The sequence below is a fragment of the Thermobia domestica genome, chromosome 11 (assembly GCF_964235325.1).
Source record: "Thermobia domestica chromosome 11, izTheDome1.hap1.1, whole genome shotgun sequence".
Lineage (NCBI taxonomy): Eukaryota > Metazoa > Arthropoda > Insecta > Zygentoma > Lepismatidae > Thermobia > Thermobia domestica.
The window spans coordinates 48,429,923-48,502,011 of NC_137464.1; the positions used below are offsets into that span (position 1 = coordinate 48,429,923).

Genomic DNA, 72,089 nt, shown 5'->3' on the forward strand with positions numbered 1-72,089 from the left:
AAATAATTTGGATTTTTTGTCTTCTTCATTTGCATAATCACGCCTCACTTAACACAATGTTCCATAATTATTGTACAAAAAAAAAAATCTTTTTTCTTCTAAAGATAGAATTCATCATAAATCAGAGATATACTTTTATTCTCTTCTGAATATATCACTAAATGGCATTACATACTTAGTAACTATGTGTTAATCTCAGTCGACAGTTAAATGTTTTTATAACAGTCTCTTCTTTTAACAAACAACAATTTGGTACTTAATATCTCAACAATTTCTCTATTGAAATCTTCCTCAATACGTGCAGTGTTTCTTTCAGAAACAAAGTTCCACGGGGCACACTTAGTATTGCGGAGGAGCACTGCTGGTACTACTGTGTTTATTATTATATTAAGGATGTATTATTTTGGTCTCCTCCGGGGGCACACTCAGAGCTCGCCAGGCATACCAAACCTCCAGTGAAAAATTTTCTGTTCGCAGAAAAATATTACATGTTAATAAGATTTTAGCTTCACTAGGAACGTAAAATACTTTGTATGTGGGCTGAATAGGACTTGCACATCACAGATGTGTCAACGATTCTATAAACGGATTGGTTAACGCGATAACAGCACTCGAGATGAAACTCCAATTCAAGGTGCCTCACACACTAAGAAAGTACATTTTGCTACTACAAATTATATATACTTCACACGTTTAATTGTACTTGTTCAAAATGTGTGCACTTGTTACAATGAATGCACAATGAAAGTTTTCCGAAACTTTGCAATACAACCCCTTTGTTGTTATGCAATCAAGTCAAGCTAAAGAATGTATGGTTGCCTATAAGTGAGATACTTGCAATTAACCTGTCATCCGTAGGAGTGTTTCATAGTCTAACTCAAATTTACCATCAAATCCTAAATAAATTTATATCGCACATCCAACCACCTTTTAAAATTACGAAAAAAAAAAAAAAAACATCAAAATCGGTTCACCTATGTCGAAGTTATGCGTGAACATACCGACAACACACACACACAGATATATATATATATATATATATATATATATATATATATATATATATATATATATGTGTGTGTGTGTGTGTGTGTGTGTGTGTGTGTGTGTGTGTGTTGTATGAGTGTAAAGGAGTTAAATTGATCGGTTAGTAGAACAAGGAATTCGTACAAAGATGTCCTTTCCAATGCATGACGTCTCCTAGATAACACACACAGACAACTATTGTAATTTCCCTTGAAATCTTTGAGTTTTGCGTCCCACGCTTATGCCGGTTAGGCAAAAGGAGACGGTGATGATGAGAAATGAATGAAAATGATGGAATGAAGAAAGTGGGAGGAAACTTGAGAACCCCGAGTAAACCTATGCACACGGTGTTTGTCCACCACAAAGTTCACTTGGAGCGAGCTGGGATCGAACCAGAGACCCCATGTACCAGAGGTGAACGCTCTACCACTGACCCACCGCGGCGCCTGTAATTTCATTTGTTCCAAAACTCAAATTCACTTATCTGTGACACTTAACACACCAGACGTAATTCCAAGGAAAATCTTGTACGAATCCCACTTACAAACGTACGCATCCTAGTAACGAGAAATAACACCCACGTTCTCGCGGAACACCCACTTCATCTTATCAACACTGTTACGCTTACTATAACAATTCTTCAGCTTTAACCTTTTTTAAACTCTGAGTTTCAAAAAGAGTGCGCGTGTTGGTTGCAAATGCTGTGTAGGTTGATCCGTTCCATGTTATGTGTTGCACAAGTATTTCATATCTGCCTTTGAGAATAGGATTATGATCTTGGTAGTATAATGAACACTGGAAGTTTATCACTATTGACTTCATCTGCTGCTAATGTCGAATATACGTAGGGCTCCAGTGCAAAATGAAGACTAGCAATAAGGGAAAGAGAAAAAGGAGGAGGAAGAAAATGAAAGAAGATTTTGAAAGAGTAAAATTTCCCCAAATTTTGACGAATTTTCGTTTGATAGCCATTTCTTTCCCTCTCCTTACACGCTACTACTACATACATCCGTATCTCGCACGGGAAGAATAAATTTAGAAGAATACAGAAAGTTCTAAGGTATGCAACCTTAACATGGTACTCTAGCGTGAGGTGCTTATCTCATAGGCACTATAATACATATTATATATGCTGCATAAACCTCTTCAAATCTTCTCCCTGGTCGAAAAAAACTTTGTATGTGCGATTTTATCTGATAATGACCTGTTTGATCAAAATTTGCTGCTTTTGGGTGACAGGCACACATATTTTATAGAAGACGATAGTTTTATAGGCATTTTTTCAATATTGTCGTGTTTTGACCCGATTCATCTGTTTATGTAAACTATTTGTATTGATTGTGGTCCATGGATATCCAGATTGCATGCAATTTAGCAAGAAAAATGGCATAAGGTATAAATTACTGCAACATTTGCCTACAGCGCATAGCTGCCCTGATTATTAAACACGTGGCCAAAATCGTCCTAAATCAAACTTGATATTTCGAGAGATTTAAGACCCTAAATAGTTAAGTTGGTATTTTTAATGTTAAGAACTACAATTTTTGAGGGCCAGAAGCACATATCTGGCTCTCGAAATCTATTTTACTCTTACTTTTCTTGTTAATTAATTTTAAAGATGATCATAATTTTCAATTCAAAATATTTGAATGTTATTAAAAGTTAGGCTAATATTTTGCTCTTAGTTTTTGTGAAGTATGAACTGTAACGTCTTCTGTTCTGTTTACGTTTCTTCCTTCCGTGGTTGCAAAAGGCTTTGATGATGGTTCTGTATGATGGCATTTGTTGATTTTTCAGTGTCACTAATTTTTTTACATTTTTTGAAAAAAAAGTTCTTCTTTTGGAATTCTATATACCTTTAATTAATGTAAAATATTTGCATATTTTGATCCAGATCTTCATTTGTTCATACCCATGCAGAAACTGTGACCAAAGTGTATGATTTGTATCAAATCACCCACCGTAGCGAGTTGCTCGAAGTTGACTAGTTCAAATCACTATAATACCAGCAAAGAGAGAGAATGTTGTTTCTCAGCTTCGAATAATCATTGGGAATTAATTGTTGGAACGCTGTTAAAGAAACGAAATACAAAGTATTTCATAATGTCTTTTAAAATTATGTCCTTTAAAATAATGTATCTCAAATTACAAAAGTCTTTTAAATATTTTGTATGACCGTTCGATCAATCGAAGATAATTAATTGTTATAATTTTCCAACTTGAACAATTCAAAACAAAGTTTTGTTCACATATTTCAGATTCGTCCATTACTATCTATCCTTTGTAACTATCTAGTACGATGTTATTAGTGCTAAGAAGATTAAACCAAGGCCAATTTTACCACATGAAAACAATAAGTATTTTCTTCAGTGGGAAAATGCAATGCAACATACAAGGGTCATTCAAGTCAATCCGAGGCTTTTTAGAAAACAAATAGAAGAACAAATTTCAAAGTTTGGAAAGTGGATTTATTTATCCACATAACCTCCAGCTACAGTTATACACTTATCCCAGCGTTCATCCTGGATCAGCTGCTCCACGCGCTGAATATTCTCAGGAATGACTACCGTGGGCTATGATTCACCAACACCGGGATCGTCAGTAATACAACCAGTTTTGACACGCTTACACCATTCAAATCTCTTACTGCGACTGAATATATCATTACCGTACTGAACCTGAAGTCTTCTGTAAATTTCAATAGGTTTTATACCCACGTTTACTAAAAACTTAATCACAACACGCTGTTCCACGTAGACGTTCACACTGTTTTCCACCATCTTGAATAACGGTCTACCCTGAAGCGAAGAAATGAACGCCGTCTATCCAGTAGCAGGACACAGGTGTCAGTTTCTACTACATACAAAACCTCCATCATAGGCGTCCATTTAAACCTGGAAAGAAAGAAGTTCCGGATTGACTTGAACAACCCTCGTATTTACAACTTATTTATATGCTATAGGAGTAGTTTACTATAATTAAGAATATAAGGTAATCACTTAGCGAAGCAAACCAATTTATTATTTAAAAGACTAATATCTTGTGACAGTTCCGCAAACTAACAATTTGGCTTCATCAGACACTGTAATTACTCTATATCTAATATCTGGCAAAGCCAAGTGGTTAGTCGGCGAATAATCTCACAATATATTAGTTTTATAATAATAAATTGGTTTGATTTGTTCAGCGCTTAGTTTATTTTTAGTTATAGTATATATAATAGGCAAAGCTGGTGTAAAGGTTCATCAGTTAATAAACAGTTTCAGGAAACAGTCTGTGAATGTAACTAATGTTATAAATTTTACCTGAGATGATTTCTGTGAATGTAAGCAGTAGGGAATGGTATATTTTGATGTTAACATACATGCGTTTCATTGGATAGCGTTAATTGGTTAAATTCTGAATGATGACATGATGCTCAATCTTCAAGAAGTATCGGTTAACTATGATTTCTTCAGAGAAATCTCATACGCACGTGTGTGATTTTAACCCGAATCTTAGAAACCACAGGCCGCAGTACGAGCAGTTTTGTCGTATAAATACTTCAGCTTACTTTGTTGGAGTCAGTCAGAAATAGGTAGTGAAACAGAGTCACTGAAAGTCAGAGTGTGAATAGTAAAGCATTCATACTGACCTAGAAAACAGTGCATTCACAAGTTCTTCAGATAGACTAAATTTGTACATTAAGAGTAACTGAACTTCCAGAGTTTGGACAACATCGTTGCCAACTTAAGGTATGATCCAGTTAACACTTCCTCTTCTATTCTGAAAAGTGTCACTTACTCTAGAATAATATAACATATATCACCTTCACAGATATACACATATACGCAATAAAAGTGAGACAATAGAGATGTTAAAGTATAAATCCATTTGCGTTTTCTATTTTACAGACGGCTCTGTTTTATTGTCTCAAAACAATGGTGGAAATCCCCATTAGTATTTTATTTATAACCGACTAGCAAGAAGCACATTAAGGTGCATATTTTCTACCTTAGCAATATAAATAATTTATAAAGTTCCTTAAGCTAATGTTGCCAATCCGAAATTACTCCAAGTATTTTACAATAAGACTATTTTTAAACTTCAAATTTAAAATAGTAATAACCCAGGTTGGCAGTATATATTTATTTCACACATAATTGATTTTGGGTCCTTCAGTAAGAAAAGTTATTCTTAAGAGAAAACCACGACATTCTTCTTAAGAGAAAAAGTTACAATATTCACCAACAAGGAATCGCCACGACTGGCAATAGTCACAAAGCCTCCTAAAAGTAAGTCATTTTCAACTGATTGTTGTCTGACGCAATAGTTTACTGTCCTCTTTTACAATAAACAACACAGAGAGAGGAGGGAACTTGCAGATAATCGGATATTGATAAAAGACAGTGGTTGACGGGCAGAAAGGAGATCGGCAGTGTAGTCGATGCTTTTGCACACATACCTGTACTATTCGCAATTTCTCTACTATACGAACACCTGTTTACTTCATCCTTCAATCTCTTCTTCTCCCCACTTTTGCTTAACATCTTTCTCGCTGTTAGTTCTCTAGCTGTAAAAGCACACACCTTGAAGATGAGTGTTCCAAGTATTACACATAGCGCTATTGTTATTGAATCCTAGTATCAAAGGAAAATGTCGAAATTGTATTGCTGCAAGGAGAGCCTTTGTAAAATTGTAACTTCTCTCTGCTTAGCTTCATAAAGAAGATTCAGTGCAATTCTGTGACACCGTGTTCAGTACTTTGTATGCTGTTTCTTTTAGCTGCTGTGTTACTTTGTGCTCTACTTCATGGTAAAACATAAATGCTAAACATAATATGAGGAACACGTTCAAGATATAAAGTAAGTTGAGTTGAGTTGATGTTGGGTTTAACGTCCCGTTCAGCAGAGAGGCTATATGAGACGTGGACCTACTGATTAACGTGGGATCCGAACCACATGAGCTCCCCCCGGGAATCGAACCCGGGTCTCCCACCCCAAAGGTGCGTACGCTAACCGCTTAGCCACGGAGGAGCTCGATATAAAGTAAGTGAATAGATAGCTTATATTCTTTGCCAGTTATTAAGTTATTAACGATAAGACATGTTGGTTTGCTAGTTAAAGATATTATGTTCCTGCACCATATTTGCCTATACGTGTATATATATATATATATATATATATATATATATATATATATATATATATATATAGGACGAACCAATTTTTTATTTCTTTCTTTTTCTTATTCTTTCCCTTTGTCTAGGTTATTGATTTCTTTTTTAAGTCAGAAATGTCCATTGGATTGATAAAATACATTTGCGTTATACATAAATTTAGTATTACCCAAATTATATTCAATTTATAACCATTAACGTTACTAGTTGTTTCACCCAAGCCATAAACCTTCAGCTCTCTGTACGCTATATATTAAAGTTACGTTTAAGAAAACGTTCAAATTGTTTATACTTAAATGTTCTTTTTTTAGAAAGCCCACCAGCTAAACTTGCGAATTCTCAAATCTAAATATGATTACAACTTGTTAACGAAAATATATTTGAATATGTTTGGATAATGTTAACGTATGTAGGTTGACGGTAAAGTTTATTAAATATTGTTCTATACTGAAGGCAAACAGTAACTACTGTCTCTACTGTGTTCATTTTTCTTTAGTTACTAACTTATATAAGCGCAAACACTTTCGCATTACTACCAGGCATGTTGAGTAATCTATTTATGTAACCCACAATACTAGAAAGTGTTGTTGGTTGCAAATGATAAAAGGAGTAAAGAAGTTGCAAACGAGTGAAGTAAAGATTTCGAGATAATATGTGATACGATTTAAGAGAATTGTGTAATTGCAGGCATTATTACAAGTAGCACCATTTTAGACAGAGAAATAAACATGTTGCTCTATTTCATACCTCTCTGTGATATTCATGTCAATTTTCATTTCTTCCTGTGATAAAAATGTCTACATAATTGTATCATTGAAGTAAAACTAGAAAGTAAAGATATTGTTAAAATTACTATTTCTCAAACACAGTTATTCATCATCAAACATTTTAATTCATCTCAAGAAGACATCTTGTCTTCCGAAAAGTAAGCAAGAAGTGTCCCAAACCAAGGGAACTATTCACAATTCAATAGGAAATACAGAATTGCGTTTCTAAATCTTCATCAGGTATGAAGATAAACTGAAAAATGAAATGAAATCTTTGAGTTTTACGTCCCACGGTTATGCCGGTTAGGCTAAAGGAGACGGTGATGATGAGTAATGAATAAAATGGTGGAATGAAGAAAGTGGGAGGAAACGGGAGAACCCCGAGAAAACCCACGTACACGGTGTTTGTCCATCACAAAGTTCAGTTGGCAGGGGCTGAGATCGAACCCGGGACCCCAAGCACCAGAGGTGAACGCTCTACCAATGAGCCACCGCTGCCCTGAAGATAAAATGTGAATAGAAGATGTAATTTGGATATTGTAACATAAGCATACAAATAGAGTAACATTGTAACCCGATCATTGATAATATAAAATTTGAATATAGTGTAACTCTTAAAAAAGTTATTTTGTATACTTACTCTAAAATTCATTTCTTACTCTAAAATTAAACAGTGAAGCGTCTTCAAAGATTCTCTATTAAAGACAATCAAGTTGCTGTACAAATCCCAAAGTATTGTATTTACTTATCTATATATGTGAAAGTGAAAGTCACTATGTTTGTGTCTTTGTACCTCTTGAACCAGCCTACGATCTCGATCAAATTCTCATCTTAGATGAGATTTGAGCGTGGGATGGATTTTATCGCTTTACTTTGACAGTGCAATGTAAGGGGGGCTGGGGGAGATAAAATAAATAAAACTTAATAACTCTTGAACCACGAGACAGATCTCTATCAAATTTGGCATATAGATAAGGTTCGGGCTTGGGATGGTTTCTATCATTTTACTTTGACGGTGCAACTTAGGGGAGGAGTAGGGGAAGATATATATATATATATATATATATATATATATATATATATATATATATATATATATATATATATATATATATAAATGCATAAAAATGAAAGTGGCTATTTTTGTGACTTAATAACTCTTGAACCATCCTACCGATCTCGATCAAATTTTCAATATAGTTGAGGTTTAAGACTGGAATGTTTCCATCATTTCACTTTGACGGTGCAACGATATACTTAAATGTGATCGAAAATGGCTGATATTAGTGTCAAGTCCATAGTTTTCGGGGTCGCTGAGACGAACAGTGACTCTTCCAATGCCGCTTAAATCTAAATTCAGCCCTTTATGTCCGAAATGGAAGGTATTCTTGTGAAGAACGGGTATTTTAATAGTTATACAATAAATATACAGTTTCTTCTTAAAAACACAGCATGAGCTTACAAAAGTATGGTCAGTTTTCATAAGCATTACTACAACACAAGAACAGGAAGGAAGAATCTCACAAACATTCATTCTTCATTATTTAAAAAAAATACTTTCAATAGATCTATTTCCCTGCTCAAAGAAGGGGTATTTCAGCTTGTTATTTAACACCTGACACGAAACACAATATATATAGTTATAGAAGCAGGTTTTATTTGGATATTTACGATTACAGGACGTAATGGTTAAATTATTTCACTTTTATCTAAACAGGAAAACTCATAGAAGGTTTTTATTTATGTTAAAAGTAAATAAAAGAAACTAATCACAATTTTCTGTACATATATTTATCAGTTATATCGCTAGTAGGTTAGGTTAACGACGTAGCAACCTTTTTCCATATGCATGATTACTTAGTCTATCTGTCTGTAAAAAAATAATAAAAAATAAAGAAAAACTCTTTACTCTGTGTTGTCCCATACGGAAGAAATTTTATTTTAAACAAAAAAGTTGCATTATGTCTTGTGAAACTGCAGTAGACTTCCAAACTATTCGGATTTAACACTAAGACCGGAAGTACTGCTTCGGAAGTATCTATATCGCTTCCGGTGGGTAAGAACGGACATTGAAACTCTTCTTGAGACGCCGAATACATGTAAGGAGAAATATATTGATATTTCTTACTATTTCTGCTTTAAGAAGATCGGAAAATTCTACAGCTTCCGTTTCTTTTATGAAAAGTTAATGATGGAAATAGAAGCTTTTCTTGAGACAATAAATCCATAAATAAGGGTGGACGTAACATCTATTCTTGGTACGCTGAACAGATATCGAAAAGCCATTTTTGCTATTTCTGACCAGTTTTGCTCTATGGTTTTCAGTGACTGTACCATTTCCGGTTTCGGTAGAGAGAGATCAGGACAAAAGTGAATTCAGTTTAACTATTAGGACACTGTACCACTTTCTAAAATGTATCTTCTCGTTATCGATTTTATTTTGTAGCAAATTTGCATCACTTACGGTTTGAATACAAGATTTACAAACGAGATTATGTCTCTCGTAGGGACACTAAAATCATATCAAGAAACCGTTTCTCGTTTTCACTTACCATTTATACTCTGATATCTTTTGACAGACGGACGAACCGATGAAAGGGCCTTTTTGTGCCGGGCTCTTTTGTGAATTTCTTCTATTTTTGTATCTTGGTTTTGGACAACGGTGCTTAAAAGTACACAATCTGTTTTGTAGAAGAAGAAGAAGAAGAAGAAAAAAGAAGACATATGTTGTTGATTCTAAATATAAAGAAATAAGGTTTAATCTTAGTAGCTAAAAATATATGTTGATTTTATATGTATAATCAGTACTCAGAGTTACCGTAACAGCAGATAGTTGTTTATTTAAAAAGTTGCTATGACAACCAAAAAAGAATATTATTATTATTAATGGTGATGTGAAAAAGAATAAAGGTAATAGTGATACAAGGTGATGTGTCTGATTTAATGTAATTTGATCGTGTTGACATATCTTAAAAATTACACGAAGTGTGGGCTGAATGTACGTATAAAATAAGAATAATAAATTTTAATTGTTACAACCGGAGACATTCTTCGATTCTTGAAGTGGCAATGCTTTACATAATGGATATACTGAAAATAAGTACAATACCAATGCAGATTTTTCTCTGCACGATTAATAGCACTTAATACTAATGTACAGTTACTTTTTGCAATTACTATTTGATGACAATGTATAAGTAGACCATAGTTGGCATTTTGCCATTAGATTTCACTCAATATTGGAGAAAGTTTTAGTGAACATTGTACAGAAGTACGAAATTTATACATTTTTCTTTTTAGCAAAACCATTTTATATGTTTCTGCTTGAATGTATCTCGACTACTCCGTATTAACAATATTATGCTCCTAAGTACGTTATATGTGTGAAAATAACTTTTATTTTAAAACAAACTTATTTGCTTAGGATATTTGATTTTAGTTTGTTGTTGCCAAGAAAGTAGTTACAATTCATGAAACTTTTTTCAAAAAAAAAAAAAAAAAAATGGTGTTGAATAATTCCAGAAGTTAAACAATTGCTGTACAACTATAGTACAGCATTAGTAATAACATTAAGATTCTCTCTTTCTCTGAATTTCGTAAAAAAAAAAAAAATAAATAAAAAAAATGAAAATATTAGTGCATGAAATTTGATAGCTACTCAGTGGTGCCAACATAAAGATGTTGCCAATATTTGCTTCTTTTCCTTCCTTCTTTCCATAAAGAAAAAAAAAACATTATTATTATTAGAAGTTTTAAATCAGACACTCGTGTATAAAACCAGACGGCTAAAATGGTACAGCGAAAATACTAAAGAGTAAGGAGTGTGAGAATGTGCTTCGGGAGGGTGGGAGAAGAGAAGCTTGTTTAATATGTAAATGAAAATCAGCGAGAATACGACCAACAGGATAAGAGATAAAAAAAAAAGCAGCAAATATCTGATTCCGCATTGTGGATGAATCAGGCATAAATTGCGACAGTACCAAAAACTCTTGCATTCGAAAACAGTTTCTTGCCTGATGTTCTGTTTAAGTTGGGTTCTTTTCTCTAAGCTTCCCTTTTTATGTCGTCTTCTTCATCAACATTTAGGTCGGAAGGAAAATCTAGAAGAAATAAAATTTTGTTAACAGAAAAGTTACTATCTGATTTCATGTACAACAATATTTCATTGAAAACTTGACGTAACACTGTGACTTTACTTACATCAGCTAGTAAAGAAAAATTGATATATTTTACTGTATTTTCCTAGAGTTCCAAACTTCCGTTACTTTGTAATTTAAAGAGTAACGAGTTATACATTTACATTACATTATTTCCTAAGACCTAGATTTATATTTTATATTACTTAAACAGTTCATGTAAATAAAAGCAATCAGTCAGACGTTTAATGTGTAGATAGCTAACACTGTCTAACAGAAGAGTACAATCAAATAAAGTCTGCGAAAGGCAATATAAGAAGAAGATTCAATTTCGTCCGATAGATGTCAACAGCTGCAGAATGTTTTCTGCCATCTAACAGCGTGATGAGTAATTACTAGCATTCTACAATTATGCAACTTCGTTTCAATAGTAGAAAATGATGTATGGAAAACCACACTTAAAGTTGCTGTTACCGGTGAGTATCTTAACGGATTAACTTCATTCACAAGCTTAGACGAGATAATTGCTCTACTTATCGATTTTTAAAAAATCGCTTTCGTTCAAGCGTTATTGTGTAGAGTAACACACGTATGGACAGACGGACTTATTAGAACCTCATAACACCCACTAGTGTAGTTGTAATAAGATGGTACAATCTTACAAAACGCACTAGCGTCAATGAGGAAGTCCCTGTATTGTTCACATTTAAAAAAAAATACTCATTTCTACACAGTCTTCGAATCCTTGTTTTTATCATGCAAACACAGGACATAGTTTGTCCTTACCCAACACAAATAGTAGACGAAAAAAAAAAAAAAAGAAAGCCATGCCAAATGCGTTGCCAGGTTACCAAAATAATAAAAAAGAAAGATAAATCTAGAAATATGAAGGGAGAAAACGATGATATGATGGAATATATGTATCATGGTATCCTAGCAACACACCCAGAGAGGGGAGAAAAGCGAATTATATTACTATACCATTAGCATTATTTCCATGTATATGTTATCCATCGAAGGTTATCTCCCCTCTTTTCCTACATATATATATGTCTATCTATAGGTAGACATGAAGAAATAAGAGAGGGAGACATGTTTGGGAAATATTATAATAAGGTTTCATTATTGTTCGTTATTTTAAGCTTTCATGACAAGAGTTCAACATTGCTTTCTATGGTTTTCAGGTAAAACGTTGCGAATTTTTGGTTCTTAACTGACGATAGTTTCGCTAGTTCCACCGCTGAGAAAGATGGCGGTAGGACCACCGAAACGATCATCGATTAAGAACCAACTATACACGATATATGACCTGAAAACCATAGAGAGAGAGCAAGGCTTCACTGTTGTTTTGGATTAATGTAAAAATTTACAGAGATAAAGCCTTTTTGCGTGGAATAACATCTGATTAGAAGAAACATTCTTACTCTAAAAGTAAGAAATATTGGTACATGAATAAACACCTCCTTCTCTTGTAAGAAAATTTAAAATTGAGACGTTTAGGGCTCATTTAAATACTCTTTTTCTTTTTTTATATAGGAGACAAGAGTAAGAAAGATTGTTCCGACTCTGTAATGAAATATATGAAGCACAAGAGTGGCCAAAGGGCTTTCTGAAGAAGATCATGAGACCAATGGCTAAGAAATAGAACCCACAGAGATATGAGGATTTTATGGAACTATTAGTCTCAAATCGCATGCAGCAAAACTTTTCTTCGAATACTGAACAGAAGGTTGTGTAGAAGTAGAACAAATGAAAAGAAATAGGGAGAAACAGTTCGGGTTCAGGAAAGTCAAAGGCACAAGAGACGCAATCAGATTATTAAAGGTGATTGGTGAAAGGTTTATGAGAAAATGGCAAGAGGCGTATGTTGTATTTATTGATCTAGAAAAGACTTTTGACCGTGTGATGGAAACTGTTGTTGGGAGTCCAAAGAAGGTTGGGTTGGAATGGAAGTCGAAAACTCATAAAAATTACATTCTAAAGGTAATAGGTTGAACAATTTAACACACGGGATTCGATTTTCTCTCGCAACCTTTTATTATAAAATTCCTCTTATATAGAATATAACACAAACTCACTACAGGTGTGGTCCGAAGACCAATACAAAATAATCTACGTAGTTTGGGTCAATAGGTTTTCCAAGGCTCAGGCAGCCAAGGAAAGGATAGACAGAGTTCCAAACAAGCTAAGTGGCAGAGGTTTACGAATTATCAGTGCTCCAGGCAATTAAAGATAGGTTGGTGTCCCGCAAAGCTCTACGCAAGCTAAGCGGACAGGGGAACTAGAGAGCTCCAGGCGAGCTAGGTGGTTGCTGTTAAGATCTCTCTGAGCGCCAGGCAAGCTAAGTATGCAGGAGACCTCAGAGCTCCAGGCAAGCTAAGATGCTTGGTTTACTATAGATTTTTCAGATCTCCAGGTAAACTATTTTGTGTTTATTCCAGTTATCGACTTAATACAAACGAATTATTGTTACCTGGTAGAAACCCTATCAATTCATATCCATTTAGACCAATTTTTATTTGGCAGATTAACCGGGATTCCCTACGTTTCTTTGGGGAATCCCTTGCGCGTGCATGGTAGGATTGTGAAACATGCAAAATTCAATACAGCAGGTATGACTTCTTCAGTGAATATTTTACCCGCCCTCTTTACGTTGGATAGTTTCCGAACTATTGGCGTCCGAAAGTCATTTTCCCACGCTTTCGGCACCTTGTAGATCCGAAACTATGTCCGATAGCCGAAAGTTCAAGAGAACTTTTTTTCTTGTCTCAGTGGCATGAGTCACCTCCCATGAGTTGTAACACTTATTTTGCAACACTTGATATATATATATATATATATATATATATAATCTCTATACAAAATACTTTTCCTGCCAAAAATTGTTCATAGAACCACGTGGAAAAGAGAGACTTGTTGCTCCAATAAATTGAAACAACAATTTATTACACACCGTAACTATGAAAATTTCAAAAATACACCTAAAAAAGAAAAAAAACTTGGTTGTGATTGGCCAAAAGTGAAAAATGTAAACAAACCCTTATGGGTGATTGGTCGAAGATTTATTAATTTTGTCAAGTGTATCCGTGGAACCCCCTTTTAACCGTTTATAAGTAGGCAGCATTGTCTGTTTTCGTGCTGGTGACCCGAGATCGAGATAAAGTAAAACTACACAATATATGATTCATATCGCATGTTAATCCGTAGATTTGTGCCTCATATGGTCACGACAAAAAAAAAAAAAAAAAAAAAAAAAAACTAACCATTAAAATTTACAGAAGCAAACTAAAGCAACTAAACAATATAAGTTGAAAGTCTACTTTGATTTACGAGTCAAACAAGTACTTCAGATTTCAATAGTTTAAAAACATAAAAAAGCCTGCTAATGCAACTTCTGTTAGGAATTAAAAAAGGAAAAGAAATGGTATATCGAAGTTACCATCAGTAGTTCTTACAAGCCCCATTATACGTGTAATGAACATTTTTTTCAAGGTATTCAATTGAAGTTTAAAACACTCGTATTAAGGTATTTTGCTACCAAAAAACTTGGGAGGAGTGTGGAAGTTTCTTGAATGTACTGAAGTCATGAATAAGACGAAAACGAAATTAGTCTTTCGTAGTTGAGGTAGTACTATTATTAAACCAGTGATAAAGTGTCTTTCGAAAAGCCTAAGACAAGTTTTGTTTTTTTTTCCTTTTCAGTATAATGACTTTCCACCAGCAATGAAAACGGAATTTAGAAGTTTTATTACCTTATCGCGTGATGCCCCTTGAAACCTTGTATTAATTATAGGTTCGTTGGCGTCAAAACATCTTCCTGCAGATTTACTATGTCCTTCCTTTATTATTATTACTTTCTTCAAGAAAAGATCTGCTATTTGCTCCCTCTTCTACATATTTTTGGTTCTTTCTTAGGAAAGGGAGGGTTATGGATTAGAACTTTCATTATTTATTTGGTGGTGTACTGATCCCTTCCCCCCTTTTTTTTGACTCATCGCCTATCGTGGAATATATCACATCTGTTCCTCAAAGCAACAATTAACAGCCCATTTATCATAATTGCGACTTTATTTGAAATGCATATTGCCGTATAACTATAGACAAAACATAAAAATTATTTGACATAGATAGAATGAATGGAAGTTGAATTAAAATGTTTCCATGGTAGATCTTTCCCTTCCTAAATTCATTTATATATCAAGTAATATGAGAAAAACACTATTATTAATTCTAATTTTCTTGTCAAGATGAGCTAATTCTCTACTGATAAGTCGAATGATTTTTTTAAAAAATGCAGGATGTCATTAAAGTCAGTTTATCCATATACAAAATTCAAGTTTAAATCCGAAAGTTAGTAACATTATGGGCCCATACACAAATGACAAGTTTAAGTAATATTGCTACATTCTTTACAATACATCGCGCGCAAAAATCAACAACACCATAGCATATACATGTACGACCGACTATCCACCGAGGCCGTCCAAGTTCAGTGTATCTGCAACCAAGGGCGCCCATGTTGGGGTTTCCAAGGGGGGGGGACAAGTATAAGCGACGTTTCAAAAATAGTTTCAAATTTTGCTGTAACTAATGTAAAAATTCTATTGAATTTTCGATATTCTGAAGTACAATTTCTTCTAGGGGGACAAGCACCCATCCTTGGTCCCCCCTGATGGGTACCCTTGTCTGCAACGCTTCTCGTTGTTTCAAATTAAGATTTTACAGTTGTTTTCCAGTGACTGAATGTACATCAGGAAAATTAGCACGCGTGGAAACCTTTCTGTAATTCCATTGCATCTTTGTAATGTTTCCTCTTCAATTGAAGAATCTTATACGCTTTTCTATTACGTCCGCCATTGAAGTTTTCAACAGGACAATGCGCTCACTGTTGACAACAACACAAGCACTGTAAGCCTAAGTTTTAAATGTGGACAAAAGAATAACAAATGCTCTGTTATTAAGAACACACAACAATATGATCAAGCCTACCGCTCAAATATATCATTTGGCACGAAGAGTAGTAATTATATCAAAATATTTGGTTGGTGTGGATGAAATGTCCGTTTTGACGACGTCTGGTGAGAAGCTCACATCAACCATACACCACGGGATAAATTAAGGTCATGCTACTAATGGCATAAACTCTATACAATCCACAAACATGCTGAGGTTCCTAGACAGTTGGGAGACACTGCGTTGTTGAAGAGGGTAGGATGAAATTGGACAACAGAGAACACATAATTGAAAGTGATTTTTCTTTATAAATTCAGAATGGGACTTTCTACACAGCAATCTGCAATATATATTAACCATATATAAATATCATTTTCTGCGGGGAGTTAAACTATTTTTACGTTACCCTGTATTTTATGTTTCATACGGTATAAGAAAACTTGAGTAATATTATAAGTTCATTTGGATAGAAATAGTGAAGGAACGTGCTATTTGCCGTTTATTTTCAAATTTCGTTCCGATGACAGTTTTTCAAAGTGAGCCCCGTGAGCTCGTTTTTGGGTAAGCTCAGGAGCACTGTGGAAGTAGACGATCCTCTGAAAAGTGTTCCTGTCATTGCAGATGAGTTAGGCATATACCAAACCACTGTTGTTCAATAGCTCCGTGCAATCGGTTAGGTGAAAAATTTCGGACTCATGGGAGGCACTTGTACTGATATCAATCAACAAGAATCGCCCTCTGAAGGTGTGGAGTTCTCGAGGTCTAAAAGTGTAAGAAATAACCCGAAATGTTTCCTGCATCGGATTGTTACTTCAGATGAAAAATCGATCTGTTATGCCAATCGTTAAAAGTCAGAACAATGGTTGGATAGTAATCAACTTTCAGGATGGTTACCTAAACCTTTTTGTCACCACAGAATATCTTATTGCTGGAATGGTGGGATTGATTCATTATTTCTTTTTTAGGCAAGGTGAAACTGTCCATGCAAGTCGCTACAATGCTGAACTCCATGAAATACATCGCAAACTTGTCCGAAAACACCCAACAATGGTCTGTCATCATATTGCAAGAGGTTATGCTCTCCCGCAGATGACGGTGCAGTTTTTCCATGAGTTGCAGTATGAAATTTCCTCGCCTATTGTATTCTTTTGATATCTCTCACACTACTACTCGTTCCAGCATCTCGATCACTTCTGGGGACTTTTCCAGATGATCGGGCGGTACAAACTGCTGTTGAGGACTTCTGTGCATCAGAGACTACAGACTTATCACGGAATCGAAACATTTTTTAAGCGACTGGAAAAGTGTACGGTTACAGACGATGACTATTTTGACCAATTAAGTATTGTAGTTTTCACAGACACCAGGTAAGGACATTTCATTCGCACTAACCATATATAAATATCATTTTCTGCGGGGAGTTAAACTATTTTTACGTTACCCTGTATTTTATGTTTCATACGGTATAAGAAAACTTGAGTAAAACAATGAGGGATTGGGATGTAGAAACTTCTGAAATCTTCGAAAGCGATAGTTGCTTGAACTAAGACAGCTGAGCTAACTGGAGAAATGGAAAGGTTCGAGTAAAGTAGAACAGTAAGTATGGAACAGTATATAGGTAGTGAAGTTCTGAGATGTGAAGGATAAATAAAATATCTAGGTATAGGAACGTTGAAAGAATCCTTACAAGGAAGCAAATAGTTTTATGTGATTTGCTGTATAAACCAAGTGATGCAAGTGAGACTCATCAAAATGTTCCCTCTGTGAAAGCATTATTACTCTGCACGAATATTAGGGATGCGCACGAGACGAGTCGAGACAGGACTTTCCTGGCAAAATTCGAGTCGAGACACGACCCTTCCAATAGGGAAATATACATTTTTCGAGTCGAGACATCACTTTTACAGCACATTTTTGAGTCGAGACAGCCACAAATCTTGTCTCGTGCGCATCCCTAACAAACATTACAAGAAAATGATGAAAAATCAATTAGATATATCTTAAATCTTTGTGTGAATGAAACGAAAACTGCTGAGAGTGAATTGTTAATTGTGATATTGGTATAAATGAAAGTAATATTGCTCAGGTTTAATTGTAAGGGTAGGGTTTAATACTTTATGAGTGAGCACTAGATACTTTCGTATATTCTGATAGCATTTCTTTTTAGAATAGTTGTCGAGATTCTAAGTTTAATATACGGACATAAAATTGGTGGCTATCAAAAGTAAGATTTGAATACGAGTGTATGCGAAGTTTCTGTGGTGTACAAAATATATTAAAAGCATTGGACGTAGAATTTGTATACGTCCAGAAATACTAAAGTTTATGATCTTCCATGTATTATGTGGTGTTCCTGGTTAAGGGTCTTCACTACTGCGAAATTAAACTACCGTTAATTTTAGAGTTTTTCTGTAATATCTTCGAAGCAAATAAAAATATTCGAAAAGCAGAAATGTAGTGAACTAGACAATACGATTTTGCATTTGATACCGTTATCACAACTTATCTATCTGCTTTCGACTTGTAACTCTAGATTGATTTAGCACTTTTTGCGGATTCTGTAAATAGCGGCATACTAAAGCAGATAGGTGAATTGTGGTAAAGGTATGTCATGCACAATCGTATTGCCTAGTTTGCTACGTTTTTGCTTTTAGAATATTTTTATTTGTTTTGAAGATATTACAGAAAGACTCTAAAATTAGCGGTAGTTTAATTTCGCTGTAGTGAAGACCTTAAGGTAGACAATAAAATAAACTTATCGAAGCATAAGCGGCGTTGTTGGAAAAGTTATTATTTATAGCACACTTTTGGAGTTGATTTACTTGATAAGAAGTTAGTAAACAAATCACTTCCCAAACGCTCCACAACATATTGTCTATGAACTATAAACGGCACAAGCACAACAATTTTGCTCTAAGGTCACAAGTAAGTATCTCTACATTGTCACAAGACGAAGTCGTTATATAATTCTGTTTACAAGGTCAAATAGTGTTTCAATGAATATTTCTCTTTGTATCCGAAATTGTGAACAAACCTATCCAAACTTTATTCAAATTTATATTGTTACAAAGCTATGAAAAAAGTTATTTAAGCAAATACAGTAAAACCTGTCTTCAACTGACCCTTTATTAAACAGAAACTTATGTCAAACGGGAATATTTCATGGTCCCATGAATTTACTGGCGAAAATCGTATTAAATTCACTTCATTAAACGCAAACTCTATTACGCAGGTAACGGAAATTAAAATAAGCCTCTTAACAGGAAATTTCAAATTTCGGAGTACAGCATTTACGAGACGTTAGATATATTTTTAGCAAACAGACTGTGGTGTGCAAACCGAAGTAGACACAACGGATATGAACGCTTTAAATGAGAATTATAATGAAAGTCTCAAAGGAGAAGAGGAGGTGGAGGAAGAAGAGAAATAAGGTATTGAGTTGGAAGAAGAGTGTAGGCTAAGGACTTATCAAGATTTTATCAAAAGTTTAAAGGAACTGTAACATTTGCCTTAGGTCGAAATGACACTGATATGATTAGTGTGGTTTCTCAAGTTAAAGTTTTTGTGTAAAATCAAGCAGACAAGTAGCGATGTGTACAGAAAATCATTTTTGACTATTGGAAAATTTAAGTTAACGTGTAGACAGTATTTTTTCTGTTCACTATAAGTTTTGCGTTTATTAATGCGTAATAGAAATGAATATCGTAAATTGACTAAGTGCATTGTATACACGCATTTTTTTATATAGGGTAAAGTAAGGTATATTCGTGATAAATCACTATAAAGTCTATATTTCTACTAAAAGTTAAAATCTAAGCAAAAAGTAATGCTGCATATAGATAGTGCGTACATTGCTTTATACTGTTCCGCTGTATTGTTTATTCTGCATACAATCTGTAGTGTGTATCAATTTAGTTTATAAAATGCATATATGCATAGGTAATTTCGTGAGAGTTAAGGAAAGTTCGTGCTAGTGGGTAGGTATATTCGTGATAATACTAGTTAGTACAATATAATAATGCTGATTGAACATAGGAATGAAATATCAGCAAGAAACAAGCGCCTTCCAGTTATAAAGCGTTTTATACACAAAATACCGTAACTCTAATCGACAGGACTACCTAGGGCCTATCCACTATGATGTGGGTATATAAATATGCCTCATCAATTCTTAATAGCAAAATCACACATAGAAACAAGCACACAGATTAGATCCATCACAAACAAAAACGAAGTTCGTGTAACAGTCAGTCCTCATCAGAACTTGAAGGAGTTGTGGCGCAAGAATCACACACCAACACATGAACACACCCGACCTGTCGTCCTGCTTTTGACAACGCACATGGTATGGCACTAAACAGAAAGAACATTGGATCCACTTATCCTCTGTCTTATCATGCGCATTGTCTTCATAGCTTTCACCATACACATCACATCACATTTCCAATCATCATCACGAATTGCCTGTTTTTAACGGATAGGACTAGCTTTATTGTTATAAGAAGATCGTGAACTCTAAGGTTGATCAGCAGAATTAATATTTTGCACGTTAGTAAGGTAAGAGACCGAGAGCTTTCTCAGTGGACCAAATTGATTTCTGTCAGTAGTAGTAGGACTAAGTTCGTTCAGATATTTTGCCTATGAATGACTCTGCTTTTGTCTTTTGAACGGAACTCTCAGATTTAGTCCGTATCTTTTCTTGGACTCACCCCACCACCATTTATTTGCACATTCACTTTCAGTGTTAGTGAAAAAAATTTTCTTCCTGCTGATTCAGCAATCTTCTGTGCAAGACTCCTGATTTACTTTGCCGTAGGGCTATAGCCGTATCCAAGCTTTAGGCAATTATTTATCGTTGATGGAGTTTTCAATTGCGTGCGCGGTTAATTTAATATGTCAATACTGTGGACTTCTTTATTGTCATGAAGAACAGGTAATTTCGTTACAGTAAGGTAATTTCGTGATAGCCTCTACACAAGAATCAGACTGATAATTACACGTTATATTTATTAGACTACTATCCTGTAACACGATAACTACGAAAATTTGACCTTCTTAGCAGAAATGAAGCCCTGATTTCAAGCTACTTAGCAACTTGTCCATAAATGCAAATGTTCATTAAGAATTTTACATGTGTTCTTAAGAGTCTAAAATGTTTAAAAAGCGACACACAGACACACTATTACCACAGAAAATTAAATTAATGTATCAGTTATGAAACCAAACACCAATATTTACATGCCTCGTTTTGCTTTCGTTGTTATCTCATGAAAATAACAGACGTGACACAATCTTCCGCATAATGTAAATAATACTCCTTCCTCTGTCTTGTTTCTTTCCCTTCAAACCTATTTGTGCACATGGACCAGCGGCGCCGGTCTGGGAAAGAAACTGATTCCATGCTCAATCTTGTGGCAAGAAATGGAAATGGGGCCGCGGTGGCTCAGTGGTAGAGCGTTCACCTCTGGTGCTTGGGGTCTCGGGTTCAAACCCTGCTCCCGCCAAGTGAACTTTGTGGTGGACAAACACCGTGTGCGTGGGTTTTCTCGGGGTCCTCCCGTTTCCTACCACTTTCTTCATTCCACCATTTCATTCATCTCTCATCATCACCGTCTCCTTTAGCCTAACCGGCATAACCGTGGGACGTAAAACTCACAGATTTCATTTCATTTCAAGAAATGGAAATCTTACTGGGATAAGTTCCTTTGTTCCAGTTGCTTAAAAAACTATCACGAAATTACTTATACCACGAACATACCTTACTTTACCCTATGTCTACCTTCGTTAACTGGATACCTATCTTTAACGGAAGTTTTTGCGAGTCCCTTACAGTTCCGTTAAAGATAGGTTTTACTGTACTATTGGAAAATATGATAAGTTAAAAAAATATAATTAATTTAGCTTCGTTTCTCGGGAATATCCGATCAACTACAATAATTTAAGTTGGATTTGCAGTATATCATTTCAGCATTTGAACTGATAATTAAAGGCAGAAAATTTGCTTTATAAAATTTATTTCTTTCCTATAATTATCTTCGTATGATGACTTTTAACCTTTTGTTGTGAACTTTAATGCTTAGGGACAAAGTTGCGACAAATTGAATGACTCGTGTTCCTATCGTTATAAGATTTCACAGCGTGATACATTACACGGTGTCCATTTAGCAGGTAATAGGGTAAACCTTTTTACGACCTTGCACAATTTAAATATTGCATATTTTTTGTTACTATTAATATTTTGTAATGACCCCAAAAGAGGTGAAAGGTGAAAAGAGAGGTAACTGTTAATCACAATGACAACGGTGTCACGTTACTTTCAATATATGACGCCGATACTTTCATATTATACGTAGCTGTGATAATAAGCTTCATTCACGCTTCTCTGCAGGGGTTACACTCTCTCGAAGGGTATATAAAAGTAACAAAGGATGTAATTATGGAGTTTCATTTAACCAACTTTTCATTGAAAAATTTACAATTAATAACATCTTTTTTTGATAGAAGAATAAATATTATATGTTTATTGTTGATATAGCTGAATGCTGAACTAAAATTAAAAAAAAAAAAAAAAATAGGAAAAGATTTGCCATGCATTATTTGTGTGTACTAGGTATGTTAAAACAAATATAAATATTTTAAGGAAATCTTTTTGAAAAGTTATGAACGATTTTTACAAATATTTAAATGTGATTTTTTTATTTGTATGTTTGTTATATCATAGCTATTCGAGCTACTACTCCAAATCTTAAATATATTTGTAACTACATGTTAGAAGTATTCTACAGGGTAGCCACAAAGTCCCCGTTACCCCTGAAAATAAATAACATAAACCACTAAACGTACGTAAATAACTACACGGAAAGAACTGAATGATATGAACAGCAATGCTTTCGAGAAGTTTTATTGAGATAGAAAACATTAAGTGTCCAAAGGATCAGTCTGTTGACTATCATTCTCATGACAAAGGATGCTACGCCGCCAGGTTCTGTGTGACATTTTGCGGAGCATTGCAGGTGTAACCAGAGTGAAAGCTTCTTTGATAGCTTCTGTTCGTTCGGCAATGATATCGTAACAGTTTTGTGCAACGATGCCCTTTACGAATCCCCATAGCGCCTTATCATGAGTGATGAGGTCTGGGCTTCGTGGTGACCAGCTAAGTGGTGCCGGCAGATCCGACTACCACGACCAATCCAACGTCCAGGAAAGCCTTACGTAAGATATTACGGCGAGGACATAATGGGCAGATGCCCCGTCATGATGAAACCAATACGTCTCTTTGATTCCGTGTTTGTCCAAGAGAGGAACAAACCAGTTCTGCAACATGTCCAGATAGCAAGGGCTAAGAGGACTTTGTGACCACCCTGTAGATATTTTTCATTGCTTGTTTACTACTAATTACTAATTGAATACTGTATGCTTTATTCCTGTGAGACTGTGTATTAAGATTTGTAATTCTGTCTATTTGGTGTACGTATTAAAAGAAATATATACCTCTGCAACATTCATATAAATTGCATATAGTATTGTTATTGCTTGCTGAAGTTTAGGATCTCTTTTCAAAGCTGAAGTTTTATCAGACGTGTATCTATATTTTAATGGTGAAACCCAAGCCACTATACGCTTTTAAATTTACTTTCTCACTGGGAATCGAACCCTAGAATGTTTACACGAAAGGTGCGTGCACTAGATACTAGACCAGCCGAGAAGACAAAATGCATGTATTGCTACTATGATATTGCAATAAATTATACCTGTTTTTTATTTTTTGTGTAAAATATTTTTGTTTTTAATTTGAGAAATCGAAATGAAAAAAATCTAAGTTTTATATCCCAAGATTATGCCGACTATGCTAAAGGAGACGGTGATGGTAAGAAGTGAAGGAAATGGTGGAATGAAGAAAGTGTTAGGAAACGGGAGAATCTTGAGGAAACTCACGCACACGGTGTTTGTCCACCACAAAGTTTACTTACCGCGAGCTGAGATTGAACCAACGACCCCATGCACTAGAGATGATCGCTCTACCACTGAGCCTTAATCTTCAGAACGCCACGATCCGAAGAACAGAGATAGAAACTCACACTCAATTTATTCTTATGAACTCAGCTTTCACAGTTATTTTAGTGTATGAGAGAGTAGATGACTGTAGCGTTTGTTATGAGGATGCAGACAAGTGAAGGTGAGATCATTAATATTACGGTATATGAGTGTGAGAGTATAAATATTATTTTGGAATGAGGGCGGTGAGGATGACAGTGAGGGTATCGATGTAATTTGATAGTGAGGACAATTAGAATTATTTGAAGGTGAGGTCAATTGAAAGTGAGTTTCCTTTGCTGGACAAACTACTTAAAAGTTTCAGGATGAGTGAAGGTTAGTAAAAATGCTCATATCTATCGCACAAGTTCGATTCCTTTTATCCTGTGGATACACCTGTTTTATTTATAACGTTTGCACTTGTATTTTTTCCCTTATTACATGTAGGTGCGTGATTGTCTTTGTGAGTAAAGTGAAAATGTAATGTAGGTCAGAAACAACCATTAATAATTTATAAACCTCTTCACTCAATACATTTCTTCTGTGTAAACATTAGTTAGAAGTTCGTGTGTTGGAAGGTCATTCAGATATAAGTATTGTAGAAAGAATAATAATAATAAGAAAAATTTCTTTAGCTAGTTAAATAGGAATTCTTTATAATGCTATAACGTCCAAGATTAAGACGGACGGTATGGCGTTATAGCCAGTATTTTTTTTCTTTTTTTGTATGTTTTCAACATGGCAGTAATCTGTAACTAAACACTTAAGGTATAAGAACTCTAATTATAATGATTTTATCGGAGGAACTTAGGTTTCGTACATTAATATATTCTTTTCTTCTGAAATACTCTGAGAATTTACGTTACAAATCTAGCGTCCACGGTTGACAGCAAGGGCGCCCATGTTCTGGTTTCCAAGAGGGGGCAAGTATAAGCGACATTTCAAATATAGTTTCAAATTTTCCTGTAACTAATGTAAAAATTCTATTGGGTTTTCAATATTCAGAAGTACGATTTCCTCTAAAGGGGGGGGGGGACGAGCGCCCTCCTTTCCCCCTGATGGGTGCCCTTGGTTGACAGATATTTTAATGCAAAACTTAAAGATAGTTTACGAACGTACTGATACCATGAAAATTTAAGGTGAAATATTTGGCTATTAGGTTCACCACATTTTACTGTGTTCTTTTTAAAGTTCACGGATGTGAAGATAACATGAAAATTTGCGGTAAAATATCTGATAATTGGAGACACCACATTTTTATCGTATAAATTTTAAAATAGAAGAAAAGCAAACATGATGGGTTTAGTGGATAATTTGAAATTTTATGCTGACATATCTCATTGAATGCCTCACATTTTTACTGTGAAAATTCTAACATCGAGAGAAGTTTGTAGGTGTAAAGGATAACTAGAATATTTACGGTGAAATATCTAACAATGGTGTATGATATTCTTTTACCGTTTAAATTTCAAACTCGGAAAAGAAAGTTCATGGATGTGTGGGATAACTTGAAAATGTATAGTGACTTATCTGATAATTAAGTACGTCACATTTCTACTGTGAAAATTCTAACATTAAAAATGTTCATAGGTGTAGAGGATAATTAGAATATTTATGGTGAAATATCTAACAATTTGCTATGTCAGCCTTTACCGTGTAAATTCCAAATTCGAAAAAAAGAAAAGTTGATGTTTGTGTGGGATAACTTGAAAATTTAAAGTTAAGTATTTACAAATTGGTGATAACAGATCTTCATCCTGAAATTTACAATATACGAGGTTTTTTTTGGATAAAAGAAACATTTTCCAGTCAAACAGAAACGACAAATGGTATGATTGAAGGTGATGGTACAGAAACTATATACTTTACTTCTCAACATATTCATCGTGAATATTCATATGCTTACCGTAGCATGATAATAGTTTTCTTATACTTTCATTGTATTACGTTGCTGCCAATGTATTTAACCGTGGAGTAACAGTGTATTTGAGTTCAGTTTCTGGAAAGAAGGGATATTCGACTATAGCACACAACATATTCTCGCATAATAATATCTGATCACACTCTGCATCTCACATTCGGCATGATTCTCAAGTTTGTCACATATATTATTAAGCGCTTACAGTTTGATAGCGCTCACATACTGTATAGCTACAGTCGCCGGCTTGGTTCAAATTCAGGGGTTGTAGAGGTGAAATGTGTTGCGTGCTACAGCCGAATGTTCCTTCTTTCCGGAAAACACTTTCCCACTGACGATTACTTCAAAGATGTTGTTAACAAAATTAAATATATGAACACTGATAGCGATAACAATGTACCATGTTATAATATCATCATGTTTTGTAAGAGCTTGAATGTGCAAAACGGAATATGTTGAGAAACAGACTATAATATGTAGATAGTTTCTGTACTACAAATGTTGTTGTACAGTCCGCAGCAAAAAATCTGCAACATGAGCTTGTAAGTTTATTGTGAAACTACGCCTGACAGCGCAGAGAATCAACGCAGAGAATCAACATAACGTCTAAGTGGCACGAATCACGCCAAGAGAAACCTCGGCGTCCTCCCCTGCACACTTATTTTGGAGCAGAAAAATTCGTCGTTTCACAATAAACTTACATGCTCATGTTGCAGGTTTTTTGCTGCGGACTGTACATTTTACACACTATAATTTGTTTTCTGTACATCTAATCAAAACGCTTCTTTTTTTTAAAAAAAAAAAAAAACTAAAAGTTATTGCAATGTTTTTCTTCGGTTGTTTTTCTGTTTGTGTTGCTTCTCAAATCTTGCGGCTTAAATTCCATGCGTTTGTGTAGTAACTAGAAGTCAGAAATTTTGCACAATCATGTAAACCTCATGATTACATAATACTTTCATACAATTTTTATTCTAGCTTGTAATTTCATAGTGAAAGTAACTAAATTATTTCAAATGCATTTAGATTACATAAACGTGTACGTAACGTCGGTTAATTAAGTATTTATTACTTCAATATATGACAGGGTGATTCTGTGCTAGTTCGAGACTTTTATTTGGCGCCTTTAAAGGGAAAAGTTAGGAATCTATTGCCTTTCAGAAATGTTATTTCTCTACTCGAGAGTTGATTAAGAGTAAATCATTGATTGCAGGGTGTCAAATGAAGTCTGAAAAGTAAATAATAACCATAAAATATAATTTTGCTGTTCTGATTTTATAAAATAAACCAGAAAGGATTATTAATATGTATTTGAAATTATAAAGTGAGTAATTGAGGAAGGTACCGTGGCTCAGTGGTAGAGCGCTTCCCTCTGATGATGGGGTTACTGGTTTGATTCTCTCCCACTTTCTCATTCCATCATCATTCACTTTCTTTAATCATCATCTCCCTTAGCTTAAAGAGCATAACGTGTAACGCTAAACTGAAATATTTCATTTCAGTTCGTTTTAATGAAGTAATTGAGCGCAATTTTGATGCTGAAGTGAATTTTCTTAGCACTCAATCTTAGTAAAAAAGGCTCAAAGAGTTTCGTCCTAGTTTCATTTCTTCATAACTTCTTTTAGTACATTTTACGAAAGCGTTACTATTTAATTTTTTAAAACGGTTATTTTGGATAATTCTTCTAATTTGAAGAGTCTAATGCAGTAATTACGTAATTACATCAGTGAAGTTGTTTTGCAATACTTTAAAAAAAAAAAAAAAACTCCTTTGTAGTTTGTTTCGTTATTTCCTATGCTCTTTGTTACTTGTAATGCATAATAACAGAACAGAACTCGGTTTAACCTTGGATGCGAGCATTATATTTTGGTTGTTACGGAAGGATAATAAGAGAAGGTGAAAGGAAGCGTTGACAATAAATGCTTGTCGCCCAAGACACGGAAGAACCGTCCTTTGTCTTTCCCTTCACACACACACACACACACACACATTTATATATATATATATATACTACTATTGATCTGTAAACCCTCTAAAAATGAATAATGTTTACTTTCTCCGTTTTAAAAGTAATAAATGACTAGCCATATTGCTCTTGTCATGGTAGCTGCAGAAGCTACACTTCTCATGTCACTTGAAACGATTGGGTTTTGTCTGCAAAAAGGATAGCTCGCTAGGTAGGTGCCCTGGGAGGAACAAGTTTTAAAAAATGGCGAGAAGGAATACTTAATATAGATCGTCATTTATCAAGAATTTTCTCTCTTTTTCTCTCTCTCACTCTTTTTGTTTCTCTTGCCTTGCTTTGTTTTATGTTTTGCTATTTCTGAAGCTCTTTCTACTCGTACACTGACAAAGAAACACGAGAAAAGGAAGAACATGATATTAATATTTTCTTCTATATATTGTCTTTGAACAAGATTAAATTTCGAATGATTTTACATTATTTTTAAGAGTTATGCTATACTTACATTTTTCAAGTAAAATTATCACTTTATGAGTATACAGTATATGGAGTAATTCGTTGAAATATTTCTTGTTATAGTGATATTTGCTTACGTATTTATTGAACTTCAGCGCTCCTTTTCAGCGCTTAGGCTATACGAGACATGGATTTAGAGTTCAAGATGGAATCCACATCAATATAATGTTCAAATTTTAATGCATTCCCACCGGAAATCGAACTTGATATAACTAATACTGTTAGAGCAAATAAAAAACATATTATTTGTTTCTTCTATTAGCTCAGAAACTATTTCGAGTACCTACATAGGATGAAGTGTTAACAAAGGCGATGATGTGTTATTTTAAATGGACAGATACATATAGATGAGCACTTTCTGTCAAATAAAGAAAACAGTAGATATTAGAATCGGTAAAACTTACATATAAGTGCAAGTATGAACAGAAAGTAATTTTGCAGTTGAATTTAAACTTGAGATCTGTGATCATGATCTGTTATTATTAACAGAAAATTAAGGGATAGAATCTTGAATGGATAGTGGCTTAATAATGGATAGTTAGTTTCTGGTGCGAAGAGCTCTTAGTTCGATCATAGCCAGAGTAAACGCGAGGTTTACAACATTGTATTCGTGAAGTTTTTCCAATTTTTCCCCATTTTCTCTTATTTCCATGTGCCACCCACTATTCTGTTATGATTCCTTCGCTTCTGTTATCAATTTCCTCTAGCCTATAAAATCAAATTGGGAAGTTAACTTAAGGACTCCGTATACCATACATCATTACTAATTGGATCCGTTGCACTGTAGTCAATCGACTTCTCACACTTTTATACAGACAATGCTGACTTCTCACACTTTTATATAGATGGGTCGAAACGAGAAGACACTGTTAGCTGTACGTTTGTCTTTGGCCCTGTCCCGCTATGATTACCGACTCCCTAAGTTTGTATCCATCTTCAGTGCTGAGCTGCTGGCTATTTTTCAAGCCTTAGACTATGTCCCATAGCGTTCCCGTATTCTGATCCTGTCTGATTCCAAGAGTGCGCTTAGTAACGTTTATATTAGGCATTCTCTGGCTCAACGTACTTTGTTGACATGCCATTCCCTATTTAAAGCCAGCTCAGTTGTCCACTTTTGTTGGATTCATAGCCATGTTGACATTCCTGGTAATGAGCAGGCAGATTCTGGTGCGAAAGATGAAGCTCTTCATGGTGTTGCACTCGTAAGCCTCTCCCTTGCACTAATCTTTACTCGGTATTCACATCTCGTCTTTTACACCAATGGCAGTCGGAATGGAATTTCGCACATGCCAACAAATTGCATGCCATTAAACCTCGCTTAAGTATCTGGGCCTCTATTTTCCGACCGTCTTGCCGAGAAGAAATACTTTTAACTTGACTGCGTATTGGACACAGCCGTTTGACGCAGGCATATATTTTACGTAGAGTTGCAGCTTCAGAATGTGTTTTTTGTGGAGACAGTTCATCTATTCGTCATCTACTTGTCGATTGCCCTGCTCTAGTTCGGCATCGACAACATTACTTGACGATTTAATTTTCGTAGATATGGACCTGCTTTTTGGGATTGACACTCGTTTTCTTTCTAGACTGCTGATATTTTTACGAGACATTCAGGTTTTGTATGCAATTTAATTTTAACTCCTGCGTGGATGTTTTTTTTTTTTTTAATTATTTTAATTAACTTATTTCTAGTTTTATAATTGTTGATTTTCCTTTTAAAGTCCTGACTTTGTATGGGTGAAAAAGATCTCGGCGTCGATGCACCCAGAAAATTTCTTATTCTACTCAACTGAAACAACGTAATAGGTAGTAGTTTCAAGTGTTAACAGGAAACAATTAAGGCGTGAGTCTTAAATATAATCTTGTTGGAAAAATAATTTGATGGGGAAGAAACCGGTCGAACTTTTTCTGTATGAGATAAACTTGCATGGTAGCGTTACAAACCAACTGAATCAAATTTAAGTCCTTGTGCAAAACCATCAAAACCCATCCTTCATACTCTAGGCATTGTATAAGGGCGTAAAGCAAATTGAATGAATAAATGAAATTAGAGGAAATGTTCTCAGACAGTCATTGGTACTTTAGTTATTGCTAATGGGTAGCTATGTACTCGTACTACCAAATACTCCATTAGTATTTATTTATTTATTTATTTATTATCTTGTCCTTTAGCTCAACGGGGCCATAGCCACGGGATATTAAATTTAATATTATTATTCAAAAATTATTCCAGCCATGGAATAATGTTACTGAAAATACCCAGCTGAAGTTTGTTATGTACAGCTGAAATAACAGAATATTCAATATTGGAATTAATTAGTACACTTCAATCAAAATTCCTCGAAGTGCTCTGTAAAAATAAAGATACCAAAAGTTGCAATTAATTAAGTAAATGGGACTTTTTCTTTCTTATTTTTATTACTTTCTTTGTTCTTTATATTACGATGAAGAAAAGTAAGTAGTATTTGTGTGTTTCTTTGCACACGACAATAAGTTTCAGTAGTACTATCACAGACAGCTCCAGGAGTACTGACGCCAGAGTACACTGCATGCCTAGTAGTAGGAAACGAGGGTAGGAAACGAAAGAAAAAGAATCTAGACCTCAATATCTTCCACAACATAAGATAACTCCTTTACAAGGCAGGCTTTCTCTCCCACAAGGCCTCTCGAAAACGCCGATAGCAAAATTGGGAATTGTTTTCCAAGCGTAAAATGAAACTTAATTTCTTATGCTTGGCTAATTCCCTCTTCCGGACTTTCTTCGACGGTAGGAGAGAGAGGTTGTTGGAAGAACAGGGGGAGGTTAAGAAAAAGGGGGGCTCATACCCCCGGTAGATTCTGCTACCACCTCGCTCCCCTCTGAGGAATCTTCTACAAACACACACACACACACATACACACCATAATATCTTCTTCGTATTTCTGGAATCTTCTATTGCACGACGCCTCCTGTTTTCTTACAGCATCTTCCGTTTACACCCTCCCTCTCTCATCCCGGTTCTGTCTCTATCATCTAGATGAGTTGTGAAATAATGCTTCTTGGCGCTACTACCACTACTATCATCAGCTAAGGGAAGAAGGCAAGGACTGCTATCTCTTAATGCAGTGGCTTTTGTACGCAAAAGAAAATTAGCATTGCTGGTGCGGTATGAAACCGGCTTACTTAAAAGGCCTGCATGCATAATAGTCCACACCTCACCCAACACTGTTTCTCATGCCGCCTTTCTCCTCCTCCCCCGCTTGTTCCTTCTCGTGCTAAGGAAATCTGCTGAATTCGCTGAACGTTTATTCAAATGACCTGGCAAGCCCCTGAGGAATTGCCTGCGGAAATGTTAAGAAAGGAGCCAAGAACTTTTTTTTTTTTATATCACCAACAATATTATTATTATTATTTATTTTCCTATATTGTACTTTCTACCCCTTTTGCTAGAAAAATATTCAAGTTAGTGTTCAGGAAAAATGTAACTAATATACAAGCTTTAGAAAAGTGATGACAACTAGAGGCAGCGTAATAAAGTAGATAACTCTCTCTTTTCTGCATAGTTTTGTTTTGTTACTTCTCTTGTAACTTTCTTTTTTTTCTCCGTTTCTGTGAGTATTCAAAATGTTTTATTGTAAATAAAAAAGAAAGATTAGGAAAGTATGCTATAAAGTATTACTATGTATTACAAACTTTAGTTCGATTGGTTTAAATCCATTTCAATTACATTAAAACTTTAATGGGAGAAACGTAGTTGGCCTGAAATCTGTAACACAACTACAGAAAATATAACTTGTATAAGTTAGGAGAATCTTAGTAGCGCTGTACAACTAATACAATTATTTTGTGCATAACTGAGAAACGTTTAAACATTACATTGTGGTAATATATGACTCAAATTACTTAGACTGGATTGGCCTTTTTTAAAAAAAAAAAAAATAGAATAGCACAAGGTTTAACTATCATAACTTCTCCAGCGCAGCAAAGTAATGTAACATATCACTTACATCATTAGCGTGATTATTTTAAGTTTAATTTTTAAAATGTTATTATTATATACAAAATCCCGACTGTTAGAACTAGCTAAATTTTAGAACTAGCAGATATTAAAGGGTCTTTTGAAGAGGGTAACTCCCTCGTGGCTAAGCGATTAGCGTACGCGCCATTGACGTGTGGAAACTCGGGTTCGATTCCCGACGGGAACTCATGTGGTTCGGATCCCACGTTAATTGCTGTACGTTCATGTCTCACATAGCCTCGCTGCTGAAAGGGACGATAACCTTAAATCAAATCGTTTGGCCCGCTGGACGATGAACATAGGCTCGAAATACTGTACAAAGTTTTGCATCAAAACGGAATAAGGAAGTGTAATATTGTATAAAAAAATAGTATAAATTTTTAATACGTAATGTAGCAAATGATATATATATGATTTGTTTCATTTTCGTTGATGGCTTTTATATACATTACGATATGCTATAATAGCTGAGTTTTAATAAGGTAGACGTTAAGGAGCCCCACCACCTACCTACTGGATCTACCACATAAAACCAATCCAATTAGCTTAACAGCTCTTTTTGTGTCTAAGCCACTCCAACGACATCTATTAGCGATCGGCTGAACTACGTCCAAGCTAGCGACGAGCAAGGGGTCAGCGTGCTCCATGGACGGACTTATGGGGGGCCATATAGGGCATTGCTCCCCCAACCTTTTGACAAAAAATAAAAATGCCAATTATAAAACCATTCAATTCTCATTTGTGTTTACCGTGCTCCTTTCAACAGTCAAAAGGTCTGCCCCAAGCAAAGAATTGTTAACTCCGCCCTTGGCGTGCTCCATTGCTTTGCCTCTTACAGGTATATGAGCAGTTTTCTAGACCTAGCGGTCGTCACGTCTTTTATTCACATGACTCTCCAGTTTCCTCACGATCCTGGTTGGATGCCAGAAATTAGGAAACACCGTCTGGAAACTGTGGATCCAGTGATGTTTATTGATTAGTATATTACTTTTGGGGGCATAAGTTACTTTTTTTTCCTTCTACGTAGGGTTTATTTACTCTTCCGTTTCTTGCAAAGTAAGATTTTTTTTTTTAATTTTATCTAGTATTTACGTTTTTATTTTAAATTTTGTAACCAAAGCAAGTTTTCTTTGAGCTTAACTTATTGTACACTCATGTCCAAAATGATTGCCGCATATCTATAAGTGTCTTCTTGTAAGAATATAATTTGATAACGATTTTGCAGGGTACTTTTAATACTGATACTATGTGCATAATCGGGAAATGTATATTTATGGTAAATTTCATAAGAAAAGAATTATAAATACGAACATTAGAATGAGTAAAACAAAATATTCCTAAATGGACAAAAAAAAGTTTTATTTTCATTTTATTGTCCTTATTTACTGCTCTTTTGTCATGAAATTTGCCACATACATGTCCTTGCCGATTATACACATTCTAACATTGTAAGATATACCGGGCGAATTCGTTATCAGATTATATTCCTACAACAACATATTTATAGACATGCGACAATAATTTTGGACATGAGTGTACATCGCCTACATAAAATAAGAATAAAAATATACTTATTTTTAGATACTTATATGGATAATTAATATAGCTCATTACTATTAATATAATCTGCATAATGTATTTTGTAAATTTAATAAGAAACCAGAACTTATCCAAATGTTATTTTCTGCAGTAAAAAAAAAATGGTAAATATACGTATCTTAGATCGCTTATTTCCAACTGATTAATGTATTACGTAGGGGCACATTTTTAACATCGGAGAAATAGCAGAAAGAAACACTAGAGCAAAGAAGGGGTAGGTCATGAAGTAGGCCTACCAGAATACAATGCACAAGTAATGGTCATAAAGTAGCAGTGTACGCTTTGCCAGGGATCTACAAGTATTATTTCTGCCTACACAATCGATTATGCTGTCGACGTTATTGGTTGATTGTCGTCACTGCTCTTTCTAAAAAAAGAAAAAAAAAAGAAAAAGAAAGTCTGCTTTGTCTCCTCTCTATGTGGCTTGCTGATGAGTTGGAAATAAGTACTAGATCATTATTATTAAGCATTCTACCTGGTAGCAGGTCCTGGAACTAATGATTTTTATTTTCTTTTTAGGTTTGGGCCTAGAAAATTTTACTTCCATGTTTCTTGACCTTCAGCTTCCTCTTTTAATTCCAAATATTTTCCTCTATTTTTCAAATCATCGATCAGTTGTGTTCTTTTTGGTCCTATTCCTCGGTTTATGTCCATCTTCCCCTCTATACCGTTATGAAGAATACAATTTATTTGCAAGATGTGTACAATCTAATTGATCTTCCTACGAAGAATGCTGGTTAAAAAAAAGTCCTCTTCTCTCGTATCCGTTTTAAAAGATCTTCATTTGTTACTGTCTTTCTGTCCATTTTTACCTTTTCAATCTTCCTCCAACACCGCATTTCGAAGCTTTCTCAGCATTTCTTCTCTAACTTCCGTAGTGTCCAAGTCTCTGAACCGTATAGTCCAATACTCCATATTATATAGCATTTGACTACCTTCTTCCTACTAGATAATCAAAATAATTACAAAACATAGGATTTTGGTTGCTTTTTTATTTAGATTAAGTGATTTTCTATTGTCTTAGTATTAAAAATTTCATATATATACAAAACATTTACTGTGAATTTTACGGAGTAGTAAATACATATGTATTATTATATTATAAGTTAATAATACAGAAATATGAAAATTATCACAAGCTATTATTCCATTCTCAAGTACATCAATATTTTGATAGCACCTGTTTACCGTTTTCTGTGATAGTGACTTTTATTTTTGTTTTCTCACTGTATATATAAATCTTGTGCTTACACGTAGAATTTTCAACGCAAACTTAAACTTACAGTAATACACTAATTCTAACATACCTGTTACTGAAATGTAGAGTTTTGTATTGTAGAAGACAATAACATAAACATTACGGAAAGTAGGAATAGAACCAACTGAGAATAATTCAAATGTGGGCGTGAAGAAGAATAAAGAAAAATAGCTGGTTGAACGAAAAATGAAAGGATGATGCGTTCACAAAGTTTAAGAGAAAAGGAAAATTACTGGAGATGTTTAGAAAGAAATGAGGAAACTGGTTAGTGTCTTATTCGGGAAGTGGTGTTATTAAGAAACGCAATATAACTATGGCATAAGGTAAGAAGAAGGGAGGAAGAAGAAAGCTATATGTATCATCATCATCATCATCATAGGTATTTTGCCATTATTGGTAGGTCATTTGTTGCAACTGAGAAGTTTCCATGCTCCCTAATCTTCTGTTAACCTCTTTGTTTTCACGTACGATTATCTCTGTTTTGATATCGTCCATTAATTGTAGTCTTCTTCACCTGTTCCCTCTCTTTCCTGCCACCTTCTGTAGTCTTGTAGTCTTTTCCTCTAAAACGTCCCTCATGATACAGTCCCTTCTTAGCCAATGTCCCAGCCAGTTTCTCTTCCTCTTCTTAATAATATCTAAAATTTTTCTTTACTCCTACACCATTTCTAACACTCTCTCACTAGTTTTGCGCTCGACGCAGCTAATTATCTCCACTCTTCTCCACACCCATATTTCAAAAGCCCCCAGTAGTTTTTTTTTTTCATTTTTACGTAATGGACTATATGTATAATGAACTATTTTTTTTTTTAAATAGTATAGTTATTATAAAGCATAAAGTCCTCGATATTTTACTCCAGTAGTAACAAACCTGACATTACATGCGGGAAAAAAGTACCATCTAATTTAATCTACTGTTTACAAAAGGCTTCATTTTTTTAATGTATAACTCTTGCCTCTATACAATATTGTAAATGAGTATTTTATAAATAATTTAGTTTGTCTACATTGAGATACGATACAGCGAGAAAATACTTTTAATTAAACTGACATCAAAGGCTATAATGGTATTAAAACTAGCAGAGCATTTACCGAGATATAATCCAATGTGTCTCTACGTATATTTAAAATGCTTCTTTGCTTTTTACAACTGGTGCATTTTCTATTTACCTTCCATTTTGTTTGATTACTTTTCTTCCTTTGAACGAGTGATATTTTTAATATTTTTTTTTTCCTGTTAAATTGTAATGCATTGCATTATACTTAAGTATATTTGATTTTCTCTTTACAGGTACGTTTGCAAAAGAATAGTTTTACATCTAGTCGTTGCAGTTTGGTGAGTAAATTCAATGCAGGAACAATGACACAAATTTCTGAAAAGCTTCTGACATTTTAAGCCTGTGTTCTTTTCCTTAAAAGTTGTCTAAATTTATCATTCATTTGAACGATATAGAGAAATGCATTTTGGATGTAGCATTAATTTTATATGCCAGGAAGTACGTTAAGGTATGCCCAAATTTCAGCAGATGATTAATCTAAGAGCAGCAAATGAATATATATATATGATACCTCACTGTTAAGTAGATATACAGGGTGTTCGAGACTATGCTTATTGGTGGCACGACGCATAGCACGGAGGCAACATGGAATATTACGTTCAAGTCTATCCTAAAGCTCTTATCTATTTGTCGCCTGTCGCGAATGTTCACGATTTGAAGAAAAGCTTCATTCGACGTCTCAGAACGATTCGAGCAATGCTAGATGCTTTTGTTTGCGTTCATCCAAGATACGTCGTCTTTATGCGTCTCTTTGCGCAGATCGTGGTAATTTTGAACATTTTCTGTAACAACGCTTCAGCCGTTGTGGGATCATATACATGTCTCCTTCCGGAAGATGTGTGTCCTTTCCAATGTTGCATTAATTCAATGTTGCTTCTTCACTCGTTGGCATCATTCTACGCCTCCTTAAGTACGCCTGTGGTACGTTCGTAACTGTTTCCACTGACTGTAGTGTCTTTTAGGTTCTTTGATGTCCTCTTCAATTTTACACGGCATGTCATGTAATTTCGTTCACTTTGTATGTATCCGTAACTTTTTGGTATCACATATATATTGCCTGTCCAGAAACAAATTACCCGCAGTAGAAGTTCGAACATACTTTATTGTAACACTCTGTATAAAGTCGAATGTCTGCTTGTTTGTTCTTCATACAAATCCGGACCGTAGAATTGACATACTTCTAGGTAACTGTCGGGAAGAGACCGTGTGGTATCTAGAATTTTTTTGCTGACAACGTCAGGCGCTTGGTCCAATTTAAGAATAGATGTATAAGGATACGGCTATGTTGAAATTTCTGATTTATCCTATTTCATTGTTTCCTTTTCAATTTTTCTCCCTCAAGTCATTCCTCATAGAACAAACTGTACATTAAGAGTCTTCATCCCGGCGAAAATAAAATACCGCTAATTTTACAGTAATTATGTGATATCTTCAAATAGATAAAATATAATTGAAATATGGAACAAGAGCGCCCTAGACAATATTATTTTGCGTGAGGTACCGTTATCACAAGTCCCCTAGTGGCTTTCCGTTTTCAGCTGTTTAGAAACGCGAAAATAAATGCCGATTTTCGAAATGGCTCGGAATCGAACGCAGATAAGTGAGTCGTGATAACGGTTTCTTATGTAAAATTATATTGTCTAGGGCACTCTTGTTCCACATTTCGATTATCTTTTATCTATTTGAAGATATCACATAATTACTGTAAAATTAGCGGTATTTTAATTTCGCCGGGATGAAGACTCTTAAGGTTCATAGACTAAAGAGTAAGGTCTTTTCTAGCAATACAGCTAATTCAATGGGTCCTGCTGCTAAAGGGGATCCGAACCACTTACTCAGCGTTTTCTTCGAGGCAAGAAATATACTGCACATGCTATTAAAATAAATGCCATGTAAAATTAGAGGATGAGAGCTTTGTTAGATTGCCATGAGACAATTGTAAGTAAATGCGCTAACGCTTAAACCTTTTTCTATTCTTTTAAAGTTTTTACCCTTAACTTGAACGGAAATTAATACCTCGAAAATTTATTTACTCTTCTTATTTGTAAATGCTGAAGTATGCACCAATTTGTATTTTTTTCTCGTTCTCTCGTTAAAGAAAATAAACGTCCTCGTTGAATGGTATATGTACCCATCTTAACACTAAATCTTATGACATTCTCATTTCAGTGAGAGAGACGAACCCTTTTTGCTTCGCGTTCCCATCAACCATCGTGTGTAGCTAACCCCCTTTTCTTCGTCGGAAGTTGAAAGCACTCGGATAGGCAGAGCACGTCTGCCATTTCCGTTAAGTCGTCCGTCAGCTTAGGCGATGGTCTCGAACGAATAGAAGTAGGCTCATTGCGAGGAATGAGTTTCCTAGAATTCTGTAAGGAAGAAAACCGAGGTGAAGTTACTTTTTTCTCTCCTTATATGGTATATATATATATATATATATATATATATATATATATATATATATATATATATATATATATATATATACATACTTACGTAGCCTGAATGTGGCAACCCAGAAGAGGTTGTGCAAATGTTACAGGCCATTGAGTCAAAGACTACTACATAAAGCAAACTTAATGCAAACTTCAAATTTTTCCCTCTCCCATCTCCCTTACTCATATCTTTTTTATATGTGTAGTAACCCTACTTATCCCGTTGTAACTCACTCTAATTCTTCTAAAATATAGTTGAAAGTAGTGTAAGAAATAAGTACTACTGTAAGAAATAAGTAAGAAATAAGTACTACTGTAAGAAATAAGTACTGCTACTCAAAATTACATTAAGAGGCTCCATCACGGCCAAATTAAAATACCGCTAATTTTACAGTAATTGTGTGATATCTTAGAATAGATTAAAAAAAATAATAATAATCGAAAAGTGGAACAAGAGCTCCCTAGACAATATTATTTTACATGAGATACCGTTATCATGTCTCACTTATCTGCTTTTAATTTCCAGCCATTTAGAAAATCGTAATTTATTTTCGCGTTCCTAAATGGCTGCAAACGGAAAGCTACTAGGTGACTCGTGATAACGGTAACTCATGCAAAATAATATTGTCTAGGGAGCTCTTGTTCCACATTTCAATTATCTTTTATCTGTTTGAAGATATCACATGATTACTGTAAAATTAGCGATATTTTAATTTTGCAGTGTTTAGGCCTCTTATCGTTTTTTTTTTTTTTTTTAAATAAGAAATATGAATTTCATACCCAAGAAACTGATCGAGCTTCAGAAAATTACCTACCCCTTATTTCAAGCCAACAATGTTTAAGTGTCTGAAGATATGATTAACAGTAGGTGGACAATTTATCTTGAAAGCACTGTTTGTGTAACGTTGAGCTTACAAACTACATTCTTATACATTGAATATGCAATACTATGAAGAATATATTGGATTGACTCCATATTTACACAATTTTCAGAGGGTGGTGGAACTTTAAACTGATTAGCAGTTTAGCTTCGCTATCAACTCCATATGGGCCACACCTAGCGCAGCGGTAAGAAGAATGCAGGCTTGACTAAGGATGGGCAGTGTGTAGTGGTAGTCAAGCGATTAATACGCAATAAATAGCTTGTTTTGCCCGGTTGTGATTCTTTTACTGCAAGTCATGCATGAAATACTTTCCAGTATTATAACACGAGACCGTACGTGCCACGTAACATTCGACACTTTCTAGGATGGAACATAATTACTCTTTAGTTTTATTACAACGCCTCATACACACACACACATACATATTATGAGATATCCATCAGCTACTGCTGATGAGCGCTGACAATATTTGGCTGATTCATAGTTTATCATCCCGCAATAAGATAATCAAAGTCACATCTTCCATGTGCCTCATCGTTTCACAGGCATTAATGGACACATACGCTACGGACCTCTGAACTCTGCTATACCGGTGTGTTTCTGTCATATATAACACTGAGCTTCAAGCATAATCATTTCACACTTTCATCTTAAGCTACATGTCTATCATATGTGGTACTGTTAACTGTTTTCCTTCTTTGAAGTGAAGTAAAGAGTCTTCATGCCTTCATTCCAGGCAGGGCCGAAATGCTAAACGCTGTGTGTATGGAGCCAAAAACTTCACACTTTCTTCACTTTGGCATTCATATAAATGACGTAATCAGAACCGCGCTTTAGCCCTTTTACTTACCTAGGTTCTTGCAGGTACTCATTTCAAAAAACCTTGGTGAACCCCAGAACAATATTGGAAAGATCGTATAACGTAAAAATTCCCACTCCCACCCCTCAGTCAATCCTGGTCTCCTGGTTGGCAGATTGACTCCTTGCTGACCATGCTACAGTGTCTCTTCTTTCTCATTTTAATATTTTAATACACAGCAGTGTAATTGAATACATTCGTACCCACGCCACATTTTGAATCTTGCTACTACCCACTCTACCATACAAGGGTATATCATATAAAATAAATCAGAAAGAAACCTATATGTATATATATATATATATGTTCTAAATTAACTTTGTTTAGCATTCTCCACAAGGTAAACTACATCCGTATGATTTTCTCTTACTGCTTCAGCATTATCTATAGTAGAGACACTGAGAGTTCTTTTTCTTTTTTTGTAATTGAAACTAGAAAGAGAATTGTATACTACCAGTATCTGCCCAGATACAACATTTTAAAATGCAAGGCAGATTATCAGACTTGAATAATAATAACAGTTAAAAGCACAAATCGTGTGTGTGTGTGTGTGTGTTTTTTAAACTAACTTTCCTTTTTTTCCACCTATTTTATTAACAAGAAAAATTCACTTCTCGTGTCATATAGAAGTTATCTTTCTACTTACTCTGTAGCTACTTTTTACTACTAGTGTCATTTTACTGTGGGATTTTCTTTTATTTTTTACTGTTTAAAACAGAAAGAACATTTTGAACGGTGTAACTCAAGTGCAGCACACAAAAACTTCAAAAAACAGAAGGACTAGTGTAGGTTGAAGTTTAAATGGATTGTGATAAGAAACGAAGCCATGTACACTTAGAAGCGACTAAAACTCTCCTCTTCGTCTACAACAAACCTCTCTGTCTCCTTTTTTACTTCGTTCTTTTGTAACCTTTTGCACATACACTGTGAAATTTCCGCCATCAGAGCTGTTTCTAAGCATTTAATTCGCCCTTATCTTGTGACATGTGTTTAAAAGCACACAAGGATAATAAAAGAAAGAAAGAGAGAGAAAGAGAGAGAGCATGAGGGAGCCAGAATACAGAATAAGTTTTTTCCTTAAAAAAAAAAGAAAAAAGTTACAACAAGCAAGAACTGAGCGAATCTCGGTTGTTTTAAAGACCAATGCTTCTCTTGGTCTGTGTTCTGAATGTGAAATCATTTTGCCAACAACACAACGAGCGTAAAAAGCAGCTCAAATTGTTACTCTCAGTCTGCAGCAGAATAACGAACCTTTACAGCAAAACACAAAGGCTATGTAATTTGCTCAGGAATTGTAATAAACAATATATAGAGATTACAGATGTGTTACGTATGAATTGCAAGTAATAATAATTATAATAATGCATGTTTCTATATATAAACTTAGTGTTCTATCTGTCGACAGACTCTAACCTTTAGTATAGCAAAAAGGCAAAACCACTAGATCAATTAAGTGTATTTTCCCTCTAATTGAAGAGTGCATTTTTTTTTTAAAAAAAATGCAATTTTGGAAATAATTTAAATAAATAAATTCAAAATCAGGAGAGAAAATGCTATTTTGGAAATAATGTGAAGAAATAAATGAAGAATCAGGAGAGAAAGTACAATTTTTAGAAATTATATGAAGAAATAAATTAAGAGTCAGAAGAGAAAATGTAATTTTAGAAATAATGTGATGAAATAAATTAAGAATCAGAAGAGAAAATGTCATTTTAGAAATAATGTGAAGAAATAAATTAAGAATCAGAAGAGAAAATGTCATTTTAGAAATAATGTGAAGAAATAAATTAAGAATCAGGAGAGAAAATGCAATTTTGGAACCAATGTGAAAAAATAAATTAAGAATCAGGAGAGAAAACTTAAATGTTGTTATTGTTGACATTTATGGTTTGTTTCTTTTCAGTACCTAGGCTATATATGAAACAATAACTGTATAATTTTCATAAGGTGGATTGAGAATTATCGTAGCAGGATCAAGTATCAATATTTTCCCTCACAGAATCGAACTTTCCACCAAAGGGGCGCGCTAGTTACATTTTCTTTCTTCAAAAACAAGTTCCAACTGGTACATTGATCTTCTAGGTAATCTTATTCTTTCCTCTACATATTTCCATTACGACTAAGACAAAAACACAGAGATTTCGAAGCGGCACGATGGCTCAGTGGTAGAGGTTTTACTTCTGGTAGGCGGGGTCCAAGGTTGGATCCCCGGCCAATTAAGTTTGTTGTGGACAATATCGTATTCGTGAGTTTTCTTAGAGCACTCCCGTTTCCTTCCAGATTCTCATTCCACTAATACCTTCATGATCATTCACTTACCTAATTCATCGTCTTCCTTAGCCTAAAGGGCATAAATCGCAAGACGTTAAACTGAAAGACTTCATTTGCAGAAACTTCGAGCACACTTAAACACTCGAATGTTCTGCAGAGAGACTCAAATCCCAGATGGATTTCGCCTTACTATTGTCAGTATACCATTTTAGAACTCTCGAGTAAATCACACTAATAGGCACTAGATCAACATAAATGATTAAGAATTAGGGTATCTTACCATATACCAGGCATGAGTTAATTATTCTTCTCGTCACCTCATTATACAGGTATACTTATTGTACATATAATTCATTAATATAAGTGTAATAGTCATTGAAAGAGAAACACAAATTGAATAAATTGTGTTAAAACTGTAAGTATAAAAGTATTCGTAAATACATCCATGCAAACACACAAATCTTATTGGATCATAAAACGTCTAGACCAGTCATTTGTAACTGGTCGATGACGTAGAAGAACGCTTTAATGATAAGAGAGAAATGACACAGAGATACAGGTAGAAGAAAAAAGGGGAGTGAACTAGGTAGGGTAATCAAATAGACTATACTAAAGACAGTAAGAAGGATCACGCGAAACTTACGTGTATAGGATATAGATAATCACCGTTAGTGCCACCGTTATCCGGATTCAGTTAACGGATTGGTCGATAGATGTTAACGGATTGATCAATAGATGTTAACGGATTCAGTTGACATATTCGGTCTATCTATATCTATATATAGCAATAAACATTCGTAAATTTGCTTTCGTTCAAGAGTTATCGTGTGCTGTAACGAATGGCTTAAGAGCCTGACTTACTAAAAATAATGCAAAATTTATCATTTTTCTTTTGCTTGTTTTTGACAAGCGAAAGGAGATAATAAAATATAACTTACCACAATCATAGATAATGTTATTCTACAACAGAAAATTTGAGTCTGAAAAATTTTCAGTCTTACCATCCATAGACATTATACTGTTGCCACAATAACATTTCCCCCAAAATCTAAGTTAAGGCAACGACTAGAGAAACGAACTCAACTGTATTTGATTACATATCATGTTGTTTCGGTACACTGTGTGAACTAATTTTTAAATAAAATTATTATGTAATTTTAATAACTATATGCTAAAACTATTTTGTTTATTACAAACTAAATACAACTATTATTTCAAAAGTAGTTCACAGAATACTACTGGGGGAAATGTTATTCTGGCAAAATTGTAATTTTTATGGATAGCAAGACTGAAAATTCTTCAAGTTCATATTTTTTGTTGTAGAATAATATTATCTATGATTGTTGTAAGTTGTATTTCACTATCTCCTTTCACTTATGAAAAACAAGCAAGAGAAAAATTATAAATTTTGTATTATTTTCATTATGACAGGCTCTTAAGATCAACGTTACCCGTTAAGATGTTAAAGGATTAACTCTTTAAACAAACTTGGCTGAGATAAGCGCTCTAGATAATTATTGCAGAAAAACAGAGTTCAAGAATTCGTTTTGGATATATCATGTGGGCTACGTCCGTACAAATATTACAATCTTATATGTCTCAGTTGTGTGATCTTAATAAACAAGTACCGACAAGTACTAGTAGTCCAGAATTCATGAGTAATGTGTGTGCAAAAGCATTGACTACATCATCCATGTTCTTATTAGCTCGTCACCATTGCCTTTACAGGGTTCCCACTGGTGAGGTAAGTCAGGAAAGTCGGGGAAAACTTAGGCAAAATGGTGTAGGTCAGGGAAACTCAGGGAAAAAGACTGGAAATCAGGGAAAGTCAGGGAAATTTTACAAAATATATTTTTCTAACCTTAATTGTACACTAATTTCAGCTTAGTCAATCATTATATGCGACTTTACTCAGATTTTTATGGAAGGTAAGGGGAATGTACATATAAACAATTGATTACTGTTTGTCTCTATAGAAGAAATGTTCTCATATATAAATAGTCACCGTTATTTATTCCTTATTTATATTTCAACATCATCCGACACCTGTCATGAAAGTCAGGGAATTTCCAGCCACAGATCAGGAAAGTCAGGAAGAAGTCAGGGAAATAGATTTCTTCGGATCAGTAGGAACCCTGTTTTAACAACGTTCGGTTTCTAGACTGCTCTTTGTTCTTTCTGTGTAGTTTGCTGAAAAATGGGTGCAAACCGTGATGTAACAGTGACAAAACTGTAAACTCTACATGAAGAGTGAAGTACAGAACTGTGAGGAGTGAAAAATGTACCGTTGATTCAAAAAGCAATAGGATCACAATAGAAAATACCAATTTCTGGTCTCATTGACGTCGACACTATTGTTAGCAATATATCCAAAAGCAAATGATGTATAGGACTTTTGAACTCGTAGTTGTCAAGTCTATAAGAACTGACATCCAAAATAACATATAGGAAAAACTTCATTTGTCAAAAGCGTAAAATCAAAATACCATGGAAGAGATATAGATCATAGAGATAAGAAAGCAATGTTTAACGAACCATACTCACGTAGCACTGCCAGAGTTGTAAACCATTCATGATGTCCAATAAGAATCTCAAATTCTACAGCAAACGTCGTTAGGAATCTTGCTCTTGTAACGACATAATCTGAAGTAATGGCGTTTCGTTCTTCTTGTGCCATCAGATACAAATGCACAGTTTCCTGTTGTAACATGTTGTAACAGAGAACATCATCCTCTTCTTACGTTTTCCATATGATGATGATGATGCTCCCACAGGGCATATGAGTGAGATATAGTATGCGTACATAAAGACCATTGACTTTAACAGCGACAGATATCTCAAGAAGCCATTTTTCCATCGGTGAATAAATATCATTGCGCATTTGTATTCATACGTGATATTCACTCAGTGGGGAAGGATTCTGTCTCTCTCCAAATGTACCTTCCGTAGACTGGGATAGTAGGGGCTCGCGCGGGGAAGAGAGGAGAATAAAAAGAAGTTACCCTTCATTCTATTTCCTGTGGAAGCGACCTGTGGGAGGATGGCATCGTCGGATCATCGTTTAGAACGAAGTTCCGGAGCTGGAATTGTCAGAACAGTTCCGGGTCTAGAGCTAGTTCTCTGAGACAATTTTCTAACTTCAGTATTAATTACATAGTTCCCCCCTTGAATAGTTCAATTCTGGTAGAGAAAAAAGAAAAAAAACAGTGCTGAGAATCATTTCTAACTTAGCAGCGATGAAGGGGGAACTACACAGAATTGGCCCTCCAATTGCGTAAGGCGTGTAATTAAGCATGTCATGAGTAAATAAGACGCTAACACAATTTCACGATTAGCAGGACGTCAGCGTAAATAAGTCCATCGTGGTCGATCCTGGAAGCAGAGAGATGGTTTGTATCTAATAACCATTTTGAAGCTGTAATTGGAATGATTGAATTTTCAAGCCATGGCGGTTGTTCTACTTAAGTTTTTAACACAACTCATTCTCCTCGTCTTCAAATCACTACTTGTATTGTTGCTACACTGTACGAGTTTTATAAACTTCAAAGTTTCTAGAAGTTCTCAAATTGCTTATTTCTACTTCAGGTATACAGTTTTAATTGTATCTACCCATTTGATCAATTATGTTCTAATGAGTACAGAAAACTTATTATTGAGCTTCCACGTTGGATGGTTTGTTCTAGGAACTTCTTGTAGTAAAAAATTTCAATTAGTTTGAGTAATTCATGTTACCATCTGATGAAGAGCACGGTGCCTGATTAGGCCTTTGGCAATAGCTGAATGATCTTAGGCGTTTGCCTATGCATCTCAAGATGCAATCCATTGTGGGTTCAAGTCTCACTAAAGAGCATGGACGTTTACAGATGTACAACTGTCCTCAATGTTTATTATGAATATTTATATATGAATATATTTATGTCTATTACTATGTGTTCGTGTCCCTGACAAATTCGGTAGAACATAGTTGAATCATCAATTTGGAAGTGAGGGGTCCTTGGTTCGATTGCAAGCCATATGTGTTCGTGGTGAACAACATTGTTGGGCAAAAAGTGCTTATAAATGTGATACTTGCGGTTAGCAAGTAAATTAGAGTTAACCTTTGCAAATAAGTGATATATATGTTATAGATTTATGTCAGTTGGTTGAAGATGTATTATGATCTAAAATTATAAAATATAAAAAAGTATTTGTTAAAGTAATGATATGAAATATAAATGTGAATTCAAGGAAGATTATAAATGTAATAGTTAGAAGAATGATACGGTGAGGATTAAGAACAAAGAGATATATAAGATATTGAGTTTTTCAAAATTGTAGAAGGCTGGCTTGGGAATAGTTATATCCTTTGTGGTATTACGATTTTTAGAAGCTAACAAACATTATGGCCGTAATTTTTTCAGGGATCCCTCATTTCCTCCCACATTCTCATTCTACAGTTCTATCATCAAAGCCAATCAGTTTTGTTAATCATCCATCTTCTTTAGCCTACAGGACATAATTGTAAAACGGAAAATATCAAGTTACGGCCTTGGTTACCTTTGAAAAAAAAAATGCTTTCTGCCGAAGTATTATTCATAGAAAAAGGATTTTTTAAAGGTTAGTGAAATATTATTTTCATGGTAGGTAATGGAATATTTGGGTAGACCATGAAATATTATTATATACCAGAACTATAGTGATCGCACTGAGTCGTGAAGCTTGGCCTAGATCTATCAATTTCAGAACCCAATAGAACGCGAGGGTGTGTCCCTGACGTCAGTGCTCCCATCTATGAAATTGTGTCAGTGTTGCCTCTCGCGCTTTATAGAGAACATCTCCTGAAGGTACAGTGTTGTCGGATTGTCCCTAAGTTTCGTTTGTTTATTTTTGTTGTTATTGTTGTTCTTCTTTTATATATTTACTATTACTATTCTTGCCGTTGAATTCGAATAATTGTTGGTGTTCGTGTTATAATTTTTTAAGTGCATTTTATGTCACTTATTCGCCATGTCTAAGTTTGGCACCATTGTTGGTGCGCTTCTGTTGCTTCAGGTTTTCACATGTCTGCGTTCGGAAGGCAGCTCCACGAATCATGCCGAAGTCTTCCGATGCATCACAAGTGAGGCAAACAATTCTATGATTGATGTAGAGCTCACACTTCGTGAACCCGCGTGTTCACTATAGCTATACTGATATGTGTAATCATGGGATAACTGTTTTCCAGTTATTATCTGTAAATTATAAGCTTAAAATTGATACAAAACGGCATGCTGATCAAACTACCATCTACTATACTTTAATGGTGCCCAGAATGTTTACCCCATAGTATCATATCGTAGCCAATTATAATACATCCAGGGAAGAAGGAGGGATGAAAATGATACTGTTTATCTTTTTGCTAGTAATTAACGTTATCTAGTAAACTTGTTTGGTCATCGTAGGGTAAAGTACGATCCTCAGATCCATCTCTTTGCCACGTCGCTGGTCTGAATGCTCAAAATTATTAAACGTAAGAATTAATCGTGCATTCAAAAATCTAAAAGGAACTAGAATAAATTAAACCAAAATGTCTACATTTGTAACAATGAAGAAAGTAGTTTCACGCTAGACTTGATCCATACTTTGATGTGCTGCACTTTGTAATTATTTATTACGGTCTCTCAAAATCTAACAGAAGCAATTTGCTCTCTTTTGCTTGAATTTTGCATTAATAATATATAATTGATGCAGTTAGAAAGAGATCTAACGGACTCTGTTGTGCCAATCTTTATCTATCATTGTCGAGCGCATTAGATTAAAACTATTTTGTCTATAGCTATCCAACGTACCGCACATTTCTTCTATTTGAATAATAGCAAAGCAAAATAAACAAAAAGACATATAATTTGTGAATAGAGTCATATTCAGTGTTACTGCTGCCTCTTGCATTTATACAATTCTGTATTATTTATCTCAATTTTATGACTAAATATAATCCTTCTCTCTCAATTTTTAAATACTGAATGTTGCACTGTAACTTAATGCTTACCTTCGGTGCAAGAGGTACTCACCTCTATTCTACATCACATTGTTAAAGAATACATATTATTGTTAAGTAATTCTACCTTTTGGCAAGTCATGGGACTAATGAGATCTTTTTTTAATTAAAAGAAAAAGAAAATGAGTAAAAGGAACGAAAACTATAAATAATGATTTGAGAATGTTCACAACGCGTGGCGAGATTTGCCGTAACACTATTATCAATCGCAGCATAGACCCTACTGCCATTGTTTTAATTTTTCTGAAAAATGAAATGAAATTTTTGAGTTTTACGTCCCACGGATATGCCGGTTAGGCTAAAGAAGACGGTGATGATGAGAAATGAATGAAATGGTGGAATGAAGAAAGTGGGAGGAACGGGAGAACCCCAAGAAAACCGACGCACACGGTGTTTGTCCACCACAAAGTTCACTTGGCGGGAGCAGGATTTGAACCCGGGACCCCAAGCACCAGAGGTGAACGCTCTACCACTGAGCCATCGCGGTCCCTTAATTTTTCTGAGTCAAAATACCGTACGAGTGAAGAACACAAATTAACTCAAAATGTTGACAACGTAAAATTCCGATTTTTCACTCATAAAGCTTCGTTTACGAAGCCCAAGGTTGGATTCATTTCCATATCCTCATTTATTGTCCTAACAAGCCAACATGGGTATATTGCCAGTAAAATAGTTTAGATTGATTGATCCTCTGATGTGTAACTACAGTATTTCATGTCACCCCCCCCCCCCGTTACGAAATACTGGCTAAACGAACGAATATATGTTGCCAGTAAAATAGTTTAGAATGATCGAGCCCCTGGTGTGAAAATCATAGTATTTCGTCACGGAGCCCCTTTAATGCGAAATCCTGGCTATGTGCCTGTAGACCAGAGTTTCCCAACCTTTTTCAACTTGCGGCACACTATGGGTGTAACTTGAATTCTCGCGGCACACTCATAGATTTTATTATATTTAAATATAAAATACCATGATATGTTTTTCTGTGATTAATGATCTCCTAACAGAGAAGAAAGCTCGATCACTGGTTTTCCACCATGGTAAATTATTATGCTTATTTTTCATTTTAATTTCAAAATAGAAAACAATTGTAATGAAATATTGGACTTAGGTTTTTAAAAATACGCTTTCTTTTTCGGAAACTGCATCCAAACTTTCACTAACAAGGAAGACTACTAAATAGCGAACGAACAAACAAATCTCTTTTACTTTTAAAACACAAATGTAGGTAATTCATATGCATGTTTGTTTTGTCGAAAGGATTGAATATTTTAAAATTTGAAGTTACGAAATGGTCTGCAACAATAAAGAAGCAATAATGGTTATAACGTCACAACAATAATACCTTTTTCAATATTAAAAATGTACAGAAAAGTAACGCGGTATTGAAACTTAAAATTGTATATTCATATTAGAGGTTCATAGTAATGTGAAAAACAAATATACATTTTTCCCTATATCCTGTAACTTAATTGCTATAGAATTAATAATTTTGTTTCGATTTACTCGCGGCACACCATTGGTCCATTCACGGCATACCAGTGTGTCGTGGTACACCGGTTGGGAAACGCTGCTGTAGACAGTCAAAAGTTAGGAACAAAGATAGTTGGTGGAAGTGATCAATCCACCGGAAGTTGTGCAAATCAACAATTTCCGATTTTTAACGTTGATTTATTATAGAGTAAAAACGGTATTATATAGCGAGACATGATTTTCTCTAATCAACGAAGCGTTCTAACAATATGTTCCATTTCAACTCTAATTTTTCTACTAAAATCAGAAGTGGAATAAATCCATTATCATTTCCGGTTTCAAAATTAATTGAGAAAATATTTACGCCATTATAACTAGTGCTCTCAAACGGGTCGGGTTGACCCGACCCGACCCGTGACCCGACCCGACCCGAGTCGGGTCGGGTCAGCTCGGGTCGGGTTACGGGTCGGGTCGGGTCAGGTCAACTCGGGTCGGGTTATCGGGTCGGGTCAGTCGGGTTATCGGGTCGGGTCAGTCGGGTCAGCTCGGGTCGGGTTGTCGGGTCAGGCTACTCGGGTCGGGTTATCGGGTCGGGTCAGTCGGGTCAGCTCGGGTCGGGTTGTCGGGTCGGGTTATTCGGGTCGGGTTATCGGGTCGGGTCAATCGGGTCGGGTTGTCGGGTCGGGTTATCGGGTCGGGTTATCGGGTCGGGTTATCGGGTCGGGTTGTCGGGTCGGGTTATTCGGGTCAGTTCACTTTGGTCAACTGAGTTTAGGTTGAGTTTAAACTCGGCTGGAGTCGAAAGCTTCTGTTTTTCACTAGCTGCCTAATTAAAAATAGCAATTTTCAATTGATTTTATAGAAACCATCTATTTTGAACACTTGCAGCTAGTGTTTTTATGATAAATGCTTATTTTTCTACTTGTGTGTACTTTAATTTTTAAATGTGGAAGATTGATTTTACCAATCGACTGTAGGCCCTAATATTAATATCTACGCCAATATGGAGTCTGGATTTAGAAGAAAACTAGAAGTTGTTTAAGCAACGCCAAAAGAGATATTGGATATGGACGAGCAAGCCCAAGCAGGGCCGCGGTGGCTCAGTGGTAGAGAATTCATCTCTGGTGCATGGTGTTCAGTAGCGTAGCTAGAGTTTTTTCAGGGGGGGGGCAATGAAGGGCCCAAGAGGATTTTGAGGGGGACATCTCCAATATATATCTATATCTATCTATCTATCTATCTATCTATCTATCTATCTATCTATCTATCTATCTATCTATCTATCTATCTATATATATATGTGTGTGTGTGTGTGTGTGTGTATTCAAGGTGAATGTTTCCATCTTTATTGTTCATGATTTTACTCTTTGGAAATAGTGAAAATATAAGAATTTAGTACCTCAAACAACTAGGATTCATTAATGCAATTGATTTCTAATAGAAGTAAATAGTTATTTAATCATGGCGTTTAAAATATGTGTAGCTAGTTGACTTAAGTGGAAGCAAATACACTTTTACAGGTAAAGAAAATAACTTATAGGTTTATGCCTCTACTTGAAGAGGATCTTTCTATTCGTGTGGGCAGCAGCAAACATATCCACAACTTGTTAAAGATCTAACGATTTAGCAATTTTCTTCTCAAAATAAAGTAACACTAAGTTTTTCAATCTATCATGAGTCATTGAATTGCGTATACAAGTCTTCAATCTTTTCAAAGAAGAGAATGACCTTTCACATGTAGCACTAGAAACTGATATAATCACAGAGATGATACCTAGCTTGTAGGTTTCTAGGAATGCGTTTTTGTAGACACAAAGAAGATCAACGAAATTCGTTAAGGAATCAGCTTTCGTTTTCTTCTCGTCTTCATACAACTTAATTGTTAGAGCAACCCACATTATGCTTTATTTCTTGTTTAATTATGCTTTTTTTAAATTATGCTTTATTGTTAATTTCAATGATTATTTTACATTAATCGTGTATAATGTATATTTATTATACATTAAATATTCTAAATATCTTGATCTATTTATTGATATTTTTTTGCAACTAGTTTCTCTCATATTTAATGAACTTTCTACTTAATTCATTGTAAAGAGATGTGCTTTGCTCGAATAATTTTTTTCTATCATTTGTGTGCGCCTTACAGGTACATATATACAGAAAGGGAAAGTAAAAGATGCCACCAAAAAGTACAGAAAGTGCTTAAGTTCAAAAAGTAAACATAACAATACAGTGACGACGCCAGAGGGGGGCAAGAGGGGCGAGCGACCCCTAGTAGCTACTTCTGCCCCCCTGACTGTCACCTAGACTGCCCCCCAGACTCGTACAATCTTTAAACATTCTTCACGTAGTATTTTATATCAGTATCATAACCAATCTCATTGACAAATTGTAGTCTACTTTCCATGAATTTACTATGTGGCAGATTAATCCTCAAGCTTTCTTCTTTGAGCGTCTGGGTATGCACGCATATTTCTGTTTTCTAATTTAGCCCCTTTTGAGGAAAATTTTAGTTATACTTCTTTCTTATGATTTTTAATAATTGTGCCTAGCGAACAATAGTAGATTTGGTCGACTTGTTTTCTTCTCATTGGATCAACTTCGATTGGAAACAAAAGAAAGGTAAAACCAGTTACGTAACTTGTTTGTATTTATCCAGGTTTGAAGTTTTCAGTTTCATATTTTGTTTTATTTAAAACTTCTTTTTTCTGAAACATTATTCTCGGCTTCCAATATTCAGAGGATGTGCTTATAACAGCTTAGTTTGCAACTACCAGGGCTTAATTTTTTGAAGGAGATAAAAAGAGTTGTGTTTTCCCTTCCTGCAAATGATAATAATAAAATTATGGAAGAAATTGATTCCCAATAAAATGTATTGTCAGAGTGCTGATCTTTAGTTAGTAATTGGTTTATACTAGTGCTCCTTTTCTTATTTTGTTTCAAAGTACTGACGTGACGTCTACCATATTGACTAGGAACTGCTGAAAAATTCGTAGCCCAACCCAGAAGGAGTGCACGTGGATTGGTGAAGTTTTACTTCTTCTTCTCTTCCCCCGAGAGTCAATATACTACCTTGTACAGTGCTCCAGCTTTTGCAGAAAAGTTAAAAAAAATCTAGATTTCCTCGCACCACTGTTCGTAGCACTACCCCTATCAGATCTAAAATGGCGTCTTTCAAGTGTTATTTAAGTTTGGGAAATAAGTACACGTAATAGTTACACGGAGCTAAATCTGCGGAATAAGAATGATGATCTAGACATTGAAATCCTAGATTATGCAATGTCAGTTATGTTCGCAGGGGCTTGATGGACAGGTGTATTCTTCTGAAGGAACAGAATTCCTTTCTTTTCATTTTCCGCAGCGTTGAACTTTGAATTTTTCTTTCAGTTTTGTAAGTAATGTATAGATTCTGGATTAAATATCTGACCATTGAGGAGGTAGTCTACCACTCCATACTTATACCAGAAAAATGTTCCAAACAGTTTCTCAACCTACTTCTGTGTCTTGAACTTTTTGGGGCGATGGAGAAATGAGTGCTACTACTCCATTGACTGTTGTTCCGATTCAGGATCATAGTGGTACAACCATATTTCATCTATGGTTACTATTCGTCAGCGAAATTGATCAGCATTACAGTCAAATTGGAAGAAGACTTCTCTTAATGCCGTTACCCTTTTATTCTCCTGACATATTTTGGGAACCCATTATGCCGAGAACTTGCACATACCCAAGCCATTCTGAATTATGCTACCGACGAGTACCAAAGAAATGCCCAGAATCTCTGACACAAGTTTTGCTGAAAAGGTAAAAACTGAGAAAGCGGGGTGCAGACCTCAGACTATAATAAATATATCGTGAGTTTACTATACACTTTAAAAACTATATAAATAATAGCTTAAATTATTTTTGTCACACAAAAACTGGGGTGGCCTAGGCCCTCCGGCCCCGGGCTATATCCACCACTGGGTGAAATGCTGCAATTTTCAAGAATAATGTCACAAATTGCATCCATGATTCCAGGAAGAGTCACTGCTTTTAATCATCCTGGATGTAAAGCATAATTTGTTGAGAAATTGCTACGTTTATACTAAGCCACTTACTTCTTCACCACTGTATATAACGGAGGAGAGTCCCGTGGTGTTTCACTGATTTCCTAATTAATTTACTTCGGTGACTTTCCTTGGTGGAACAAAAATGTTATAACAGTAAGGATCTGGATGTTCGTGAAATTATCTGTTTGGGCACACATAATCACTTCAGAGGCCTGAGAAACAATAAGAATTTCATTATTAATATGAAAATTTATATTTGTACATACAGAGATATGTTTTTCTAAACTACGGTTACATTTTTCTACCTAGTACCTACACTCCTTCTGGATTGGACTACGACATTTTCAGCAGCTCCTCGTAAATTCTCTCTCTGGCTATATATATATATATATATATATATATATATATATATATATATATAGAGAGAGAGAGAGAGAGAGAGAGAGACGTAGCATATAGACGAATGTGTTACTTGTAGCATACGCGAAAGTAATTCAATTTATGTTTAAGCTTCAAAAGTTTCATTGAAAAATATTTCATGTGCAGACGTTACTTATTTGTTAGTTACAAATTTTATTTGAAATAAGTTTAATTTATAATCATATAGATCTAACATAAAAACAGCAACGAAATACACAATGTAATGTAAAATAAGTCAAACGTAATAAATATGTCATTTTCGGTATGGCAAATAGCCCCCCCCCCCCGAAAATGTATCTGCCCCTCCTTTGCCCACCTAAGAACTTAAAGCTGGCGTCGTCACTGTAACAATATAGTATGGAGTTCTTGCATACTATTCATTGTTGGCAGAAAAATTTCTTCTTTTACTTTTTTCTTTTCTCCACATCAAAGGATTTCACCGAAAAGTTTACAGAAATAAAAATAAGCTTTTCATTGTTTGCATTGTTATGTTCTCAATGATTTTGCATTGTAAATATTGGCTTTAAAGATATTAACACAGTATGTTAAACTTTCAGTTAAAGAGAATTTTCCAAGAATTGTGCTATAAATTTTAAATTATGCTTTATGCTTTATTTTCTAAAATTATGCTTTTAAAACTAGTTCCCCAATGTGAGTGCATTTTGGTGTTCACCCAGTGTCGTGACCATAGTGCTCTCAAACGGGTCGGGTTGACCCGACCCGACCCGACCCGACCCGACTCGGATCGGGTCAGTTCGGGTCGGGTTATCGGGTCGGGTCGGGTCGGGTCAACTCGGGTCGGGTTGTCGGGTCGGGTCAGTCGGGTCAACTCGGGTCGGGTTGTCGGGTCGGGTTATTCGGGTCGGGTTGTCGGGTCGGGTTGTCGGGTCGGGTCAATCGGGTCAGCTCGTATCGGGTTGTCGGGTCGGGTTATTCGGGTCGGGTTGTCGGGTCGGGTCAATCGGGTCAGGTCGGGTCGGGTTGTCGGGTCGGGTTATTCGGGTCGGGTTGTCGGGTCGGGTCAACCGGGTCAGCTCGGGTGGTTATCGGGTCAGGTCAATCAGATCGGATCACGGTTCGGGTCAGTCGGGTCGGGTCGGGTCATCGGGTCGGGTCAGTCAATTCGGGTCACGGGTCGGGTCGGGTCGGTCTTCAACCCGACCCGACCCGACCCGTTGAGAGCACTAATGTGGTGTACACATAACTCTGATACTTGTCTTGTTTTTGTTAATATTTCGAATATTTTTTAAACAGTATAGACCTATAGGTTTGTGGTTGGCATCATGTTCATGGATTTTTCCAAAAATTTTGCAACTTCATTCTATTAACTTCATTCGACCAATTTTTTCGTTTTGGCTTATTTGACGTCGTTCGCTCTATTTAGGTAATAGGAGATAAATGCACCACTTTAAAATAAGAACATTTTACTTCATGTCAAGATTTTATTTTAATTCACTTTAAACATATAGTAAGCAACATAAGGACAATACAAATATTGTCCTCCCCTCTCTTTCCGCCCCACGAAGCATTTTATGAGTCTTTTTCTCAACTATTTATACAAGGACCAGCAAAATATACTTTTCTTCCTCCTAAATGCTTCTTTTGCCATTTCTATCCTCGCTTTTATTTCACCCTCGCACTTCATGTTGTCAGTAATAATACTACCCAGGTATCGAAAACTAGTATAATCTCACTCCTTACAAGTAAATAAATAATTTACATATCAATCAATCAATACATTCTACTTTATATAAAGGTAACAAAGAAAGTTCTGTTGGTTTTTCACCCACCACCTTCGAACGTGTCACCTATGCCACCTAAGACATACCTGAGTTCCTTCGTGGATTAGCGGTAAGCGTACACGCCTTTGGCGCGGGAGACCGAGGTTCGATTCCCAGCGGAAGTTTATATGGTTCGGAGTCTACGTTAATCAGTAGGTCCACGTCTCATATAGCCTAGCTGCTGAACGGAACTTTAAACTCAAAATCAACTCAACTCAACTAAGATGTACCTGGAAGATCAAAAGTAATTCCCATAAGCATCGACGACCTTCTGAGAACATTCTGGAAGGCCATGGATTTGGTGGGCCATAAAGCGAAGAAGGTATCAAATCAAGTGCATTTTGCACCTTTGTTAGGGTTTTGATCTGGCGTCCTCTAAAATGATTGTCCAAGGAATGGAACAGGTGATAATCCGAAGGTGCAATATCCGGGGAGTATGGTGGATGCAATAGTGTTTCCCATCCAACGTAGAATGGTCATCAATTGCTTTGAAATTGTGGATTCGTGCTTAAAATGTTTTGTCTTTGGTAATCTAATTTACGAACACGCATCCAAAGACATGTGGAATGAATGCTAACTCATTCTCATGAAAACACTAAAAAAAGCAAAGAAAAAATGTAACTTACAAATTTTAATGTTTCCCGTAAATGAAAAATCTCACAGCACTAATTTTCGTAGTACATTCTAGGATTGTTGTAGATTAAAAAAAAAAATCAGTAGAATCTTTCTTGAACACTCCTGGTGTATTGTGCATTTGGTTTTTTGTTTGCATTTGAGTTTTGCGTCCTTCTCACCAGCAAGGCTATATGAAACGCTCATCTACAGGTAAACATGAGATCCGAACCACATGAGCTCTCACCATGAATCGAATCCGGGTCCCCTGTATATTGTGTATTGTCTTGGAAAGTGCAGTAGTCATTAACTGGTATTGAAGAGTTTCCCATTCTTTCGATAATAGTAGAAAGTCTAACACATATCACATATAATTCTGAGCTGAAGACGAATGATATACTCCAAAATAGTTATTTAATAGATATCCACTTAATTATACATTAATATTATGTTCGCTTAACAGGGCATTCATAGCTGTCCAAGTATAGTAGTAGCATCCGATTGTCAGACTTCATTTTGTGTTCTAAATCTTTACAGACTTAAAATAAGTGAACGGATGTCCAATAAATATCCTTGTTTTCGTCAATCTTCAAAATAAAGTAAAATGTGAACATTATTGGCTCAGTTATGCAAACTTAGCATAGTATTAAACAATGATTCCTTCGAACTAGAATAGAAGCTGTGGAACAGGTTCCAGTCACCGGAACACTTCAAAACATTTTAAGTGAAACGTAGAGAAAAGATGGCTTATAACGAGAACGAGAAGAATATGGAGGGAAAACCGAAAAGAAAAACGAAAGAAAGAAAAGAAAAATAATAGAGAGAGAGTGGATGAATAAAAGAAAAAAACGAATTCAATGTTGAACGACGAAGGATAAGCAGAAGAAGAGAAAAAACGCGAAGAAAATGGGGAAAAGGCAGTTAAAAAAGAGGGCCTAGGAAATGAGCAGTGATAAAATGTAATTGTGAAAAGAGGAACTGAGGTGATGCAGGCTGTGAGGGGATGAATCTGTCTCTGCACGTTTGCCTCTGGCAATTCACTTGTCTCCCTCACAAATCAGAGAACCTTTATTTCCTTATTACAGAGACTTTGCCAAGAGGGAAGCGGGGAGAGCCAAAAGGGAGACAAAATCCACGCAGAAGTCAAACCTCTGTCTTTTGGGGTAATCTTGTATTGTGTTAATAATGAAAGATATAAAGATACTGTTCACCTTTTTTCTTTCCTCTTTCCTACATTGTCTAATGTAATAACAAAGTGAAGAAGAGTGTGCACATATATATACATGAAAATCATTAGATTTGATTGCGTTTTTTTCTTTTTTTAATACTTATATTGTGCAAGAGTGGATTTAAGTAGCATGGATGGAACGTCTTCTTGCTGAGATAACAATATAGCACAGCTCTGATTGTCTTCTTCTTTATAAATGTCTTATGCTTTATTGAAATTTTACTTGAGGGGAAATGTATTATAATATCCTATAAGGAAAGAAGAGAAAGGATAGTAAATTTAAAGAGATAGGATACATGTTCAGAAGCTTTGCTAGTGTAAGAATCAACTTCATTGGACCAGCTGCATAACGTCTTAACCCAGCATCATTTATTTCACTGTCAATACATGAATTTCTGAGACTAAAAGTGCTATAGGATTGAAAGGAAAGAAGTGCTATTTGATTGACAGCCAAGTAGCCCTATGGGATTGAGAGACTTAAGTTCTGTAGGGTATTTTTTGTCCTGAAGTACCAAGAAATTGAAATTTCAGAAGAAATGTATGACTGAGAAACTAGAAGTTATATGGGGGTATTCTTGGGACTGAAGTGCCATGAGACTGAAATTCCACGAGAAATATGACTGAGGGACCGCAAGTACTTTGGGGTATTCTTGAACTTGAAGTGTCATGAGGTTGAAATTTTAGAGGAAATATCGTCGATGAAGATGTTAGGGGTGTATCTTGACGTTCTACTCATTTCAAGGTAATGCGATTTTTGGAAAGTTAATATATCCCTTAATGTAAGAAATTCAGCTATGAAGATTTTATGATTGATAGGGTAGGTTAAATAATAATGTATGGTTGTCATAAGTCAAAATCGCATTTTTGAGTTATGCCACTTCATTTCTTCACCATTCATATATGACTGAGAAGCCACAAATATACGGAATAGTTTTTGTCCTGAAGTGCCATGAGGTTGAGGTTCCAGAAGAAATATATGACTAAGAAGCTAGAAGTCCCACTATAAGATATGTTTGGGCCTGAAGTGTTATTAGCTTGTATGACTGAGAAGCCAAAAATATTACAGGGGCTAGGGCCCAGAAGTGCTTATAGGCGTAAGAGTTAATGGGGCAGAGTGACACTGAGATGATGTAAAATTGATTAGAATTGAATGCAGATGAGATTGGTAGTGCTTACAAGTACAGCCACACCAGAAGCTGTGTTATTATTCCAAGGTTTTCTTAAACCTTTCCAGTAATTAATGTCTATGTGGACACCCAAGTATATGTAAACTCAGGACCTCAATACATACAGCGACATCACTCACTTCATGACTTGTACTTGCAATGAGTAATTGGGAAGTTGATACAGTAGATCACCAAACTCTTAAATGACTTTAGAAACGTAAGAACTGTGGGGTATTTTTGGGCCTGAAGTGCCATGAAATTGAAATTTCAGAAGAAATATATGACTGAGAAACCAGAAGTTATATGTGGTATTCTTGGGACTGAAGTGCCATGTGACTGAAATTTCAAAAGAGAGATATATGGATGGGGAATCAGAATTACAATGGGAGGTTCTTGGGTCTTGAAGTGCCATGAGATTGAAATTTTAGAGGAAAGTGAGGAGAGGAAGAGGGTGAGAAGCTGGAAGTATTGCAGGGTATTTCTCGGGTCTGAAGTACCATTAAGTTTAAACTCAGAAGAAATGTATCACTGAACCTAGAGGTACTATGGAATGTTTTTTGGGTCTGAACTGTTAGTAGGTTGTATGATTGAGAAGCCAGAAGCAATCAAATGTTTAAATTGGTTTTTGAATAAGCTCAGGATTAGGAAGTGACGTGAGATCGAAGGACAGTACATGATATATAGTAGAGTATGAGGAGGATCGGGTGAACTATCTGCACGTGGTTGTCGAAAAGGATCTTTGTTTAGGAAACTAGACTATCAATTTATAAATGTACACTCATGTCCAAAATTACTGTCGCATCTCTATAAACATGCTGTTGTAGCAATATAATTTGATAATGAATTTGTCCAGTATTTCTTATAATGTTAGTATGTGCACAAATTCTCCCATCATCCTTAACTTGCCTTAACCATCATCACCCTTAGCCTAAAGAGCATAATCATGATACGTTAAACTGAAATATTTCATTTTATTTCATTTTCATAATGGTAATAATCCTTGGCTATCTCCAATTCAACTAAATTAAACAATATACACGCACAACTTCTGCATTTAACCTTACATTCAATCCGGAATATTATTTTGGAAACAATAAAAAAATGTGATACACAACGGTTTTCTTTTTTTTTTACAAATAAGAGAGAACTTTTCTATCGTGGGGTCAAATTGATTTCATGGTACTTTCAACGTAACTTTCTTTATGATATTAAAGCAGGATAACATCAGCTAAAGTCTTGTACATTATGCATTTTTTTCTTGCAAAATTGCATGCAATATAGATATCCTTGAATTGTTTGATAGTTGGTTTGGACTTCAATGTATTTTCCAGCATCGAGGCTACCTGTGACATGAACCTACAATTTAACGTGGGATTTGAACCACATGAGCTCGCACCGGAAATCAAACCTGTGTCTCCTATGACAAAGTTCCGCATTGCTAACCATATAAACGCGTTTGTAAAATCAGATGGATTGAGAAAACACACAGTATAGTTTTAGGGCAAACTACATACAATATAGAAATCCACTGGCATTACTTTAATACAAATATTGCAAAAGTATTAGCAGCACAGTGTAATATTCACATTTGTCCTATTTAGGATAGCTATAAAATCATCCTTGAGAACTTTCCTCTTCCAACACTAGAACAAAGACGTCATATGATTGATTTACTATTCATACAGAGAGTGTCTCAAAATATTTTTGATCGTGCTGACAAAGTTTCTCCATTACATTTTTATGTTCCCTTATTAAAAAACGTAAAACACTGGTCTATACTGCTGTAAAATATGAAAAACTAATATATTGATGAAATCACCAATATGGAGAAGAACAACAACTTTGTATAATAGAATGTGTGTAAATAACAATGAATTGGATATATGTAATATGTCACCTAAGAAATTTAGAATTGCCATTAGTAAAAGTTACGAATATGTAATTATGTAATTTTCAACACTGCAATTGGGCTATGGATTGCTGTATTAACAATAAATAAATATTGCAATAAATTGAATGCAATATAAAAATTCATGGACATTTTTGACTTACAAACTCAGATGAATTTGGAAACCACAATCTACAATAATACTCGGATAGATTGTATGCAATAGTTACGTATTGTATAAAAGCCTTAGCAATAAGACCTAATGTAAAAGAAGAATGTCATATAAAGTACTTCTGCATGAAAGAGGTCAATTGTTGCATAGAATGACCAAAAATCATTTATAACTTTAATCAATTTTCTTTCTTTTCTATACTCATGTTATATTAACATTTCATTCTTTTGAAGTGGATAAAAAAAGAAAAGAAAATGACAATCCATATAAGTAAAAGAACAAAACGAAAGGTGTGTAACAAAGAGAATGAAAAAAATGTATGTATAGATATTATATAATTCTGGCCACGTTCTTTTATAGGCTTTGAACACGAGTGGATTCGTGACTAAAGAACACTTCCATATAAATGTAGTTTCAGCATTTATTCTTCTGAATATAATTCCTTTTCCGGTCCTAGCATTGAGTCCGGAAGTATTCGTTTGATAAGAAGGAAAAAGAACTAAGAAGAATTACATCGTCAAATTACATGTAAGTTAAAATGTATGGAGATTGTGTCGTATCACGACACTTCATTTTAGTTTATTATGTTTTAAAAGTTCACACTCAAAATGGTGCTTGCTTTCTGTTCTACGTTTTGATTTTCTGTTAACGTAAGATCGTGTGCCACCTTTCCCTACAAGATTTAGTTAAAAATGGTCATCATCATCATGCACAAGTTGTCGGAGAATTTCGTCGTTTAGACGTAAAAACTGCTCTCATTAATAAGGTAGATTAATCATAAGCAATTTCTTCTTTCCCTTTTTCTGTTCTACCATATATTCTATCATATCCTTAATAGGAGAATTATTCTCAAATAGTGTCTAAGCAATTTATTTTCTTCTTTTTAACTATCTGTTCTAACTAATTATTATTCTTTTTTTGGCTTTGCTAAGATTAGTTTGGTTTTAACTTTCATCCAACTATTTTTTTTTTCATTTTTAAAAGTTTAAAACCACGATTATGCTGTGATGCTAAGGGAGACAGTGATGATTATACTGAACATAATTATAGAATGAAGAGGGTAGAGCGGGACTGGATAATGCAGAGAAAACTGGTGATGTTTGTCGATCAGAAACCCTACATGGTGCAGCTGTGATGAAACCAAAACCTTCACGCACCACAGGTGAGTATTCTACCACTGAGCTACCACACAGACTAATTCATAGTCACAGTATGAACATTTCAAAGCTTTTTTTAATTACAGTTCTTGCCTATGCTGTATCATATCTTCAATAGAACAATTTATTATCAAATAGTGTGTAACAAATTTTCTATATGCAAGACTATAATTCCGCATTAACATCAATGGACTGAACAACAAGGCGAACGTGAAGCACCTATTCAACAACATTAACAATAAATTATATTGCAATGAGCTGGTTTTAAACTGAATTTTGAAATTATTCCCGCAAGTTAGCAGCCGAGAGATGTGACTGGTTCCCTGATTTAACAAGATAGACAAAACGTGGCAACACCGCAGCCCTCTTATTTGCTAACACCGCTTAAAGAGAACTCAGAGATCCGCCTTTCAAACCCTCATAAACACTATCCCTTAGTATAATTTGTTTTTGTCACCGTTAATATTACAAGGAAATAGATGATAGACTGTCGCAGTATTAGAGGATAAACGCAAATCATAGCAGTATTTCAGGATAGTTCTTTTTTAAAAACAAACACAAAGTTTCGCGTGGAGTTCATAATTTGATTTAAATGTCGAAAGTTCGTTTCGTGTGAATTTGCTTTAGTGCTAATTGAGGAGAGGAATAATCTCTAGTACAGCGAAAACTTGATAGTTTTTATAATTTGTGATATAATTATAGCTATGATGTATACCTAGTAACTTAGTAAAGATGTTTTTTTTACCTAGGAGCGTAAATATCATCGGAAAATTATTTTTACCAACTTCCGTGTTAATTATCAAACATAGCACGTGTAAATACGTATTTAGGAATAGTTTAAATAAAAATATATCTTTTCCTTGTTGGCAAAAAAGAATATTATACACAGATGTATTATGTAATAATTACAATCTTAATACCAGCGGTAATCAAAAGGTTTCTCATTACTTATCACTAATTATCCTACTAATTAATTACATGTTCATTTCGACATTTTACACAAGTCGAAATGAATTACCTTTTCGAATGACAAAAGTTTCAGTTCTTTTTCAGATATTGGCTAGTTATTACGCTGGGTTGGTTTGGAGTTTAGCGATCCTTTCAGCACCAAGGCTGATGACACATGTACCTACAACTTCAAGTGAAATCAGAATCACCGTATTGCATTGAAATTTTAATGATCTTCCATTGGGAATAGAAAGTAGAATTCCGTGCACCAAAGACGTGCGTGTTCAAGATAGACCAGTAGAGAGGGCTATTGTTAGATTGGAGTGTGATCATCAATTTTTAGGACTAGCGCTATAGAAAATTAGCTTTGTTGTTTAAGGTAACATTAGAACAACAACCCAAATTTATATTCGAGACAAGAACTCTCCATCAAGAATTGAATCCGAGATCGTGGTCCCGCGTAGCATAGTCTTTAACTCTCTTGTCGTTGGTGCGATCTGTCCCGAGTTCGATTCCCGGTGGGAACACTCGACCGAAAAAGTGTAAAAGGTTTTTCAGGCCAGCCATCCTGAGTGAGGTATTCTTGGGTTTTCCTCATTCACACCAGGCAAATGCCGGGGTGGTACCTAACATATAGGTCCGAGGTCGCTTCCTTCCTTTCCCAATTCTTTCTTCCTTCCCTTTCTTTGAATAGTGTGATCGCCGAGGGACATCATCCCGCACACGTGAAGGGCTAAGATGGCCATAAATGCTGAAAGCACAGAAATCTAATTCCTAATTCCTGAATCCGAGATCATGTGAACGAATGTGGAGATGGTTCAACATACTTTATTATTTTTTTTTTAACGTCTGACAGTTAATAATCTTCTGCTGATGGAGACCGTGATGATGATAATGAATTAAAAGATGCAATGAAGAAAACAAGAAGAAATGCAAGTACTCCGAGAAAACTCTCGAATGTGGTGTTTATGCGCCCCAACAGAACCTACTTGCGGACGCTACTATCAAATCAGAAACCTTCCACAAATAAGAGATAAGAACTCTACCACTGATCCACTGTGGCCCTGCAACATATAGTTAAGTAGGTGAATACCGCACACTTAAGAGTTTCTATCACCGCGAAATTAAAATACCGCTAATTTTACAGTATTTAAGTGATATCTTCAAATAGATAAAAGATAATTGAAAAGTGGATCAATACCTCCCTAGACGATGTTATTTTGCATGAGTTACCGTTATCACGAGTCATCTAGTAGGTTTTTGTTTGCTGTTATTTAGAAACGCGAAAATAAATGCCGATTATCTAAATGGCTGGACATCGAAAACAGATAAATCGCGAATTACGCAGATAATTTGGGATGAAAATGACTAAGAGCTCAAGAACATATAGACACATCCTTTGACTTTAGACGTACGTATAAGCTGTTATGTCAAGCGCATTAAGTCATGGAAGAACAAGCGAGAAAGTGAGCGAGACAAATGCGCGGTATTCAGCACCCCCGTAGGGTAATAGCGCGCAGACAATTTTCTAATATGAAATAATCCAATATAACATAGAAACCAGATATATGTTTATGTATTTAATAATCTACTATGTACTATAAACTTGAAATATTGAAAACAGAGGCAATTAACGTGAAATACTATACTTAAAATGAAATACTTAAAGTAAAAATTGAAGTATTGACTACTGCAAACATTAACACAAACTACTGTCAAGTCTAATTGCACAATGCCTATTCTGTTCAGCTTTGCGTTTGGTTTTCGTTAAGTACTTTCTCGGCATCTGCGAAAATAAGAGGGGAATAAAATTTTGAGTATATTTTGTCCCCTAAAAAACAATGAGGGGAAAAACCGCGCACTAATGGAATGCATTGCACCTCATATGCACCTTCACACAGAAAAAAAGTAATTGAAAATAGAACATGCTAATATTGTCGTATAGTTGTTTTATATTTTAAAATAACATAGTATCCTACGTACTTCAGCAACACTAATTTCGTTCTTCTTCAAGACACATCCAATACACAACATTGTAATGTCTCTGCTCAAATTATCAGCACCTTCCAACTTTATCTTTCAACATGAACTGCGCAATTATTATGGCGCGCACAGCCAAGTATTACATGTTGTGTTGTTTCACTCCTTGTTCGCTACCTGTCACTTGTTATTACAAATATCATGCTCTGCGATATCATACAGAAACTTTGATGCGCGTTATTACCCTCCTGCGCTGTATTACCCGCTTTCCTCTACGTAGAGAAATAATAATAATAATAAAAAGAATACTTTCCGTTAAGAGAAATCAAGTTATTACAGCCGAAGAAGTATTTATTAAAACATTCCAATTTGTAATACGGATGCAATTTGAGTACAAGTCTTGCTTAGGAAAGCTAGGAAAAAGAAGAAAAAAAGAAATACAATTTATAATAATCTCATTATCTCTAGGAGAGGAGGTCAAGGTTCCTTGTAATCATAGATAGTTGTCGTCGATTAGTTATACGTAGAGAAAATTACAGAAGTAGGTTATTATGTTTTTACTTGCTTTCAGTTATTTATTTTATGGTCACACTCTTGATTTACACACAATAAACGTAACACATAAATTTAAGACGTTAATTGACAATATTGCATTCGTATAAAATTATAATATGTTTCTTATGGGTCTTAAGTCAGAGGTGTAACATCTTAGTCTAACATTATCATTCAGAAAGAGTTTTCCTATCGTTCTTTTAACATCAGAGCCCTACCTTTTTAGACTACGCTTATGAGACCACCCTCCGAGAAATCGGCGCCTTTATCTCGTAAAAGGTAGTGGAAGTGTTGCCAATGAAAGGTATTTTGTACCAAACTTGGGTTCTAGATCCATGCAAGCCTCGTTTATTACGTATGAATGAGTTTTTCTGCTATTCGTTCGTTACATTAAATGACTTTGTAAAAACATTTGTGGATCTAGCCTGTAAGCCTAAGAGTCTGCAAGAAGATATATCTAAAACTGAATGTAACTAACAGAATGTACATCACAAGAAGTCATTTTTTTTTTTTTTTTACGATTTCACTTCACACCATCAAAGTACACAAAATGACATACTGATAATGGGCTCTTAGTAGACCAAGAAGTAGGCGGGAAACAATGCAGGAGGAGCTTTACGTCTTGACATCACAGTACAAGTAACAAAAGGAGATACAATAGAAATGAATCAATCAGGAATTAGAGAATATCTCCAAATTTTCATGAGTAATAGACACCGGAAAATAGTTTCAAATTTGACAGTAAATTGTTTTTTGCCTGCAGTCTACTGTCTCAATTAACGTCTCTGCCACCCTCCCTACGCAGACAGCCAGCCACTTTGAATATAGTGTACCACACTCGAATAATGTTGTCTAGAGGTATCTCTGCTTGGAATTCCTTTACAAAATTTACTCTGTACTGATATAACATACTCACAATTTGCAAATTGGAAGATTCAGATACTTATTTCCAGTTGTACGCTATGTTTCCTTAGGATTACCCTCTACACTGTGAAAAACTCTTTATCCGGACAGCGGTATATTGTACAAATATACGGAATCCTCTTGCTTACTACAGAAATCAGTACGGAGTATACGTTACCCATATGCTAGATACGTACTGCCCTTACGTTAGATGTTACATAATTCCGTTGCAGATGTCTCATATCTACTAGTCTTCCGTATATTACATACATATAAGTATGTTACATTCGTCAGCTATATGTTATATACGTCCATTTCTATGTGAGATCCTGACCGCCTATATTGTTTCATACGGAAAGTACATATAGATGGGACACTTATACGGAAAGTATTATAAAACACACATTTACAATTATACGTTTGCTGTATGTTAAGTCCAAAAACTACAGGATTACAAATGTAACATGCGTTTATACATACGTCACATACATTTTTTTTCTCACTGTAGCGATACGACAATTTGAAGCTATACTTCAGCACTTATTTTGCACTAAACTTGGATGTATCTTCTGCTTACTAATACCATTATTTCTGCTGGGGACCACTTTGTTGAGGTGTGAAGTACTGAAATCTGTTATAAATAGCCCTGAATAAAACAGGATATTAGGAATACTGGTGTAAAATTTCGTACCCCTCAACTAACGTAAGTACTGTAGTCTAAGATTTACTAGAATAAATTACTAAGTTATGTTATCTCGGTATTAACAACTACTAAAGCATCCTTTTCATATAATTGCAGTTTCATTCCTTTAAAACCCTGTATCTTCTTAAATTTCTACACTTATTACCCACAATTAGCTGTCTTCAACAACTATCATTACTCATTCAGACGCATCAAGTAATAAAGTTCCCATATGTGCCTCTTAACCTACAATCATGTTCAGTATTCCCTAAAGTGTAGTACAGTGAATTCCAATTGACCTAATTCTGACGTATGGAAACACTATTCTGGCGGAAGGAAATACAGATATACAGTAGACCCTTGTTAATCTGGGCAGGCAGAATAGAAAGTTTTATATGTGGCTAGAAATCAACAATAGCACTTGTCACGTAGTAACCGTGATTATTAAGAAACGTGTAGTGTATTTGCTTATTATTGTGGAATTATTGAAATGCTCAATAGATTATCATAAATAAATGTCGTCCAACATAAGAGGCGTTTCTTTGATTTCACTGCATTCATAACTCCACTAAAATTGACACTATTGTGGCACATCTTCATGATACAGAGTATAACGTATATGTATATAAGTATTTCATTGTATTTAATGTATTGCTTTACATTTTATTGTATAGTGGTATTGTATATGTATTTAGACCTATGCCCTTTATGAACTTTTTTTTTTTTGCTATAAGCAGCATTTTTTATAAACTTTCAACTGTTTTTTTAATGTTATGTCTGTTAATCTGGACTTTCATTAACCCGAATAACCTGTCCCTCCAATTAATTCGGAATTATGAGGTTTAATTGTAATAAGTAGATCAAATATAGAGAGGAAATGAAGTAGAGTAATTGAAGAAAATGTTAATTGACATAAAGCATAGGAAAGACATGGAATAGAGTTGCCGACTAGAGGTGAGACGAGATATAGTTCTTTCAAGAGAAACATATACACTTTCCGAGATGAGACATCACTTTTACTACACTTGTTTGAGACAAGTCACGATCAAGAATTGTCTCGTAGGAAACCATAGTTCATGAGTTCATCGAGGCTTTGTAAAAGCAGTACCTGGGGAACCCTGAGGGGAAAAGTTATGAGTTTGGCATTGACTAAGTAATCTCTTTTGAGTTCTAAAGCCTTATCTGACCCCAGCCTTTGGGTCTTTTAGTCTGTACCGAAGAAGCAGAGGCTTTACGTTTACCTTACCTATAAGTAATAATGTCAGATAACTTTCTTTCGCTACAAATCCATGTTTCCAACATTCTTCCCTTGCTAGTCATGTCTCTCTCCCTTTTTAAGGAATTTGACTTACCAAAAACTTCTTGACATACTTTCTCTCTCTGTCCGTGTGTCCATCTGGCAAAAACAAAAATCTCGAAAACCACTTGAAGGATCACCACCAATTATGGCCAGTGTGTAGAAAGTTAAAAGTTAGGAATGGAATTGTCGATACACATGATCCATTCAATTAATCTCAAGATACACACAATCAAAAATTGTTTTCCGTGTATGGCTATGGGAGTAGTGGATATTATCCTTTTGATAGACTACCCTCAATGCGGTTGTGGTTAGCGGGTTAGTATAATACTCAGGATGCCAAATACTAAACTGTCAGTGGAGTAAAACGCTAAAATTAAACTAATTACTTTTTAATCAACAAATCTAAAGATGTAAATGTGTGTTCTGTTTTCAACTTATTCAATCATTTTACTTGAATTTTGAGTGGGGAATAAAGAGTGAGAGGAAGTACAGAAATTCAAATTTCAGTTTTCACGTTATGTACACTGTCACGAACCAAACTCTTTCACGGGGTGTACACTGTGTTACTGGCACTTGTTTATATTAATCCATTCTTCGTATCAAGTCCTTATATCAGTCCAGATCACTCACTTCCGAAACTGCAATAAACGATAATTATCAGCGTTAAGCAGAATAAACTACCCTAGCATTAATGATTACTGAACTAGGTTAGCAAAGGATATGACTTTAATGGCGAGATTTTGTTTTCTGCATACATGAATCTTTGGGGTTCATAATCATAAAAGTTAGTAATCTAAAGTGACTATGTTTGTGACTTTATACCTTTTGAACCACTTGACCGATTTCGATCAAATTTTCAATATGGATAGGGTTTGGGCCTGGGATATGGATATGGATAGGTTTTTGTCATTTCACTTTGACAGTGCAAATTAGGGAAAGGGGAGGGAAGATATGTAAATAGGATCAAAAATTACCGACATTAGTGCCGAATCCATAATTTTCGGGGCCCCTGAGATGAACAGTGACACTTACGATGCCGTTTAAATGTATATTCACCCTTTTATGTTCAAAATGAAACGTATTCACCTCGTGCAAAGAACTTGTATTCTGCTAGTAAGTACATATTTATTCTAGATTCTATATTCGTTCTTTTCACTATCAACAACAATGCATTATAAGAGATACGCTTCTCTTAGAGTAAGTACTCAGATCCCAATGAAGTAATGAAGTAGGTCAAATCTTTACCACCTACGAAATTGTAAGAAAAAACTTTTATAACAAATTACAATCATGCTATGATAGAGTACCATTTTCGAGAAACAGAGTTGCAAACACTGATAAAAGAAAGAAAAAAAGGGCTAAAAGTATTTCTTCTGGAGATTTGCGTATTCACAAACGTTTCGAAGCGTTAGTTCGGAGCCTTTCGTTACCCTGTCCCCGTCTCCATTTTCTCGTGTTTCTGCTTCATTACAGCCGATGAAAAAAGGCAGGTTAGAAGTGGTGAAAGGCGGACCGCGGGAAGAGAGTGACCGTTCGTCTGAATGTGGAAAGCAAAGTGGAAAAAGCGGAAGAAGAAAACGTGTAGGAGTTTCCGAAGAAAGATGTTTGGAAAGGTGTCTTTTCAAAGAAAGACTGAGATCTTTAAAAATAGGAAAAAAAGAATGCTAAAGAAGTAGAAAAGAAAAAAATCTGTTTCGCCGTAAACATGTCGATTCTTCGCTTTCTTTATCTTTGTTCCGCTTCGACGGATGGACACAATGTCATTGTTAGGACACTCAATATGTGTTTATTTGTTGTCTCTTTTTCTGTTTTGTAAGGAAATATTGTAAATAACGACTTTTACAGTTTGTTTGTCCATCTATCTGGTCAGTCGCCTGTTTGTTGTCAGCTTTCTTTTACTTGGTGTCACTATCTTATTCAGCTACAAAGAACGGATGAAATCAGTTAGAACCTTGTTAAGGCTAGTCTAGTACAATGATATTTTTAATGAGTTTTGAACTGTTTTGCTACCAACAGTGACGAAACTAGGAGGAGGTGCAAACGGGGATTGTGCCCCAGGCACCGGATTGAGAGGGCGCAAAATTGGGCAAATACTTGAGGGAACGTTTTGGTTTAATTGGTCAGGGGAAGGGGTGCTAAGACGAGATCTTGTTTCGGACGACGACTAGCGTAGTTTCGTCATGGACACTACCCTGCACAAACTGGTGTATTAGTCTCTACACCTGGGTTTAAGAGCTGTCGGTTTCTTCTGTGCAATCTTTGTTAACAACTCATTACAAATGGAAGTTTTCTTTGAAGTAAACTGTGCCCTATTGGAAACCTACGCGAAATGTTCACATCTTTAATTACTAACAAGAAACATGCATACAGATATGCATTTTGCTGGTAAAACAACATGGTAACATTCTTTGAACAATCACAAGCAAAAAGGTCTTATGAGCTACGGTACATGAAGAAATTAAATTCGTAAACCCCAACATAGTTAAATTACCTAAGCACATGGAAGTAGTTTCTAAAGCTCTTAGTATACGGAACTTCATATAGAAAGCCTTGACATAAACATTAGAGATAGTTCCACAACAACACTTACGAAGCTATTTAGTTTTAGTTGCAGAATCAGCGTAAGTGTTAATATGGCCTTGATAATATGATAATTTGACCTTGATCTTAAAAGATAACGACTGTATATTGAATTGCTACAACTCAATGGTATTTTAGGGGGAAGCTTCCGGGTATAAGCCTCCTCCCGAAGTTGTATTTACTATATTAAAGTAAATAAAATATCTTGCAGATTTTTTACATTTCCAGGAACAAAGTTAGCCAAGACCTCCCCGAAACAAAGTAGTAAATACGCCACTGTTACAGCCAATCATGCTCTGAACAGTGATATATGATTCCGTACTTAGAAAGGTCATGGTGGAATTATAAA

General features: G+C 35.2%; 1 long non-coding RNA gene across 1 annotated transcript; it reads right to left on the reverse strand.

Annotated features, from left to right (window-relative positions):
* Positions 1 to 2,937: 2,937 nt before the first annotated feature.
* LOC145663556 (uncharacterized) lies at positions 2,938 to 45,766 on the reverse strand. The gene is made up of 2 exons (XR_014127183.1): positions 45,372 to 45,766; positions 2,938 to 3,920 (listed from the first exon to the last, which is right to left on the reverse strand). It is a non-coding gene; the product is annotated as an uncharacterized LOC145663556 (long non-coding RNA).
* Positions 45,767 to 72,089: the final 26,323 nt, after the last annotated feature.